Source organism: Amblyomma maculatum, chromosome 1, assembly GCF_055883805.1.
Source record: "Amblyomma maculatum isolate TAMU_Amacu chromosome 1, ASM5588380v1, whole genome shotgun sequence".
In the NCBI taxonomy this organism is placed as follows: Eukaryota; Metazoa; Arthropoda; class Arachnida; order Ixodida; family Ixodidae; genus Amblyomma; species Amblyomma maculatum.
Window position 1 is genome coordinate 130,982,891 of NC_139344.1, and position 72,089 is coordinate 131,054,979.

The 72,089-nt window shown below is 46.1% G+C and overlaps 3 long non-coding RNA genes across 3 annotated transcripts; all 3 read right to left on the minus strand.

Annotated features, from left to right (window-relative positions):
* Nucleotides 1-9,653: 9,653 nt before the first annotated feature.
* On the minus strand, nt 9,654-18,194 carry LOC146203925 (uncharacterized). The gene is made up of 3 exons (XR_014702555.1): nt 17,922-18,194; nt 14,645-14,718; nt 9,654-9,705 (listed from the first exon to the last, which is right to left on the minus strand). It is a non-coding gene; the product is annotated as an uncharacterized LOC146203925 (long non-coding RNA).
* Nucleotides 18,195-29,830: 11,636 nt separating this feature from the next.
* On the minus strand, nt 29,831-38,380 carry LOC146203926 (uncharacterized). Its single transcript, XR_014702559.1, has 3 exons — nt 38,100-38,380; nt 34,824-34,897; nt 29,831-29,882 (listed from the first exon to the last, which is right to left on the minus strand). It is a non-coding gene; the product is annotated as an uncharacterized LOC146203926 (long non-coding RNA).
* Nucleotides 38,381-61,898: 23,518 nt separating this feature from the next.
* On the minus strand, nt 61,899-70,441 carry LOC146203927 (uncharacterized). Its single transcript, XR_014702562.1, has 3 exons — nt 70,161-70,441; nt 66,884-66,957; nt 61,899-61,950 (listed from the first exon to the last, which is right to left on the minus strand). It is a non-coding gene; the product is annotated as an uncharacterized LOC146203927 (long non-coding RNA).
* Between the last annotated feature and the right edge of the window lie 1,648 nt (nt 70,442-72,089).

Sequence of the window (72,089 nt, forward strand, 5' to 3'; positions counted from 1 at the left end):
AGACGATTCCACCTAGCTATGCAGCATCAACAAAGCCCTGGCTGCTTTGGCCTTTGAGATCCCTCTCTCTGTCTCTCTGCCTCCGCGCTCTCCTGTCTGTAGAAAACCTGCACGCTGAGAGCGTCCCATTCTGTCACGTCGAACACGGCCCGCGCTACACGCTTTTACAATACGATGATAGTATATGCGTGCATTATGAGTGGATTGTGAAAATGCTGTGCATTCCCCCATACTGCGTGAACATGATATACTTCAATCACTCTCTACTTTCTGCCCCGAGGCCAAAAAAGGGGGGAGTTTCACTTTCTACCTGCGTTGGCGTGGCCTTTTCGTTTGGTGCACTTTCGCGTCGTCTGCTACACTGCCGTCCAATGTGTTTCTCGCCCACTCCCCCATGATGGCACCATATCGTCCCGCAAAAGGCGGATTTTGAAAATAACTGATATTTTCCCGAATGTGATCACGTGAGGTACTACAGTGATGTAACAGTGTTCTCAATATGATGTCACCTCAGTTGTTTGTCTTTATGCGATTTTCAAAGTATTCATGCAACTAATTTGAAATGCCACTAGTGCCTGCTGTACTGCGTCTGCTTCTGTATGTTGTGGGGTGCGGCGTTAGAGAAAGCGCCAAATGAAAGGCGCAGCACAGATGCTTGGCAGGACCAACTTCGTACAGTCAAATCTCGATATAACAAACACTGCGAAACCGCAAAGAATTGTTCATTTTGAAATGTTGTAATGAAAAATATGCTATAAAAGCCAGCAGTCAAACCTAGGTAAAAAAATGGCACACCTTGGCAGTAGGCACAATTGTAGGAAAGCAAAGCCTCAAATGAAACTGTTGTACTAACTTCAATGCTGATTTATTTAAAGAAATCAATTGCTTTTCTTCTGCCGAGTGCCGCAAACTACCACGCACTACATTCTATTACTATAGTACATACACCTACTTTCCGCAACACCTCACTGGATGCGTGCTTGCACTGAGCGATGAAAGTACAAACTTTGTCCATGTGAAAAAAAGAAAAGAAAAAAAAAACGCCAATGTTCGATATAACCTCATCTTCAGTGCTATGAATTTTGAAAATCTTGTCTCAATCTTTCAATATGATCGCGGCATGCGATGGGGCAATGCTAGCTGTCTGCAGGGGCCGATTCTCTTTTTCTCTCCGTCAATTTCTTGCAGTGAAAGCTGCGTTCCTACCTTCCTGGCATTTCGCCGGCTGCAGTCATAGTCACATCTCATACGAACTTCGCAATAAAATCATCCGCGACACACACAAAAAAAGAGGGCGGGACTACCTCGCTGCGCAACCGACCATAGGCAAACTGCACGCAACGCAGAAAGAAAAAGGGCAGGCAGCTAGGCCTGCTGGCTACTGCATTATAAACCTCAGCTTTGCGGGGGCACTAGGAGCTGGCACTAGATTTGCTGATGATGACAGCTACAGCCCTCGGACCATACACAGAAACGGCAGTTTGTTTCAAGCACGAGTTGCGAGCTGATGCAGGGATGGTGCTACGGAGTGATTTGAGTCTGTGCTGCACGGCTCTTATGGATCAACCTTGTTCTGCAGCGTTGGTGGTCTTCGAGATACCTCTCATCTCAGGGTGCAGAGCGTGTTGCAGATTCGCATAGGAATCAGCAAGCAGAAGGATGAGGAGGAAGAAGTGATCTTGAGGGACTCGGAGCGCGCGAGGTAGAGACTGAGCGCCATGTTGGAAGATTGAGAGTCGTGGGAATAGCTGGGATTAAATGCAGTGAGAGGCGTCCTGGTGTTCGCCCTGCTTCTTCTACAACATCTACTAAGAGAGCCCACACACTCCAGAGCACGACGCCTCCTACTTACTACGCACACACACAAACACCATTAAAAAACGAGCAGAAATGGGGTTAAAACAAATAGATTGTCAAGCAAATCATTCCAATGCCTTTAAATAGAAACAGGCTTCTCTAAACTCTACGCACTTTTAGGAGGGCCCATGTCGTCAACATACTGCTGGATACTTGACATCCTTTGACTGTTGAACCGCTCCCAGTTCTTCTTCCCCAATTACCAGCTGTAAGAGAACGGAAGGTGATTTTTTTTTTTTTAAGTCCACACAATGCACTTTACTCACACACACCAACAGCCAAGAATGAATTTTATTACCAATACACGCTGAACCACTTCGTGCTCTTCTTCCCCAATTACCAGCTGTAAGAGAACGGAAGGTGACTTTTTTTTTTTTTAAGTCAACACAATGCACTTTACTCACACACACGAACAGCCAAGAATGAATTTTATTACCAATGCACGCAGGCTATCGTCCATCAAACATACATCCACCATATTTTTGTGAAAACTTATATATCACAACAAGTGAATATTTTGCTGAGGCACTGAAAGTTTGGCTTTTCTGGTTTGTAAGGACAGAACACTGAAATTTAGGCCTCAAATCGGCACAATGGAACGTCTGTTGTAAACTGCAGAGTGGTTTTATAAAAAATGCTGCACATAATTTTGCCCAGAATTCAATTGACAAAACACTAGAAAAAACAAATATTGTAAATTTAACCCGTCAGACAGTAGTCGGACGTTTTCAGTGTAAGTGGAACCCACTTCTGTTTAAAATCTGTTCAACACCTCTTCAATGAAAGTTTTAGTGGGCTCAATCAGCACTTCATCTAAGGAGTTCAAAACACTGTGGCACCATCTAGTGACAAAAGCTGAAAGCATGGCACTCAACTGAAGGGTGCACTGAAGAATGCAGAATATATGACATGCACTCCTGAAGAAAAACTAACTCTGCCCAATCCGCCTTTTGCGCGAATTTTATGCGCATGAGCGAAGTCGTAGCAGCGAACGACGGAAACACATTGGACGGCGTCAACGGCGTCGCCAGTGCACAGGGGCTGGCGGCGCCGGGCGGCGCGGTGACCGCCACAGGCTTGGCAAAACAATGCAAACCACACCTCGGCTGCCACTCTCAAAGCGTGCCGAGATGCAAGACACGGTTTTTCAGGTTTCCTTCAGCGAGCCGCGACCAACGACATGAAGCTTGAATTAGGGCCACCAGGCGTCAAGATGTGAATGGCCGACCTTAGCAACCGACTGCGTACGCTCGACTGTGGAAAAACATTTCGTTACAGGTATGTATGCATCTAAAGGAAATGTGCATGATGAAAAGTATCTAGCGGAGTTTGCACCATGCCTGTAACCCAGCAGTCAGAGCCGCAATGAGCATTTGTTCGGCGCGTCTGATGACGAGGGGCCGGGTAGCGCAGATATCACAGGTGGCTGTGTACGCCACACCGTAATATTTAGCATGTTTTATCACGACTGCCGCCTGACCAAAAGGAAAAAAAAATTGGCCGTCTGTTGTGATGCACCGCTGTTCGCGAGCCGAGCAGTTGATCTGGTCATGAGGCTCGCGAACGGCAGTGCATTAAAACGCCGCATTTTTTTCTTGTTAGTCAGGTGGCAGTCACGATAAAACATGCTAAATATTACGGCCTTGCGCACACAGCCGCCTGTGATATCTAAGCTACCTACCCCTTTCGCACATTAAGAAAAGAAACGACAAAATACATCACCTTCAGGCCCCGGCACAACTAAAGCAATCACGCACCGAAGAAATCCTCATTGCAGCTACCACTGCTGCGTTACAGGCTGGGTGCAAACTTCAGTAGGTACATTTCAAAATGCATATTTCCTTTAGATGCATAGGTACCTATAGTATCTGTGTTTTTGCCGCTCGGAGCAAATGATGCACTTGACACTCTTGCACGACGCACAGTATTTTTTCTTTTACCTTAAAGGCTCGCCTCCGTGCACACCAAAGCATTCGGATTTTGTTCCTTTGGTGTACGCAACCAGATGCACTTTGTTAGGAAGCTTGATAATCGTCGTCTTCGTCCAACCGTTTGCAACGGCAAGGACACCGCCCGGCACAAATGAGTCTCCTGGAGGGTTCATGCTCGTTCACTTGCAGAGTGGATCGCTCTGGACGTAGAACAGGGTTGGTTCCTGACTGAGATGCGCATCCGATATGTAGGAGATGCACATGTGTGACCAAGTCGATACCGCAGAAATCGCGGCGGAGGCAGAAAGGTTGTGGATCCTTTCACAACAGAATGACCATTCGCTGTGCACTGAGAACCTTTTCACCACTGCGACCACATCCGTTCCGACTCCCGAGGGCAGAAACCGGCTAGAGCCCTGAATCATCCTTAGCCAGAAAAATGCCGTTCGTTTCCTGCAGGTGTGCATTCTGGCCAGGACAATAGCTGCACGATTGTAGATGACGCGAGGAGGAAGCGACGCCCATTGCACCATGCCAAAGTCACAGGAGACGATTCCACCTAGCTCTGCAGCATCAACAAAGCCCTGGCTGCTTTGGCCTTTGAGATCCCTCTCTGTCTCTCTGCCTCCGCGCTCTCCTGTCTGTCGAAAACCTGCACGCTGAGAGCGTCCCATTCTGTCACGTCGAACACGGCCCGCGCTACACGCTTTTACAATACGAAGATAGTATATGCGTGCATTATGAGTGGATTCATGGATCACTGCCTTGTCGTGGCGGAGGGGCTTGCGAAACTCGATGAAGTCGTGAGCTCTGCTGTGTAGGGCCACCCAAGAAGACAGGTCACGGCAGAGAGTTCTGACAAAATGTGATTCACTGGAGAAGGTAATGGCAACCCACTCCAGTATTTCCTGCCAAGAAAACCCTATGGCCAGTCACAATACCATTATCGATATGGCGCCGGAAGATGAGCCCCCCAGGTTGGAAGGCGTCCCACATGTTACTGGGGATGAACAAAGGGCGATTCCTAGTAGCTCCAGGACGAATGAAGCGGCTGGGCTAAAGCCAAAAGGATGCTCAGTTGTGGATGTGTCGGGAAGCGACCGGAAAGTCCGATGTTGCAAGGAGATATATCACATAGCAACATGGAATGTAAGATCTATGACGCAAGGTAAACTGGATATCGTCAAGCGAGAAATGGACAGATTGAACATTGATATCTTGGGTATCAGCGAACTCAAGTGGACCGGAATGGGAGAATTTAACTCCGGCGACCATTATGTCTTTTATTGTGGGCACGAATCCAAGAGAAGGAATGGGGTCGCTCTCATAGTAAACAGAAGAATGGGCAAAGCAGTGCTAGGGTACAACCCCAAAAACGACCGAATGATTTCACTTCGGATCCAAGGTCACCCTTTCAACATAACAGTTATCCAAGTCTATGCACCGACCACTGCTGCTGAAGAAGCGCTGAAGAAGCTGACGTTGAGAGATTTTATGCGGACCTACAATGCCTTTTAGACCGCACCCCATCATCAGACGTCGTTTTTCTCATAGGAGACTGGAATGCTAAGGTCGGGAGTGAATAAATATCCGGAATTACAGGCAAGTTCGGTCTTGGTGAGCCAAATGAAGCTGGGCAGAGGCTAGTAGAGTTCTGTCAAGAAAACAACCTGACCATAGCGAATACTCATTTTCAACAGCACAAGAGGCGCCTGTACACATGGATTTCACCGGACGGTCTGTACAGGAATCAGATCGATTATATTATTTGCCGGCAGAGATGGAGAAGCGCTATACAAGCAGTAAAAACAAGGCCTGGGGCCGATTGTGGCACCGATCATCAGCTTCTTGTTGCCAAAATTAAGCTTCGATTGAGGAAAACGCAGAAAACTAGAAGGCCTTTCAGGTATGATCTGGATCAGATTCCATTAGAATATGCTGTGGAAGTGAGGAATCGATTTCAAGAATTAGATCTAACCCTAAAAGAGCCCGAAGAGATGTGGACTGATGTTCGTGATATAATACAAGAAGTTGCTACTAAGGTAGTTCCAAAGCAAAAGAAATGCAAAAAAGCAAACTGGTTATCTGAAGAGGCTTTGCAAATAGCTGAGGAAAGGAGGATGGCAAAAGGTATGGGGGAAAGAGAAAGATACAAGGTTCTCAATGCGGATTTTCAGAAAATAGCAAGGAGAGATAAGAATGCCTTCCTGAATATACAGTGTCAAGCAGTTGAGGACAACAGCCAATTAAGGAACACAAGAGCTCTGTATAAGACAATCAAAGATATCAAAGGAAGCTTCTGTGCTAAGCTGGGCGTGATAAAGGACAAACGAGGCAAGGACCTCACTGAAGCCTCAGAGATGAAGAAGAGGTGGCAGGAATACACAGAAGAACTGTACAAGAAAGATCCGGATGTGCAAACCCAACATAAGCCGGTTGTGATTACTGATCTCGAGCCGGGCATCCTGAAGAGTGAAGTTGAACGGGCCTTAGCCAGCCTTGCCAAGAACAAAGCTAGCGGAATTGATGGTATTCCAGCTGAGTTGCTTCAAAACCTCAACCACGACGCTGTTAACACACTGCATACATTATGTCAAAAGATTTGGACAACCCTGCAGTGGCCACAGGATTGGAGGAGGTCAGTTTACATCCCCATTCCAAAGAAAGGCAGTGCCAAAGATTGTTCCAACTACCGCACGATCGCGCTTATTTCGCATGCTAGCAAGGTGATGTTAAAAATCCTCCAAGGTAGGCTGCAGCAGTATGTGGATCGGGAGCTTCCGGACGTGCAAGCTGCGTTTCGCAAGGGCAGAGGAACTAGAGACCAAATTGCCAACCTTCGCTGGATCATGGAAAAAGCAAGAGTTCCAGAAACCGATTTACTTCTGCTTTATTGATTGTGGCAAGCTCTCCAAGAGATGGGAGTTCCAATTCACCTCATCTGTCTCCTCAGGAACCTTTATGAAGGGCAAGAGGCCACAGTCAGAACTGGGCATGGTCTTACTGATTGGTTTCCGATTGAGAAAGGGGTGAGGCAAGGCTGCATACTGTCGCCCCGCCTATTTAACCTATATGCAGAGTGCATCATGAGAAAGGCCGGTCTGGACGAGTCTTCAGCTGGAGTGAAGATTGCTGGAAAACGTATCAACAACCTTAGATATGCGGACGATACCACTTTAAAGGCAGAAAGTGAAGTGGAACTCAAGAGACTTCTGATGCGCGTACAAGAAGAGAGTGAGAAGTTTGGGCTTAAACTGAACATTAAAAAGACGAAGATCATGGCGTCTTGCCCTATCAAGTCCTGGAGCATCAATGGACAAGAAGTGGAAGCTGTGACAGATTTTCTGTTCTTGGGCGCCAAGATTACCTCGGAAGGAGACTGCAGCCATGAAATTAGGAGACGCCTGCTTCTGGGAAAGAGAGCAATGGTTAGCCTTGACCGCCTAGTAAAGAGCAGAGACATTAGTCTGCCAACCAAGATCCGTATAACCCGTGCTATGGTCTTTCCAGTTGTGATGTATGGATGCGAGAGTTGGACTGTGAAAAAGGCTGACCGCCGAAGAATTGACGCGTTTGAATTGTGGTGCTGGCGAAGACTCGAGTTCCTTGGGCTGCCAGAAGATCAAATCAGTCGATATTGTCGACCATAAACCCTGACTGCTCATTGGAGGGACAAATTCTAAAGTTAAAGCTCAGCTACTTTGGTCATCTGATGAGAAGAGAGGAGTCGCTGGAGAAAGATTTGATGTTGGGAAAGGTTGAGGGTCGCCGGAGAAGGGGTAGGCAGCGAACGCGATGGTTAGATGGCATTCTCGAGGCATTGCAGATGAAGCTATGTGATGTTAAGAAGATAGTGAGAGACCGGAAAGCGTGGCGTGACATGGTCCATAGGGTCACGAAGAGTCGGACACGACTGAACGCCTGAACTGAACTGATGAGTGGATTGTGAAAATGCTGTACATTCCCCCATACTGCGTGAACATGATATACTTCAATCACTCTCTACTTTCTGCCCCGAGGCCAAAAAAGGGGGGAGTTTCACTTTCTACCTGCGTTGGCGTGGCCTTTTCGTTTGGTGCACTTTCGCGTCGTCTGCTACACTGCCGTCCAATTTGTTTCTCGCCCACTCCCCCATGATGGCACCATATCGTCCCGCAAAAGGCGGATTTTGAAAATAACTGATATTTTCCCGAATGTGATCACGTGAGGTACTACAGTGATGTAACAGTGTTCTCAATATGATGTCACCTCAGTTGTTTGTCTTTATGCAATTTTCAAAGTATTCATGCAACTAATTTGAAATGCCACTGGTGCCTGCTGTACTGCGTCTGCTTCTGTATGTTGTGGGGTGCGGCGTTAGAGAAAGCGCCAAATGAAAGGTGCCGCACAGATGCTTGGCAGGACCAACTTCGTACAGCCAAATCTCGATATAACAAACACTGCAAAACCGCAAAGAATTGAAATGTTGTAATGAAAAATATGCTATAAAAGCCAGCAGTCAAACCTAGGTAAAAAAATGGCATACCTTGGCAGTAGGCACAATTGTAGGAAAGCAAAGCCTCAAATGAAACTGTTGTACTAACTTCAATGCTGATTTATTTAAAGAAATCAATTGCTTTTCTTCTGCCGAGTGCCGCAAACTACCACGCACTACATTCTATTACTATAGTACATACACCTACTTTCCGCAACACCTCACTGGATGCGTGCTTGCACCTAGCGATGAAAGTACAAACTTTGTCCATGTGAAAAAAAGAAAAGAAAAAAAAAAACGCAAATGTTCGATATAACCTCATCTTCAGTGCTCAGAATTTTGAAAATCTTGTCTCAATCTTTCAATATGATCGCGGCATGCGATGGGGCAATGCTAGCTGTCTGCAGGGGCCGATTCTCTTTTTCTCTCCGTCAATTTCTTGCAGTGAAAGCTGCGTTCCTACCTTCCTGACATTTCGCCGGCTGCAGTCATAGTCACATCTCATACGAACTTCGCAATAAAATCATCCGCGACACACACAAAAAAGAGGGCGGGACTACCTCGCTGCGCAACCGACCATAGGCAAACTGCACGCAACGCAGAAAGAAAAAGGGCAGGCAGCTAGGCCTGCTGGCTACTGCATTATAAACCTCAGCTTTGCGGGGGCACTAGGAGCTGGCACTAGATTTGCTGATGATGACAGCTACAGCCCTCGGACCATACACAGAAACGGCAGTTTGTTTCAAGCACGAGTTGCGAGCTGATGCAGGGATGGTGCTACGGAGTGATTTGAGTCTGTGCTGCACGCCTCTTATGGATCAACCTTGTTCTGCAGTGTTGGTGGTCTTCGAGATACCTCTTATCTCAGGGTGCAGAGCGTGTTGCAGATTCGCATAGGAATCGGCAAGCAGAAGGATGAGGAGGAAGAAGTGATCTTGAGGGACTCGGAGCGCGCGAGGTAGAGACTGAGCGCCATGTTGGAAGATTGAGAGTCGAGGAAATAGCTCGGATTAAATGCAGCGAGAGGCGTCCTGGTGTTCGCCCTGCTTCTTCTACATCTACTAAGAGAGCCCACACACTCCAGAGCACGACGCCTCCTACTTACTACGCACACACACAAACACCATTAAAAAACGAGCAGAAATGGGGGTAAAAAAAATAGATTGTCAAGCAAATCATTCCAATGCCTTTAAATAGAAACAGGCTTCTCTAAACACTACGCACTTTTAGGAGGGCCCATGTCGTCAACATACTGTTGGATACTTGACATCCTTGAACCGCTCTCAGTTCTTCTTCCCCAATTACCAGCTGTAAGAGAACGGAAGGTGATTTTTTTTTTTAAGTCCACACAATGCACTTTACTCACACACACCAACAGCCAAGAATGAATTTTATTACCAATACACGCTGAACCACTTCGTGTTCTTCTTCCCCAATTACCAGCTGTAAGAGAACGGAAGGTGACTTTTTTTTTTTAAGTCAACACAATGCACTTTACTCACTCACACGAACAGCCAAGAATGAATTTTATTACCAATGCACGCAGGCTATCGTTCATCAAACATACATCCACCATATTTTTGTGAAAACTTATATATCACAACAAGTGAATATTTTGCTGAGGCACTGAAAGTTTGGCTTTTCTGGTTTGTAAGGACAGAACGCTGAAATTTAGGCCTCAAATCGGCACAATGGAACGTCTGTTGTAAACTGCAGAGTGGTTTTATAAAAAATGCTGCACATAATTTTGCCCAGAATTCAATTTATCCGTGAATAAGCATGCTTTTATGTAGCCTGATGCTGGTGGTAGACAAAACACTAGAAAAAACAAATATTGTAAATTTAACCCGTCAGACAGTAGTTGGACGTTTTCAGTGTAAGAGGAACCCACTTCTGTTTAAAATCTGTACAACACCTCTTCAATGAAAGTTTTAGTGAGCTCAATCAGCACTTCATCTAAGGAGTTCAAAACACTGTGGCACCATCTAGTGACAAAAGCTGAAAGCATGGCACTCAACTGAAGGGTGCACTGAAGAATGCAGAATATATGACATGCACTCCTGAAGAAAAACTAACTCTGCCCAATCCGCCTTTTGCGCGAATTTTATGCGCATGAGCGAAGTCGTAGCAGCGAACGACGGAAACACATTGGACGGCGTCAACGGCGTCGCCAGTGCACAGGGGCTGGCGGCGCCGGGCGGCACGGTGACCGCCACAGGCTTGGCAAAACAATGCAAACCACACCTGCCGCGTACGGTTGCCACTATCTAAGCGTGCCGAGATGCAAGACACGGTTTTTCAGGTTTTCTTCAGCGAGCCGCGACCAACGACATGAAGCTTGAATTAGGGCCACCAAGCGTCAAGATGTGAATGGCCGACCTTAGCAACCGACTGCGTACGCTCGACTGTGGAAAAACATTTCGTTACAGGTATGTATGCATCTAAAGGAAATGTGCATGATGAAAAGTATCTAACGGAGTTTGCACCAAGCCTGTAACCCAGCAGTCATAGCCGCAATGAGCATTTGTTCGGCGCGTCTGATGACGAGGGGCCGGGTAGTGCAGATATCACAGGTGGCTGTGTACGCCACACCGTAATACTTAGCATGTTTTATCACGACTGCCGCCTGACCAAAAGGAAAAAAAATTGGCCGTCTGTTGTGATGCACCGCCGTTCGCGAGCCGAGCAGTTGATCTGGTCATGAGGCTCGCGAACGGCAGTGCATTAAAACGCCGCATTTTTTTCTTCTTAGTCAGGTGGCAGTCACGATAAAACATGCTAAATATTACGGCCTTGCGCACACAGACGCCTGTGATATCTAAGCTACCTAGCCCTTTCGCACATTAAGAAAAGAAACGACAAAATACATCACCTTCAGGCCCCGGCACAACGAAAGCAATCACGCACCGAAGAAATCCTCATTGCAGCTACCACTGCTGCGTTACAGGCTGGGTGCAAACTTCAGTAGGTACATTTCAAAATGCATATTTCCTTTAGATGCATAGATACCTGTAGTAGCTGTGTTTTTGCCGCTCGGAGCAAATGATGCACTTGACACTCTTGCACGACGTACAGTATTTTTTTTTTTTTTTTACCTTAAAGGCTCGCCTCTGTCCACACCAAAGCATTCGGATTTTGTTCCTTTGGTGTACGCAATCAGATGCACTTTGTTAGGAAGCTTGATAATCGCCGTCTTCGTCCGACCGTTTGCAACGGCAAGGACACCGCCCGGCAAAAATGAGTCTCCTGGAGGGTTCATGCTCGTTCACTTGCAGAGTGGATCGCTCTGGACGTAGAACAGGGTTGGTTCCTGACTGAGATGCACATGTGTGACCAAGTCGTTGATACCGCAGAAATCGCGCCGGAGGCAGAAAGGTTGTGGATCCTTTCACAACAGAATGACCATTCGCTGTGCACTGAGAACCTTTTCACCACTGCGACCACATACGTTCCGACACCTGAGGGCAGAAACCGGCTAGAGCGCTGAATCATCCTTAGCCAGAAAAATGCCGTTCGTTTCCTGCAGGGGTGCATTCCGACCAGGATAATAGCTGCACGATTGTAGATGACGCGAGGAGGAAGCGACGCCCATTGCACCACGCCGGCGCCGCGGTGACCGCATTGTGCTCGGTAACTCAAGACAGCTTACGCATATGCGGGGCTCAAAGTCACAGGAGATGATTCCACCTAGCTCTGCAGCATCAACAAAGCCCTGGCTGCTTTGACCTTTGAGATCCCTCTGTCTCTCTGCCTCCGCGCTTTCTTGTCTGTCAAAAACCTGCACGCTGAGAGCGTCTCATTCTGTCACGTCGAACACGGCCCGCGCTACACGCTTTTACAATACGAAGATAGTATATGCGTGCATCAGGAGTGGATTCTGAAAATGCTGTACACTCCCCCATACTGCGTGAACATGATATACTTCAATCACTCTCTACTTTCTGCCCAGAGGCCAAAAAAGGGGGGAGCTTTCACTTTCTACCTGCGTTGGCGTGGCCTTTTCGTATGGTGCACTTTCGCGTCGTCTGCTACACTGCCTTCCAATGTGTTTCTCCCCCACTCCCGCATGATGGCACCATATCGTCCCGCAAAAGGCGGATTTTGAAAATAACCGATATTTTCCCGAATGTGATCACGTGAGGTACTACAGTGATGTAACAGTGTTCTCAATATGATGTCACCTCAGTTGTTTGTCTTTATGCGATTTTCAAAGTATTCATGCAACTAATTTGAAATGCCGCTGGTGCCTGCTGTACTGTGTCTGCTTCTGTATGCTGTGTGGTGCGGCGTAACAATGTTTCTCAATATCATGTCACGACAGTTGTTTTTTTTTTTATGCGATTTTCAAAGTATTCATGCAAACTAATTTGAATTGCCACTGGTGCCTGCTGTAATGCGTCTGTACGCTGTGTGGTGCGGCGTTAGAGAAAGCACCAAATGAAAGGCGCAGCACAGATGCTTGGCAGGACCAACTTCGTACAGTCAAATCTCGATATAACAAAGACTGCGAAACCGCAAAGAGTTGTTCATTTTGAAATGTTGTAGTGAAAAATATGCTATAAGCCAGCAGTCGAACCTAGGTAAAAAATGACATACCTCGGCAGAAGGCACAATTGTAGGAAAGCAAAGCCTCAAATGAAACTGTTGTACTAACTTCAATGCTGATTTATTTATAGAAATCAATTGCTTTTCTTCTGCCGAGTGCAGCAAACTACCACGCACTACATTCTATTACTATAGTACATACACCTACTTTCCGCAACACCACACTGGATGCGTGCTTGCACCGAGCGATGAAAGTACAAACTTTGTCCATGTGAAAAAAAAGAAAAGAAAAAAAGAACGCCAATGTTCAATACAACCTCATCTTCAGTGCTCTGGAGTTTGAAAATCTTGTCTCAATCTTTCAATATGATCGCGGCATTCGATGGGGCAATGCTAGCTGTCTGGAGGGGGCCGATTCGCTTTTTATCTCCGTCAATTTCTTGCAGTGAAAGCTGCGTTCCTATCTTCCTGGCATTTCGCCGGCTGCAGTCATAGTCACATCTCATACGAACTTCGCAATAAAATCATCCGCGACACACACAAAAAAGAGGGCGGGACTACCCCGCTGCGCAACCAACCATAGGCAAACGACACGCAACGCAGAAAGAAAAAAGGCAGGCAGCTAGGCCTGCTGGCTACTGCATTATAAACCTCAGCTTTGTGGGGGCACTAGGAGCTGGCACTAGATGTGCTGATGATGACAGCTACAGCCCTCGGACCATACACAGAAACGGCAGTTTGTTTCACGCACGAGTTGCGAGCTGATGCGCTTAAGACGATTTTGTAAGACTGATGTTCCTAGATAACAGAAGAAAAAATAAGATACGCACGTTATTCTGAAATAATCGTTATTTTGAAATTCATAATTCTGAAATGGTTTTACCTTAGTAAAAGCAGTTGTTGGGCGAGTTGGTGTTTTCAATGATCCATTTTTATAGCGCCAAACACAGGACAGAGATGAAGAAGGGACACCACGCATTGAAAATATCGAAAATCTGCTGGGGATTATTAAAACATTCGTTAATGTGATGTTCGCAATAATGAGATTAAACATGTATATGCATGAATCGCCTGCTACCTGGTGACATCAGTTCCAGTTATTATACATGACCGGAGACAATTTCGGTGGATGCGATTGGTGTCCACGCTATTTTGATGCAATTTTGACTATAACTAATTAACTAATCAATGTAGAGTCATCAAACTTGTCTTCTAGGTCAATGTTTTCCTCCTCTATCTGATGCAAGCATTCTTTTTGTCTGATCTTTATTATTTCCAACTTAAAGAAAGCATTACGGACACACACTAGCATAGCTGCGAGCATGAGCCTTTAAAGGGGCGATGACAGGCCTGTTCGATGTATTGCCGTTTTATACTTCTGTGAATATTATACAGGTCCGTGATTCTACTCGCAAAGTTTTAGTGCCTAGCGTGCGGCTTAGTGCCTAGCGTGCGGCTCATATTATACAAAACCGCGATAGAAATCAAAATTGGGAAGCTCCTCCCACTAAGAGCAACCGCCATTTCGAAATGCTCATGCGACGCCACGGAGGATACCCGGCAGAGCGTCGTCTGCAATATCAAAGGATATCTCTTTGTTTTCTTAGGACGATTGACACAGCGGTTGTCCCTCATTCAGAAGTGCTTGGTGACGATGTTACCGCACAAAAGCGATATAGTGAAGGCATGTTCTCTTCAGCATAAGGCACGGTCACAGTCAGTGGGCGGCACAGTTATAGGTTCCTTATCTTATCGACGCACTGAACTTTTGCATTATACCGGCGACGACTCCAGCAAGGCCAACGGTTACTTATCACCGTAGTGTGAAGTTACTTACCCTGTATACAGTAGAGCAGCATGTTCAGGCTCTTTCCAAGACGAGAGTTTTTCTTAAGGTGCAGGTCTTTTAGTCTGAGTGAAAGGTGGGAAGCAGTAGACAATGTAATTTAAGAGTGCACCTCTGAATACGCAAACTGCTCGTGCTCTAACTAATTTCCGGCCGGTCATCCGATCTGTTTTGGTCGGATCGGAGGCCGAGCGAGAATTTGACACCCAATACTCGAGTGAACAGCCTGATGCTGCGCTTGTCTGTAGCTTGCCGAGTTAGAAAAATGAAAACAAGAAGCTACATCTTCTGTTTTTTGTTTGTTGTGTTGTGTTTTATGGTGCATAAGCAACTCAGGCTATCATGCGCCAAGCTCGAGGTATAATATGCTTTTTTTTTTTTTTATTAGAAAGAATGAAGTGTTAAGATATCATAGCTTGTTCAGGAAAGATGTTTCTTCTAAGCAACTAAAAACACATGAAATGTCTACAATTGCATTCTCTCCTAGGAGAAGTGTGTTCCCCCTTGTCATCAGTAATGACCTTGGCTAGAAATGTTAATCGGCACGAACTGCCAGCTCATTTAGCGACGAGTAGGCCTAGCGCGAGTATGCACAACGGGTCTAGAGTTTTGGCAATTACGGAGTGCGCATTCACAAGCTTTAGCGGTTGTATGTGGCCATCGAGTGTAGATCTGGCCGTAGCGACCATAAATCCACGACTGCACATAGAGCGGGAAGTGCCGATATATGTGACCCTGTCTATAGCGAGCGCAGCTGGCAGCTGTCAGTGCCACTTGTGTGTATACTCGGCGCAGGCAGGGGACGTAGCATTAACGGTTCTTGCAGCGCAGTTGCAGCTTGTGAACAAATCAAGGTGCAACTGTTGCGAAAACAAGTGGATAGTTTTGGTATTGCTAGCTCAGCTCACATTTTATGCCGTGCGAACGAGGAGCATACATCCAGTCAATTCAAAAGCTATAAACAACAAGCTGGGGGCGCAGTCGTATTCTGCAAATCAGCGCATTCCTGTTGAGTTTAGGGTTCACACACTAAATACTAAATGGTGTATGCTTATGTTGAAACATTCAAGAGTGATTTGCTGGAGAAGCACAAGAAAAACGGAAGGTGAGGCTTGGGAGTCTGTCGCAATCACGGGCGCAGCTGCGGGGGAAGCAAGAAGGAGACGGTAGCGACTGGGAGGCTCTTGGTCGGTGCGGGCATGCAGTGAGGAGCTATCGAATCGCGTTGGGTTTTGCCATGACAGGACTGAAGCGGCAGCACATACTTTTGTGAGCTGGCCGTGGCCAGACTGAACATAGTTTTGCAGAAATGCTTTACAGCCGAAAATAATTCAGTCTAACACGTGCATATATCAGCAAGTCACGAGGTAGCGATTCGTTCAAAAGATTTGGCTGCTCCTCTAATTATGTAACGCATGCTCTCGCGTCGAGGTATACTCGTTTTATATTGACTTTCAGTTTTTGGACCCAAGGAGCGACGGCAATAGCTCAACAATCAGGAACACAATGCTATCCCCTCCCCATTTTCACGGCACATGCACATGTATACTCGTTTTATATTGACTTTCAGTTTTTGGACCCAAGGAGCGACGGCAATAGCTCAACAATCAGGAACACAATGCTATCCCCTCCTCATTTTCATGGCACATGCACATGTACGGCCGAAGGAAACATTGGACAAGTGCCTTTTTATATGCGGGAGTGCTTGTTGCTAAAAAAAGCTACCTCTCATAACGTAAGAAAAATACGCTTTTGATTGCATACCTTAATTATATGCATGAGTCATCGATTTCAGCCTCCTCAGCAATCACTAGAAGAAACCCAAAACAAGTCCAAGAATCTCTAAGGTTGCGTATTATAATGAAGGCTCCACAATGAAAAGAGGATATGTCAACAAAATATTTTTGCTGAAGAAAAAAAAAACTCAATGACCACCATCTACAACGTGCATGCAAGAGCGAAGCCGGCACCGCTAATAGCAGACGACATGGGGACGTAAATGTTGACGTGACGTCAGCCGCCAATGGTTGCCAGACCAGAAAGCAGATTCCGATATTAATAATCAAAATTAACTTTAAAACTATCTACTGCACGGAATGAGCTCAAATTCCGAGGATTTGTAATATAATGTGTGAGGAGTGAAACGCAATAATCATTTTATGCTGTTGTAGCTGTCATGAGCCCTTTAAAGGCTTTTGCCTTAAAATCGTAAGGCCTTGTTTCTTTCATATTGTAGTGCTTGATGTGTACCATGATGCAGGGCCTTCTCATTCCTACAATAATATCAAGACATATTTTGGGCAGTGTTCAGTCCCTTTACCGTCCCCCAAAAAAACATGAGCAATGCCAAAGAGGAGGACTCCGGAAATTTCATCCCCATGGGGATCTTTAACATGCACCGACATAGCACAGCACATGGGTGCCTTGCTTTTTGCCTCCATCAAAAAACAGCCGCCGTGGCCGGGAATTCATCCTGCATCCTTGGGCACAGAAGTCAAACCCCCTAAATCCCTCCATCAAGCACTACAAGTGTTGCACAAGCATACACACACACACAAAAGAAAGGTGCAACAGGAATTTTTTTGTGGAAAAAAAAAAAAAAATTTCGCACGGTTAGGCAAAATGTAAATAAGGTGCATTAAAAACATTTAGCTGGCATTAACCCAGTGAATTCAAGACTTGCAGAACTGGCAAGTCGTTTCAAACGTAAAGTTCTATACATTAAGGCACACAGCTCACGATAAGGCCTTGTGAGGATGGTGGCATGTTGAGCGTTTTGTGCTCGGGCTATAGAAGCTGCCACTGTATTGTCGGAAGAACGCCACCGCACCGGCGGCAGAGGAAAAATGCTGTGCCTATCTAGAGAAGCACGGTATACAACAAATGTAGTATGTTCTCAGGTTAATTTTGAAACAAGCACATGAAAGGTCTTAGTTGTGAAAAGTTCTTAGTTTACGTGACACAAATTTCCTTCCACGAATTTGAATAGCTGATGGAGAGTGTGGCGGGAGGCGTGATGAGCTGGCACCACAGACTACTATGGGCTGTTACGTGGTTTTGTAAAAGTGAGAGGTGAAAGCAAGCAGCCTGATGCTCATATGATGTGTAAAAAAGTAGTGAAACAGTACCGGCTACTAAGAACTGCATTAGATGTATGAACTCCATGAGCTGTTCTTCAGTTTCTGTTACCACAGAAGTGCACACGGAGGATACATGGGGTAGCCGGCAAAAACGTCAAAGTGTGCATCATGTAAACAACTTCACTTACCTTGCATCTCATGGTGCTGTATATCTGCTGCCTCTGCTTCTTTGACATGTCGTTTTTATTTGAAACATATCCAGGTGCAGCCGGCAGGGGCTCCGCGAATGCTATACAGCAAGGAAAAGTATCCGGTTATATTGTTTATGTTTTGCAAATTATTACAAAGAGCTCATACATTTGACCCGCCATCAAAACAATCCACATCTACCGTCCAGTTTAATTCTAGTGCCAGAAGAGTCTACGTGTCATGAATAAGCAGAAATGGTTGTTTGCTGCCTTTTGTGCAGCTCATGTGTAGGAGGTTAACACAAATTTATTGAACATATCATGCGGATGAAAGGCAGTTTTCTTATATGTTAAAGGTTATAGTTATAGGTTTCTTATCTTATTGACACACTGAACTTTCGCATTACACCGGCGACGGAGCCAGCATGGCCAACGATTGCTTATCACCATAGAGTGAAGTTACTTACCCTGTTTAGAGGTCAACACAAATTTATTGAACATATGTGGCACATATAAGGAAACTGCTTTTCATCCAAACAAATACCATATTATTGCAGCAAACACTAAATCTAAACATCAAATGAAAATCGACTTGAACACTGGCAAGACGCATAATTATATCTGCCTTGATTTCTTCAGAATGCATCCAGACCTTCCTATCGAAAACAATTCACTACTGAGGCAATGCTGATATATAACGTCACATATATATGAAATCTAGATCTATCAGAGAGTAAACGACAGGTAGCAATATTAAGAATTGAAAACATTATACTTTAGAAACTCTCTTTGATGGCCTTGAAATAAGAGCCTTCGCCTGCTTTACCCAAGTATGCATGATCGAATCCCGCTAGCGGCCACCGCTTCTCGATGGAGGCGAAACCCAAGGCACCTATGCATATTTTGATGTCTGAGCACGTAAAACGCATGGGGAGGAAATCATGAGCACTGCACTGTCCCGTCCCACAGATTCTGTCACTTTGGTACGTTAAACCCTCTGAACCAAACCAAGCCTTTATTCTTTCCCATTAAGCATTTGTTGCTTGTTGCTCATTGTCCTATTCCTGTTATGACTTGGGCCAGAACATATGTTTCTATACGTGCTGCTCTATACATGACTGCAATAGGCCAAGAACATTAAAAGGTGGAATGCAGGGCTTCAATCCATAGATTAAATGCAAAGCAATGGTGGCTTTACTTAAAGAGCTTGAAAATGAGAACAAAGCTAAAACTTTTTTACTCGTTTCAGAAAAATTTGTTATCGGCTTACCTGCATCCTCTGCAATTGCAGGGTGTCTACCAAACTGCTGTTTACAAATTCCCTGAGTGCATTTGTAAAATTCCCTGAGTGACACTGTACTTTGTTTTATGCTAAAAAATGGGCTGACACAATGTTGCCTGATGCTATCCCTCTCCAGTTAGCTTGTTAAGGGGGGACTGACTTTTAAAGCTATTTTTCTTAAATTTTCACCAAATTTTCACCAACATGGCGCTCAGTCTCTACCTCGCGAGCTCCGAGTCCCTCAAGATCACTTCTTCCTCCTCATCCTTCTGCTTGCCGATTCCTATATGAATCTGCAACACGCTCTGCACCCTGAGATGAGAGGTATCTCGAAGACCACCAACGCAGCTGCAGGGGAAGCAAGATGGAGACGTTAGCGACTGGGAGGCTCTTGGTCGGTGCGGGCATGCAGTGAGGAGCTATCGAATCGCGTTGGGTTTTGCAGCGACCCCCACTTCTTTCCTCGTATTCTTCGGTTGCTGCGCACGTGTTCCTGCTACGCTCCGGTTGCCAAAGCGCCGGCTCGAACTAGGCGGCTGAAAAGGGAGCAGAGCTGGGTTACGAGGCCAACGCGGCTGACGCCGACAGACACGCAAAACCCAGCAACGGGCGCCAAAGAGCTGTGCTCTAAAAAATAACCACACAACAAAAATAAAAAGCCTGCGCACGTGTTCCTGCGACAATATCCTGATTGTTTCTTGCACCAATTTCAAATATGTCACCATTTTTCAAACTGGCCAATTAGTTCAAAAGATAAATGAAATTATTTGTTCATAACCTGCAAAAACAATGAAAAAAACTGCCCACGATTACATTACTTATTAATGCGAAATTTGAGAGCAGCTCATCAGCTGTTTCACCTTTTCGATAGATTGAGGGAAAGATTTCGAGCAAGACGCAAATGTACAATTACAGGCAACCTTTTTTTTATTTTTCACGTGCATTCCTTCAAAAAACACTCCACTAACAATTTATGCAGTCATAAAAGAAGCTTTACGGTCAGAAAATCGAAGAGAGCAATTGAGTTATCGGGAGGTTGCAGGAGGCAGTGCATGGGCCCGTTGTACAGATAGAGGGCGCTGACGCCGCTAGCGAGTGAAGCGAGAGAGAATGGGATGCAGGCACCGTGATCCGCTGATAGCCAGCCGACGTCTCGGCAAGCGGAGAGCACCCTCGCCACCACGCAAGAACAGGGGGCAACCCCCTCCTCCTTTTTCTGCATGGCGGCGACAGCGTTCAACACAGTCTACACAGTTACGGCGGCGTGATCCCTCGTCTCTGAGGAAACAGATGAATGTGCCGAACCCCTCTTTCATCATCCCCAACAAGAACCACCCTCTCTCTCTCTACGCAGTCACGTTGTCTTGACTCGCTAGCGACGTCAGCGGCATCAATCAGTCGCCGCTATCTCTTCGCCGCCCAGGCAGCGACCTCCCCCCCCTCCTTTCCTCGTATTCTCCGGTTGCTGCGCACGTGTTCTATCGACGCTCCGATTGCCAAAGCGCCGGCTCGAACTGGGGGGCTGAAAAGGGAGCGGAGCTGGGTTACGAGGCCAATGCGGCTGACGCCGACAGACACGCAAAACCCAGGAACGGGCGCCAATGAGCTAGCTGTGCCCTAAAAAATAACCACACAACAAAAATAAAAAGTCAACGAACCTTCGAACAGCCTGAAAAATTGGCTACCGCTGTTTCACAGACTCTGGAAGAGAAGGCCAGTGCGCAGGAAAAGAGCATGGTGGAAACCGAGGGTTGCATCAACGTGTTATGCTGCGTTGTGCTAGTGTTTGTGCACGAGTATTGTCAGTGTTGACTTCAAGGATGTGTGTCTAGAACTTCGAGCTGTGCAATGAAATCACCTGGACACAAGCAAGTGGTGTCAAAGATGATACCAGCAGGGGTGGTGCTCTGGTCGCAGTTAACAGAACCTGAACCCCTGGACGTCGTTGCAGAGTTCCGGAAGCAAGGCATGCCTACGGCTACAGGAAACCTACCCAGGTGGTTGAGCAGTACATACTCCTATATGTAGTTTAGAAGAACGCTCGAAAGAACTTGGACAGAATGTAGGCTATGGAGTGATTTGAGTCTGTGGTGCACGCCTCTTATGGATCAACCTTGTTCTGCAGTGTTGGTGGTCTTCGAGATACCTCTCATCTCAGGGTGCAGAGCGTGTTGCAGATTCGCATAGGAATCGGCAAGCAGAAGGATGAGGAGGAAGAAGTGATCTTGAGGGACTCGGAGCGCGCGAGGTAGAGACTGAGCGCCATGTTAGAAGATTGAGAGTCGTGGGAATAGCTGGGATTAAATGCAGTGAGAGGCGTCCTGGTGTTCGCCCTGCTTCTTCTACAACATCTACTAAGAGAGCCCACACACTCCAGAGCACGACGCCTCCTACTTACTACGCACACACACAAACACCATTAAAAAACGAGCAGAAATGGGGGTAAAACAAATAGATTGTCAAGCAAATCATTCCAATGCTTTTAAATAGAAACAGGCTTCTCTAAACACTACGCACTTTTAGGAGGGCCCATGTCGTCAACATACTGTTGGATACTTGACATCCTTGAACCGCTCCCAGTTCTTCTTCCCCAATTACCAGCTGTAAGAGAACGGAAGGTGATTTTTTTTTTTTAAGTCCACACAATGCACTTTACTCACACACACCAACAGCCAAGAATGAATTTTATTACCAATACACGCTGAACCACTTCGTGCTCTTCTTCCCCAATTACCAGCTGTAAGAGAACGGAAGGTGACTTTTTTTTTTAAGTCAACACAATGCACTTTACTCACACACATGAACAGCCAAGAATGAATTTTATTACCAATACACGCTGAACCACTTCGTGCTCTTCTTCCCCAATTACCAGCTGTAAGAGAACGGAAGGTGACTTTTTTTTTTTAAGTCAACACAATGCACTTTACTCACACACATGAACAGCCAAGAATGAATTTTATTACCAATACACGCTGAACCACTTCGTGCTCTTCTTCCCCAATTACCAGCTGTAAGAGAACGGAAGGTGACTTTTTTTTTTAAGTCAACACAATGCACTTTACTCACACACATGAACAGCCAAGAATGAATTTTATTACCAATACACGCTGAACCACTTCGTGCTCTTCTTCCCCAATTACCAGCTGTAAGAGAACGGAAGGTGACTTTTTTTTTTAAGTCAACACAATGCACTTTACTCACACACATGAACAGCCAAGAATGAATTTTATTACCAATGCACGCAGACTATCGTCCATCAAACATACATCCACCATATTTTTGTGAAAACTTATATATCACAACAAGTGAATATTTTGCTGAGGCACTGAAAGTTTGGCTTTTCTGGTTTGTAAGGACAGAACACTGAAATTTAGGCCTCAAATCGGCACAATGGAACGTCTGTTGTAAACTGCAGAGTGGTTTTATAAAAAATGCTGCACATAATTTTGCCCAGAATTCAATTTATCCGTGAATAAGCATGCTTTTATGTAGCCTGATGCTGGTGGTAGACAAAACACTAGAAAAAACAAATATTGTAAATTTAACCCGTCAGACGTTTTCAGTGTAAGAGGAACCCACTTCTGTTTAAAATCTGTACAACACCTCTTCAATGAAAGTTTTAGTGGGCTCAATCAGCACTTCATCTAAGAGTTCAAAACAGTGTGGCACCATCTAGTGACAAAAGCTGAAAGCATGGCACTCAACTGAAGGGTGCACTGAAGAATGCAGAATATATGACATGCACTCCTGAAGAAAAACCAACTCTGCCCAATCCGCCTTTTGCGCGAATTTTATGCGCATGAGCGAAGTCGTAGCAGCGAACGACGGAAACACATTGGACGGCGTCAACGGCGTCGCCAGTGCACAGGGGCTGGCGGCGCCGGGCGGCACGGTGACCGCCACAGGCTTGGCAAAACAATGCAAACCACACCTGCCGCGTACGGTTGCCACTCTCTAAGCGTGCCGAATTGCAAGACACGGTTTTTCAGGTTTCCTTCAGCGAGCCGCGACCAACGACATGAAGCTTGAATTAGGGCCACCAAGCGTCAAGATGTGAATGGCCGACCTTAGCAACCGACTGCGTACGCTCGACTGTGGAAAAACATTTCGTTACAGGTATGTATGCATCTAAAGGAAATGTGCATGATGAAAAGTATCTAACGGAGTTTGCACCAAGCCTGTAACCCAGCAGTCATAGCCGCAATGAGCATTTGTTCGGCGCGTCTGATGACAAGGGGCCGGGTAGCGCAGATATCACAGGTGGCTGTGTACGCCACACCGTAATATTTAGCATGTTTTATCACGACTGCCGCCTGACCAAAAGGAAAAAAAAATTGGCCGTCTGTTGCGATGCACCGCCGTTCGCGAGCCGAGCAGTTGATCTGGTCATGAGGCTCGCGAACGGCAGTGCATTAAAACGCCGCATTTTTTTCTTGTTAGTCAGGTGGCAGTCACGATAAAACATGCTAAATATTACGGCCTTGCGCACACAGCCGCCTGTGATATCTAAGCAACCTAGCCCTTTCGCACATTAAGAAAAGAAACGACAAAATACATCACCTTCAGGCCCCGGCACAACTAAAGCAATCACGCACCGAAGAAATCCTCATTGCAGCTACCACTGCTGCGTTACAGGCTGGGTGCAAACTTCAGTAGGTGCATTTCAAAATGCATATTTCCTTTAGATGCATAGATACCTGTAGTATCTGTGTTTTTGCCGCTCGGAGCAAATGATGCACTTGACACTCTTGCACGACGCACAGTATTTTTTTTTTTTTTTTTACCTTAAAGGCTCGCCTCCGTCCACACCAAAGCATTCGGATTTTGTTCCTTTGGTGTACGCAATCAGATGCACTTTGTTAGGAAGCTTGATAATCGCCGTCTTCGTCCGACCGTTTGCAACGGCAAGGACACCACCCGGCACAAATGAGTCTCCTGGAGGGTTCATGCTCGTTCACTTGCAGAGTGGATCGCTCTGGACGTAGAACAGGGTTGGTTCCTGACTGAGATGCGCATCTGATATGTAGGAGATGCACATGTGTGACCAAGTCGATACCGCAGAAATCGCGGCGGAGGCAGAAAGGTTGTGAATCCTTTCACAACAGAATGACCATTCGCTGTGCACTGAGAACCTTTTCACCACTGCGACCACATCCGTTCCGACTCCCGAGGGCAGAAACCGGCTAGAGCCCTGAATCATCCTTAGCCAGAAAAATGCCGTTCGTTTCCTGCAGGTGTGCATTCTGGCCAGGACAATAGCTGCACGATTGTAGATGACGCGAGGAGGAAGCGACGCCCATTGCACCATGCCAAAGTCACAGGAGACGATTCCACCTAGCTCTGCAGCATCAACAAAGCCCTGGCTGCTTTGGCCTTTGAGATCCCTCTCTCTGTCTCTCTGCCTCCGCGCTCTCCTGTCTGTCGAAAACCTGCACGCTGAGAGCGTCCCATTCTGTCACGTCGAACACGGCCCGCGCTACACGCTTTTACAATACGAAGATAGTATATGCGTGCATTATGAGTGGATTCATGGATCACTGCCTTGTCGTGGCGGAGGGGCTTGCGAAACTCGATGAAGTCGTGAGCTCTGCTGTGTAGGGCCACCCAAGAAGACAGGTCACGGCAGAGAGTTCTGACAAAATGTGATTCACTGGAGAAGGTAATGGCAACCCACTCCAGTATTTCCTGCCAAGAAAACCCTATGGCCAGTCACAATACCATTATCGATATGGCGCCGGAAGATGAGCCCCCCAGGTTGGAAGGCGTCCCACATGTTACTGGGGATGAACAAAGGGCGATTCCTAGTAGCTCCAGGACGAATGAAGCGGCTGGGCTAAAGCCAAAAGGATGCTCAGTTGTGGATGTGTCGGGAAGCGACCGGAAAGTCCGATGTTGCAAGGAGATATATCACATAGCAACATGGAATGTAAGATCTATGACGCAAGGTAAACTGGATATCGTCAAGCGAGAAATGGACAGATTGAACATTGATATCTTGGGTATCAGCGAACTCAAGTGGACCGGAATGGGAGAATTTAACTCCGGCGACCATTATGTCTTTTATTGTGGGCACGAATCCAAGAGAAGGAATGGGGTCGCTCTCATAGTAAACAGAAGAATGGGCAAAGCAGTGCTAGGGTACAACCCCAAAAACGACCGAATGATTTCACTTCGGATCCAAGGTCACCCTTTCAACATAACAGTTATCCAAGTCTATGCACCGACCACTGCTGCTGAAGAAGCGCTGAAGAAGCTGACGTTGAGAGATTTTATGCGGACCTACAATGCCTTTTAGACCGCACCCCATCATCAGACGTCGTTTTTCTCATAGGAGACTGGAATGCTAAGGTCGGGAGTGAAGAAATATCCGGAATTACAGGCAAGTTCGGTCTTGGTGAGCCAAGTGAAGCTGGGCAGAGGCTAGTAGAGTTCTGTCAAGAAAACAACCTGACCATAGCGAATACTCATTTTCAACAGCACAAGAGGCGCCTGTACACATGGATTTCACCGGACGGTCTGTACAGGAATCAGATCGATTATATTATTTGCCGGCAGAGATGGAGAAGCGCTATACAAGCAGTAAAAACAAGGCCTGGGGCCGATTGTGGCACCGATCATCAGCTTCTTGTTGCCAAAATTAAGCTTCGATTGAGGAAAACGCAGAAAACTAGAAGGCCTTTCAGGTATGATCTGGATCAGATTCCATTAGAATATGCTGTGGAAGTGAGGAATCGATTTCAAGAATTAGATCTAACCCTAAAAGAGCCCAAAGAGATGTGGACTGATGTTCGTGATATAATACAAGAAGTTGCTACTAAGGTAGTTCCAAAGCAAAAGAAATGCAAAAAAGCAAACTGGTTATCTGAAGAGGCTTTGCAAATAGCTGAGGAAAGGAGGATGGCAAAAGGTATGGGGGAAAGAGAAAGATACAAGGTTCTCAATGCGGATTTTCAGAAAATAGCAAGGAGAGATAAGAATGCCTTCCTGAACATACAGTGTCAAGCAGTTGAGGACAACAGCCAATTAAGGAACACAAGAGCTCTGTATAAGACAATCAAAGATATCAAAGGAAGCTTCTGTGCTAAGCTGGGCGTGATAAAGGACAAACGAGGCAAGGACCTCACTGAAGCCTCAGAGATGAAGAAGAGGTGGCAGGAATACACAGAAGAACTGTACAAGAAGGATCCGGATGTGCAAACCCAACATAAGCTGGTTGTGATTACTGATCTCGAGCCGGGCATCCTGAAGAGTGAAGTTGAACGAGCCTTAGCCAGCCTTGCCAAGAACAAAGCTAGCGGAATTGATGGTATTCCAGCTGAGTTGCTTCAAAACCTCAACCACGACGCTGTTAACACACTGCATACATTATGTCAAAAGATTTGGACAACCCTGCAGTGGCCACAGGATTGGAGGAGGTCAGTTTACATCCCCATTCCAAAGAAAGGCAGTGCCAAAGATTGTTCCAACTACCGCACGATCGCGCTTATTTCGCATGCTAGCAAGGTGATGTTAAAAATCCTCCAAGGTAGGCTGCAGCAGTATGTGGATCGGGAGCTTCCGGACGTGCAAGCTGCGTTTCGCAAGGGCAGAGGAACTAGAGACCAAATTGCCAACCTTCGCTGGATCATGGAAAAAGCAAGAGTTCCAGAAACCGATTTACTTCTGCTTTATTGATTGTGGCAAGCTCTCCAAGAGATGGGAGTTCCAATTCACCTCATCTGTCTCCTCAGGAACCTTTATGAAGGGCAAGAGGCCACAGTCAGAACTGGGCATGGTCTTACTGATTGGTTTCCGATTGAGAAAGGGGTGAGGCAAGGCTGCATACTGTCGCCCTGCCTATTTAACCTATATGCAGAGTGCATCATGAGAAAGGCCGGTCTGGACGAGTCTTCAGCTGGAAAACGTATCAACAACCTTAGATATGCGGATGATACCACTTTAATGGCAGAAAGTGAAGTGGAACTCAAGAGACTTCTGATGCGCGTACAAGAAGAGAGTGAGAAGTTTGGGCTTAAACTGAACATTAAAGAGACGAAGATCATGGCGTCTTGCCCTATCAAGTCCTGGAGCATCAATGGACAAGAAGTGGAAGCTGTGACAGATTTTCTGTTCTTGGGCGCCAAGATTACCTCGGAAGGAGACTGCAGCCATGAAATTAGGAGACGCCTGCTTCTGGGAAAGAGAGCAATGGTTAGCCTTGACCACCTAGTAAAGAGCAGAGACATTAGTCTGCCAACCAAGATCCGTATAACCCGTGCTATGGTCTTTCCAGTTGTGATGTATGGATGCGAGAGTTGGACTGTGAAAAAGGCTGACCGCCGAAGAATTGACGCGTTTGAATTGTGGTGCTGGCGAAGACTCGAGTTCCTTGGGCTGCCAGAAGATCAAATCAGTCGATATTGTCGACCATAAACCCTGACTGCTCATTGGAGGGACAAATTCTAAAGTTAAAGCTCAGCTACTTTGGTCATCTGATGAGAAGAGAGGAGTCGCTGGAGAAAGATTTGATGTTGGGAAAGGTTGAGGGTCGCCGGAGAAGGGGTAGGCAGCGAACGCGATGGTTAGATGGCATTCTCGAGGCATTGCAGATGAAGCTATGTGATGTTAAGAAGATAGTGAGAGACCGGAAAGCGTGGCGTGACATGGTCCATAGGGTCACGAAGAGTCGGACACGACTGAACGCCTGAACTGAACTGATTGAGTGGATTGTGAAAATGCTGTACATTCCCCCATACTGCGTGAACATGATATACTTCAATCACTCTCTACTTTCTGCCCCGAGGCCAAAAAAGGGGGGAGTTTCACTTTCTACCTGCGTTGGAGTGGCCTTTTCGTTTGGTGCACTTTCGCGTCGTCTGCTACACTGCCGTCCAATGTGTTTCTCGCCCACTCCCCCATGATGGCACCATATCGTCCCGCAAAAGGCGGATTTTGAAAATAACTGATATTTTCCCGAATGTGATCACGTGAGGTACTACAGTGATGTAACAGTGTTCTCAATATGACGTCACCTCAGTTGTTTGTCTTTATGCAATTTTCAAAGTATTCATGCAACTAATTTGAAATGCCACTGGTGCCTGCTGTACTGCGTCTGCTTCTGTATGTTGTGGGGTGCGGCGTTAGAGAAAGCGCCAAATGAAAGGCGCAGCACAGATGCTTGGCAGGACCAACTTCGTACAGTCAAATCTCGATATAACAAACACTGCGAAACTGCAAAGAATTGAAATGTTGTAATGAAAAATATGCTACAAAAGCCAGCAGTCAAAGCTAGGTAAAAAAATGGCATACCTTGGCAGTAGGCACAATTGTAGGAAAGCAAAGCCTCAAATGAAACTGTTGTACTAACTTCAATGCTGATTTATTTAAAGAAATCAATTGCTTTTCTTCTGCCGAGTGCCGCAAACTACCACGCACTACATTCTATTACTATAGTACATACACCTACTTTCCGCAACACCTCACTGGATGCGTGCTTGCACCGAGCGATGAAAGTACAAACTTTGTCCATGTGAAAAAAAGAAAAGAAAAAAAAATGCCAATGTTCGATATAACCTCATCTTTAGTGCTCAGAATTTTGAAAATCTTGTCTCAATCTTTCAATATGATCGCGGCATGCGATGGGGCAATGCTAGCTGTCTGCAGGGGCCGATTCTCTTTTTCTCTCCGTCAATTTCTTGCAGTGAAAGCTGCGTTCCTACCTTCCTGACATTTCGCCGGCTGCAGTCATAGTCACATCTCATACGAACTTCGCAATAAAATCATCCGCGACACACACAAAAAAGAGGGCGGGACTACCTCGCTGCGCAACCGACCATAGGCAAACTGCACGCAACGCAGAAAGAAAAAGGGCAGGCAGCTAGGCCTGCTGGCTACTGCATTATAAACCTCAGCTTTGCGGGGGCACTAGGAGCTGGCACTAGATTTGCTGATGATGACAGCTACAGCCCTCGGACCATACACAGAAATGGCAGTTTGTTTAAAGCACGAGTTGCGAGCTGATGCAGGGATGGTGCTACGGAGTGATTTGAGTCTGTGCTGCACGCCTCTTATGGATCAACCTTGTTCTGCAGTGTTGGTGGTCTTCGAGATACCTCTCATCTCAGGGTGCAGAGCGTGTTGCAGATTCGCATAGGAATCGGCAAGCAGAAGGATGAGGAGGAAGAAGTGATCTTGAGGGACTGAGCGCGCGAGGTAGAGACTGAGCGCCATGTTGGAAGATTGAGAGTCGAGGAAATAGCTGGGATTAAATGCAGTGAGAGGCGTCCTGGTGTTCGCCCTGCTTCTTCTACAACATCTACTAAGAGAGCCCACACACTCCAGAGCACGACGCCTCCTACTTACTACGCACACACACAAACACCATTAAAAAACGAGCAGAAATGGGGGTAAAAAAAATAGATTGTCAAGCAAATCATTCCAATGCCTTTAAATAGAAACAGGCTTCTCTAAACACTACGCACTTTTAGGAGGGCCCATGTCGTCAACATACTGTTGGATACTTGACATCCTTGAACCGCTCCCAGTTCTTCTTCCCCAATTACCAGCTGTAAGAGAACGGAAGGTGATTTTTTTTTTTAAGTCCACACAATGCACTTTACTCACACACACCAACAGCCAAGAATGAATTTTATTACCAATACACGCTGAACCACTTCGTGTTCTTCTTCCCCAATTACCAGCTGTAAGAGAACGGAAGGTGACTTTTTTTTAAGTCAACACAATGCACTTTACTCACTCACACGAACAGCCAAGAATGAATTTTATTACCAATGCACGCAGGCTATCGTCCATCAAACATACATCCACCATATTTTTGTGAAAACTTATATATCACAACAAGTGAATATTTTGCTGAGGCACTGAAAGTTTGGCTTTTCTGGTTTGTAAGGACAGAACGCTGAAATTTAGGCCTCAAATCGGCACAATGGAACGTCTGTTGTAAACTGCAGAGTGGTTTTATAAAAAATGCTGCACATAATTTTGCCCAGAATTCAATTTATCCGTGAATAAGCATGCTTTTATGTAGCCTGATGCTGGTGGTAGACAAAACACTAGAAAAAACAAATATTGTAAATTTAACCCGTCAGACAGTAGTCGGACGTTTTCAGTGTAAGAGGAACCCACTTCTGTTTAAAATCTGTACAACACCTCTTCAATGAAAGTTTTAGTGGGCTCAATCAGCACTTCATCTAAGGAGTTCAAAACACTGTGGCACCATCTAGTGACAAAAGCTGAAAGCATGGCACTCAACTGAAGGGTGCACTGAAGAATGCAGAATATATGACATGCACTCCTGAAGAAAAACTAACTCTGCCCAATCCGCCTTTTGCGCGAATTTGATGCGCATGAGCGAAGTCGTAGCAGCGAACGACGGAAACACATTGGACGGCGTCAACGGCGTCGCCAGTGCACAGGGGCTGGCGGCGCCGGGCGGCACGGTGACCGCCACAGGCTTGGCAAAACAATGCAAACCACACCTGCCGCGTACGGTTGCCACTCTCTAAGCGTGCCGAATTGCAAGACACGGTTTTTCAGGTTTCCTTCAGCGAGCCGCGACCAACGACATGAAGCTTGAATTAGGGCCACCAAGCGTCAAGATGTGAATGGCCGACCTTAGCAACCGACTGCGTACGCTCGACTGTGGAAAAACATTTCGTTACAGGTATGTATGCATCTAAAGGAAATGTGCATGATGAAAAGTATCTAACGGAGTTTGCACCAAGCCTGTAACCTAGCAGTCATAGCCGCAATGAGCATTTGTTCGGCGCGTCTGATGACGAGGGGCCGGGTAGCGCAGATATCACAGGTGGCTGTGTACGCCACACCGTAATACTTAGCATGTTTTATCACGACTGCCGCCTGACCAAAAGGAAAAAAAAATTGGCCGTCTGTTGTGATGCACCGCCGTTCGCGAGCCGAGCAGTTGATCTCGTCATGAGGCTCGCGAACGGCAGTGCATTAAAACGCCGAATTTTTTTCTTGTTAGTCAGGTGGCAGTCACGATAAAACATGCTAAATATTACGGCCTTGCGCACACAGCCGCCTGTGATATCTAAGCTACCTAGCCCTTTCGCACATTAAGAAAAGAAACGACAAAATACATCACCTTCAGGCCCCGGCACAACTAAAGCAATCACGCACCGAAGAAATCCTCATTGCAGCTACCACTGCTGCGTTACAGGCTGGGTGCAAACTTCAGTAGGTACATTTCAAAATGCATATTTCCTTTAGATGCATAGATACCTGTAGTATCTGTGTTTTTGCCGCTCGGAGCAAATGATGCACTTGACACTCTTGCACGACGCACAGTATTTTTTTTTTTTTTTTACCTTAAAGGCTCGCCTCTGTCCGCACCAAAGCATTCGGATTTTGTTCCTTTGGTGTACGCAATCAGATGCACTTTGTTAGGAAGCTTGATAATCGCCGTCTTCGTCCGACCGTTTGCAACGGCAAGGACACCGCCCGGCAAAAATGAGTCTCCTGGAGGGTTCATGCTCGTTCACTTGCAGAGTGGATCGCTCTGGACGTAGAACAGGGTTGGTTCCTGACTGAGATGCACATGTGTGACCAAGTCGTTGATACCGCAGAAATCGCGCCGGAGGCAGAAAGGTTGTGGATCCTTTCACAACAGAATGACCATTCGCTGTGCACTGAGAACCTTTTCACCACTGCGACCACATCCGTTCCGACACCTGAGGGCAGAAACCGGCTAGAGCGCTGAATCATCCTTAGCCAGAAAAATGCCGTTCGTTTCCTGCAGGGGTGCATTCCGACCAGGATAATAGCTGCACGATTGTAGATGACGCGAGGAGGAAGCGACGCCCATTGCACCACGCCGGCGCCGCGGTGACCGCATTGTGCTCGGTAACTCAAGACAGCTTACGCATATGCGGGGCTCAAAGTCACAGGAGATGATTCCACCTAGCTCTGCAGCATCAACAAAGCCCTGGCTGCTTTGACCTTTGAGATCCCTCTCTCTGTCTCTCTGCCTCCGCGCTTTCTTGTCTGCCAAAAACCTGCACGCTGAGAGCGTCTCATTCTGTCACGTCGAACACGGCCCGCGCTACACGGTTTTACAATACGAAGATAGTATATGCGTGCATCAGGAGTGGATTCTGAAAATGCTGTACACTCCCCCATACTGCGTGAACATGATATACTTTAATCACTCTCTACTTTCTGCCCAGAGGCCAAAAAAGGGGGGAGCTTTCACTTTCTACCTGCGTTGGCGTGGCCTTTTCGTATGGTGCACTTTCGCGTCGTCTGCTACACTGCCGTCCAATGTGTTTCTCGCCCACTCCCGCATGATGGCACCATATCGTCCCGCAAAAGGCGGATTTTGAAAATAACCGATATTTTCCCGAATGTGATCACGTGAGGTACTACAGTGATGTAACAGTGTTCTCAATATGATGTCACCTCAGTTGTTTGTCTTTATGCGATTTTCAAAGTATTCATGCAACTAATTTGAAATGCCGCTGGTGCCTGCTGTACTGTGTCTGCTTCTGTATGCTGTGTGGTGCGGCGTAACAATGTTTCTCAATATCATGTCACGACAGTTGTTTTTTTTTTTATGCGATTTTCAAAGTATTCATGCAAACTAATTTGAATTGCCACTGGTGCCTGCTGTAATGCGTCTGTACGCTGTGTGGTGCGGCGTTAGAGAAAGCACCAAATGAAAGGCGCAGCACAGATGCTTGGCAGGACCAACTTCGTACAGTCAAATCTCGATATAACAAAGACTGCGAAACCGCAAAGAGTTGTTCATTTTGAAATGTTGTAGTGAAAAATATGCTATAAGCCAGCAGTCGAACCTAGGTAAAAAATGACATACCTCGGCAGAAGGCACAATTGTAGGAAAGCAAAGCCTCAAATGAAACTGTTGTACTAACTTCAATGCTGATTTATTTATAGAAATCAATTGCTTTTCTTCTGCCGAGTGCAGCAAACTACCACGCACTACATTCTATTACTATAGTACATACACCTACTTTCCGCAACACCACACTGGATGCGTGCTTGCACCGAGCGATGAAAGTACAAACTTTGTCCATGTGAAAAAAAAGAAAAGAAAAAAAGAACGCCAATGTTCAATACAACCTCATCTTCAGTGCTCTGGAGTTTGAAAATCTTGTCTCAATCTTTCAATATGATCGCGGCATTCGATGGGGCAATGCTAGCTGTCTGGAGGGGGCCGATTCGCTTTTTATCTCCGTCAATTTCTTGCAGTGAAAGCTGCGTTCCTATCTTCCTGGCATTTCGCCGGCTGCAGTCATAGTCACATCTCATACGAACTTCGCAATAAAATCATCCGCGACACACACAAAAAAGAGGGCGGGGCTACCCCGCTGCGCAACCAACCATAGGCAAACGACACGCAACGCAGAAAGAAAAAAGGCAGGCAGCTAGGCCTGCTGGCTACTGCATTATAAACCTCAGCTTTGTGGGGGCACTAGGAGCTGGCACTAGATGTGCTGATGATGACAGCTACAGCCCTCGGACCATACACAGAAACGGCAGTTTGTTTCACGCACGAGTTGCGAGCTGATGCGCTTAAGACGATTTTGTAAGACTGATGTTCCTAGATAACAGAAGAAAAAATAAGATACGCACGTTATTCTGAAATAATCGTTATTTTGAAATTCATAATTCTGAAATGGTTTTACCTTAGTAAAAGCAGTTGTTGGGCGAGTTGGTGTTTTCAATGATCCATTTTTATAGCGCCAAACACAGGACAGAGATGAAGAAGGGACACCACGCATTGAAAATATCGAAAATCTGCTGGGGATTATTAAAACATTCGTTAATGTGATGTTCGCAATAATGAGATTAAACATGTATATGCATGAATCGCCTGCTACCTGGTGACATCAGTTCCAGTTATTATACATGACCGGAGACAATTTCGGTGGATGCGATTGGTGTCCACGCTATTTTGATGCAATTTTGACTATAACTAATTAACTAACCAATGTAGAGTCATCAAACTTGTCTTCTAGGTCAATGTTTTCCTCCTCTATCTGATGCAAGCATTCTTTTTGTCTGATCTTTATTATTTCCAACTTAAAGAAAGCATTACGGACACACACTAGCATAGCTGCGAGCATGAGCCTTTAAAGGGGCGATGACAGGCCTGTTCGATGTATTGCCGTTTTATACTTCTGTGAATATTATACAGGTCCGTGATTCTACTCGCAAAGTTTTAGTGCCTAGCGTGCGGCTTAGTGCCTAGCGTGCGGCTCATATTATACAAAACCGCGATAGAAATCAAAATTGGGAAGCTCCTCCCACTAAGAGCAACCGCCATTTCGAAATGCTCATGCGACGCCACGGAGGATACCCGGCAGAGCGTCGTCTGCAATATCAAAGGATATCTCTTTGTTTTCTTAGGACGATTGACACAGCGGTTGTCCCTCATTCAGAAGTGCTTGGTGACGATGTTACCGCACAAAAGCGATATAGTGAAGGCATGTTCTCTTCAGCATAAGGCACGGTCACAGTCAGTGGGCGGCACAGTTATAGGTTCCTTATCTTATCGACGCACTGAACTTTTGCATTATACCGGCGACGACTCCAGCAAGGCCAACGGTTACTTATCACCGTAGTGTGAAGTTACTTACCCTGTATACAGTAGAGCAGCATGTTCAGGCTCTTTCCAAGACGAGAGTTTTTCTTAAGGTGCAGGTCTTTTAGTCTGAGTGAAAGGTGGGAAGCAGTAGACAATGTAATTTAAGAGTGCACCTCTGAATACGCAAACTGCTCGTGCTCTAACTAATTTCCGGCCGGTCATCCGATCTGTTTTGGTCGGATCGGAGGCCGAGCGAGAATTTGACACCCAATACTCGAGTGAACAGCCTGATGCTGCGCTTGTCTGTAGCTTGCCGAGTTAGAAAAATGAAAACAAGAAGCTACATCTTCTGTTTTTTGTTTGTTGTGTTGTGTTTTATGGTGCATAAGCAACTCAGGCTATCATGCGCCAAGCTCGAGGTATAATATGCTTTTTTTTTTTTTATTAGAAAGAATGAAGTGTTAAGATATCATAGCTTGTTCAGGAAAGATGTTTCTTCTAAGCAACTAAAAACACATGAAATGTCTACAATTGCATTCTCTCCTAGGAGAAGTGTGTTCCCCCTTGTCATCAGTAATGACCTTGGCTAGAAATGTTAATCGGCACGAACTGCCAGCTCATTTAGCGACGAGTAGGCCTAGCGCGAGTATGCACAACGGGTCTAGAGTTTTGGCAATTACGGAGTGCGCATTCACAAGCTTTAGCGGTTGTATGTGGCCATCGAGTGTAGATCTGGCCGTAGCGACCATAAATCCACGACTGCACATAGAGCGGGAAGTGCCGATATATGTGACCCTGTCTATAGCGAGCGCAGCTGGCAGCTGTCAGTGCCACTTGTGTGTATACTCGGCGCAGGCAGGGGACGTAGCATTAACGGTTCTTGCAGCGCAGTTGCAGCTTGTGAACAAATCAAGGTGCAACTGTTGCGAAAACAAGTGGATAGTTTTGGTATTGCTAGCTCAGCTCACATTTTATGCCGTGCGAACGAGGAGCATACATCCAGTCAATTCAAAAGCTATAAACAACAAGCTGGGGGCGCAGTCGTATTCTGCAAATCAGCGCATTCCTGTTGAGTTTAGGGTTCACACACTAAATACTAAATGGTGTATGCTTATGTTGAAACATTCAAGAGTGATTTGCTGGAGAAGCACAAGAAAAACGGAAGGTGAGGCTTGGGAGTCTGTCGCAATCACGGGCGCAGCTGCGGGGGAAGCAAGAAGGAGACGGTAGCGACTGGGAGGCTCTTGGTCGGTGCGGGCATGCAGTGAGGAGCTATCGAATCGCGTTGGGTTTTGCCATGACAGGACTGAAGCGGCAGCACATACTTTTGTGAGCTGGCCGTGGCCAGACTGAACATAGTTTTGCAGAAATGCTTTACAGCCGAAAATAATTCAGTCTAACACGTGCATATATCAGCAAGTCACGAGGTAGCGATTCGTTCAAAAGATTTGGCTGCTCCTCTAATTATGTAACGCATGCTCTCGCGTCGAGGTATACTCGTTTTATATTGACTTTCAGTTTTTGGACCCAAGGAGCGACGGCAATAGCTCAACAATCAGGAACACAATGCTATCCCCTCCCCATTTTCACGGCACATGCACATGTATACTCGTTTTATATTGACTTTCAGTTTTTGGACCCAAGGAGCGACGGCAATAGCTCAACAATCAGGAACACAATGCTATCCCCTCCTCATTTTCATGGCACATGCACATGTACGGCCGAAGGAAACATTGGACAAGTGCCTTTTTATATGCGGGAGTGCTTGTTGCTAAAAAAAGCTACCTCTCATAACGTAAGAAAAATACGCTTTTGATTGCATACCTTAATTATATGCATGAGTCATCGATTTCAGCCTCCTCAGCAATCACTAGAAGAAACCCAAAACAAGTCCAAGAATCTCTAAGGTTGCGTATTATAATGAAGGCTCCACAATGAAAAGAGGATATGTCAACAAAATATTTTTGCTGAAGAAAAAAAAAACTCAATGACCACCATCTACAACGTGCATGCAAGAGCGAAGCCGGCACCGCTAATAGCAGACGACATGGGGACGTAAATGTTGACGTGACGTCAGCCGCCAATGGTTGCCAGACCAGAAAGCAGATTCCGATATTAATAATCAAAATTAACTTTAAAACTATCTACTGCACGGAATGAGCTCAAATTCCGAGGATTTGTAATATAATGTGTGAGGAGTGAAACGCAATAATCATTTTATGCTGTTGTAGCTGTCATGAGCCCTTTAAAGGCTTTTGCCTTAAAATCGTAAGGCCTTGTTTCTTTCATATTGTAGTGCTTGATGTGTACCATGATGCAGGGCCTTCTCATTCCTACAATAATATCAAGACATATTTTGGGCAGTGTTCAGTCCCTTTACCGTCCCCCAAAAAAACATGAGCAATGCCAAAGAGGAGGACTCCGGAAATTTCATCCCCATGGGGATCTTTAACATGCACCGACATAGCACAGCACATGGGTGCCTTGCTTTTTGCCTCCATCAAAAAACAGCCGCCGTGGCCGGGAATTCATCCTGCATCCTTGGGCACAGAAGTCAAACCCCCTAAATCCCTCCATCAAGCACTACAAGTGTTGCACAAGCATACACACACACACAAAAGAAAGGTGCAACAGGAATTTTTTTGTGGAAAAAAAAAAAAAAATTTCGCACGGTTAGGCAAAATGTAAATAAGGTGCATTAAAAACATTTAGCTGGCATTAACCCAGTGAATTCAAGACTTGCAGAACTGGCAAGTCGTTTCAAACGTAAAGTTCTATACATTAAGGCACACAGCTCACGATAAGGCCTTGTGAGGATGGTGGCATGTTGAGCGTTTTGTGCTCGGGCTATAGAAGCTGCCACTGTATTGTCGGAAGAACGCCACCGCACCGGCGGCAGAGGAAAAATGCTGTGCCTATCTAGAGAAGCACGGTATACAACAAATGTAGTATGTTCTCAGGTTAATTTTGAAACAAGCACATGAAAGGTCTTAGTTGTGAAAAGTTCTTAGTTTACGTGACACAAATTTCCTTCCACGAATTTGAATAGCTGATGGAGAGTGTGGCGGGAGGCGTGATGAGCTGGCACCACAGACTACTATGGGCTGTTACGTGGTTTTGTAAAAGTGAGAGGTGAAAGCAAGCAGCCTGATGCTCATATGATGTGTAAAAAAGTAGTGAAACAGTACCGGCTACTAAGAACTGCATTAGATGTATGAACTCCATGAGCTGTTCTTCAGTTTCTGTTACCACAGAAGTGCACACGGAGGATACATGGGGTAGCCGGCAAAAACGTCAAAGTGTGCATCATGTAAACAACTTCACTTACCTTGCATCTCATGGTGCTGTATATCTGCTGCCTCTGCTTCTTTGACATGTCGTTTTTATTTGAAACATATCCAGGTGCAGCCGGCAGGGGCTCCGCGAATGCTATACAGCAAGGAAAAGTATCCGGTTATATTGTTTATGTTTTGCAAATTATTACAAAGAGCTCATACATTTGACCCGCCATCAAAACAATCCACATCTACCGTCCAGTTTAATTCTAGTGCCAGAAGAGTCTACGTGTCATGAATAAGCAGAAATGGTTGTTTGCTGCCTTTTGTGCAGCTCATGTGTAGGAGGTTAACACAAATTTATTGAACATATCATGCGGATGAAAGGCAGTTTTCTTATATGTTAAAGGTTATAGTTATAGGTTTCTTATCTTATCGACACACTGAACTTTCGCATTACACCGGCGACGGAGCCAGCATGGCCAACGATTGCTTATCACCATAGAGTGAAGTTACTTACCCTGTTTAGAGGTCAACACAAATTTATTGAACATATGTGGCACATATAAGGAAACTGCTTTTCATCCAAACAAATACCATATTATTGCAGCAAACACTAAATCTAAACATCAAATGAAAATCGACTTGAACACTGGCAAGACGCATAATTATATCTGCCTTGATTTCTTCAGAATGCATCCAGACCTTCCTATCGAAAACAATTCACTACTGAGGCAATGCTGATATATAACGTCACATATATATGAAATCTAGATCTATCAGAGAGTAAACGACAGGTAGCAATATTAAGAATTGAAAACATTATACTTTAGAAACTCTCTTTGATGGCCTTGAAATAAGAGCCTTCGCCTGCTTTACCCAAGTATGCATGATCGAATCCCGCTAGCGGCCACCGCTTCTCGATGGAGGCGAAACCCAAGGCACCTATGCATATTTTGATGTCTGAGCACGTAAAACGCATGGGGAGGAAATCATGAGCACTGCACTGTCCCGTCCCACAGATTCTGTCACTTTGGTACGTTAAACCCTCTGAACCAAACCAAGCCTTTATTCTTTCCCATTAAGCATTTGTTGCTTGTTGCTCATTGTCCTATTCCTGTTATGACTTGGGCCAGAACATATGTTTCTATACGTGCTGCTCTATACATGACTGCAATAGGCCAAGAACATTAAAAGGTGGAATGCAGGGCTTCAATCCATAGATTAAATGCAAAGCAATGGTGGCTTTACTTAAAGAGCTTGAAAATGAGAACAAAGCTAAAACTTTTTTACTCGTTTCAGAAAAATTTGTTATCGGCTTACCTGCATCCTCTGCAATTGCAGGGTGTCTACCAAACTGCTGTTTACAAATTCCCTGAGTGCATTTGTAAAATTCCCTGAGTGACACTGTACTTTGTTTTATGCTAAAAAATGGGCTGACACAATGTTGCCTGATGCTATCCCTCTCCAGTTAGCTTGTTAAGGGGGGACTGACTTTTAAAGCTATTTTTCTTAAATTTTCACCAAATTTTCACCAACATGGCGCTCAGTCTCTACCTCGCGAGCTCCGAGTCCCTCAAGATCACTTCTTCCTCCTCATCCTTCTGCTTGCCGATTCCTATATGAATCTGCAACACGCTCTGCACCCTGAGATGAGAGGTATCTCGAAGACCACCAACGCAGCTGCAGGGGAAGCAAGATGGAGACGTTAGCGACTGGGAGGCTCTTGGTCGGTGCGGGCATGCAGTGAGGAGCTATCGAATCGCGTTGGGTTTTGCAGCGACCCCCACTTCTTTCCTCGTATTCTTCGGTTGCTGCGCACGTGTTCCTGCTACGCTCCGGTTGCCAAAGCGCCGGCTCGAACTAGGCGGCTGAAAAGGGAGCAGAGCTGGGTTACGAGGCCAACGCGGCTGACGCCGACAGACACGCAAAACCCAGCAACGGGCGCCAAAGAGCTGTGCTCTAAAAAATAACCACACAACAAAAATAAAAAGCCTGCGCACGTGTTCCTGCGACAATATCCTGATTGTTTCTTGCACCAATTTCAAATATGTCACCATTTTTCAAACTGGCCAATTAGTTCAAAAGATAAATGAAATTATTTGTTCATAACCTGCAAAAACAATGAAAAAAACTGCCCACGATTACATTACTTATTAATGCGAAATTTGAGAGCAGCTCATCAGCTGTTTCACCTTTTCGATAGATTGAGGGAAAGATTTCGAGCAAGACGCAAATGTACAATTACAGGCAACCTTTTTTTTATTTTTCACGTGCATTCCTTCAAAAAACACTCCACTAACAATTTATGCAGTCATAAAAGAAGCTTTACGGTCAGAAAATCGAAGAGAGCAATTGAGTTATCGGGAGGTTGCAGGAGGCAGTGCATGGGCCCGTTGTACAGATAGAGGGCGCTGACGCCGCTAGCGAGTGAAGCGAGAGAGAATGGGATGCAGGCACCGTGATCCGCTGATAGCCAGCCGACGTCTCGGCAAGCGGAGAGCACCCTCGCCACCACGCAAGAACAGGGGGCAACCCCCTCCTCCTTTTTCTGCATGGCGGCGACAGCGTTCAACACAGTCTACACAGTTACGGCGGCGTGATCCCTCGTCTCTGAGGAAACAGATGAATGTGCCGAACCCCTCTTTCATCATCCCCAACAAGAACCACCCTCTCTCTCTCTACGCAGTCACGTTGTCTTGACTCGCTAGCGACGTCAGCGGCATCAATCAGTCGCCGCTATCTCTTCGCCGCCCAGGCAGCGACCTCCCCCCCCTCCTTTCCTCGTATTCTCCGGTTGCTGCGCACGTGTTCTATCGACGCTCCGATTGCCAAAGCGCCGGCTCGAACTGGGGGGCTGAAAAGGGAGCGGAGCTGGGTTACGAGGCCAATGCGGCTGACGCCGACAGACACGCAAAACCCAGGAACGGGCGCCAATGAGCTAGCTGTGCCCTAAAAAATAACCACACAACAAAAATAAAAAGTCAACGAACCTTCGAACAGCCTGAAAAATTGGCTACCGCTGTTTCACAGACTCTGGAAGAGAAGGCCAGTGCGCAGGAAAAGAGCATGGTGGAAACCGAGGGTTGCATCAACGTGTTATGCTGCGTTGTGCTAGTGTTTGTGCACGAGTATTGTCAGTGTTGACTTCAAGGATGTGTGTCTAGAACTTCGAGCTGTGCAATGAAATCACCTGGACACAAGCAAGTGGTGTCAAAGATGATACCAGCAGGGGTGGTGCTCTGGTCGCAGTTAACAGAACCTGAACCCCTGGACGTCGTTGCAGAGTTCCGGAAGCAAGGCATGCCTACGGCTACAGGAAACCTACCCAGGTGGTTGAGCAGTACATACTCCTATATGTAGTTTAGAAGAACGCTCGAAAGAACTTGGACAGAATGTAGGCTATGGAGTGATTTGAGTCTGTGCTGCACGCCTCTTATGGATCAACCTTGTTCTGCAGTGTTGGTGGTCTTCGAGATACCTCTCATCTCAGGGTGCAGAGCGTGTTGCAGATTCGCATAGGAATCGGCAAGCAGAAGGATGAGGAGGAAGAAGTGATCTTGAGGGACTCGGAGCGCGCGAGGTAGAGACTGAGCGCCATGTTAGAAGATTGAGAGTCGTGGGAATAGCTGGGATTAAATGCAGTGAGAGGCGTCCTGGTGTTCGCCCTGCTTCTTCTACAACATCTACTAAGAGAGCCCACACACTCCAGAGCACGACGCCTCCTACTTACTACGCACACACACAAACACCATTAAAAAACGAGCAGAAATGGGGGTAAAACAAATAGATTGTCAAGCAAATCATTCCAATGCTTTTAAATAGAAACAGGCTTCTCTAAACACTACGCACTTTTAGGAGGGCCCATGTCGTCAACATACTGTTGGATACTTGACATCCTTGAACCGCTCCCAGTTCTTCTTCCCCAATTACCAGCTGTAAGAGAACGGAAGGTGATTTTTTTTTTTTTAAGTCCACACAATGCACTTTACTCACACACACCAACAGCCAAGAATGAATTTTATTACCAATACACGCTGAACCACTTCGTGCTCTTCTTCCCCAATTACCAGCTGTAAGAGAACGGAAGGTGACTTTTTTTTTTAAGTCAACACAATGCACTTTACTCACACACATGAACAGCCAAGAATTAATTTTATTACCAATACACGCTGAACCACTTCGTGCTCTTCTTCCCCAATTACCAGCTGTAAGAGAACGGAAGGTGACTTTTTTTTTTTAAGTCAACACAATGCACTTTACTCACACACATGAACAGCCAAGAATGAATTTTATTACCAATACACGCTGAACCACTTCGTGCTCTTCTTCCCCAATTACCAGCTGTAAGAGAACGGAAGGTGACTTTTTTTTTTAAGTCAACACAATGCACTTTACTCACACACATGAACAGCCAAGAATGAATTTTATTACCAATACACGCTGAACCACTTCGTGCTCTTCTTCCCCAATTACCACCTGTAAGAGAACGGAAGGTGACTTCTTTTTTTAAAGTCAACACAATGCACTTTACTCACACACATGAACAGCCAAGAATGAATTTTATTACCAATGCACGCAGACTATCGTCCATCAAACATACATCCACCATATTTTTGTGAAAACTTATATATCACAACAAGTGAATATTTTGCTGAGGCACTGAAAGTTTGGCTTTTCTGGTTTGTAAGGACAGAACACTGAAATTTAGGCCTCAAATCGGCACAATGGAACGTCTGTTGTAAACTGCAGAGTGGTTTTATAAAAAATGCTGCACATAATTTTGCCCAGAATTCAATTTATCCGTGAATAAGCATGCTTTTATGTAGCCTGATGCTGGTGGTAGACAAAACACTAGAAAAAACAAATATTGTAAATTTAACCCGTCAGACGTTTTCAGTGTAAGAGGAACCCACTTCTGTTTAAAATCTGTACAACACCTCTTCAATGAAAGTTTTAGTGGGCTCAATCAGCACTTCATCTAAGAGTTCAAAACAGTGTGGCACCATCTAGTGACAAAAGCTGAAAGCATGGCACTCAACTGAAGGGTGCACTGAAGAATGCAGAATATATGACATGCACTCCTGAAGAAAAACCAACTCTGCCCAATCCGCCTTTTGCGCGAATTTTATGCGCATGAGCGAAGTCGTAGCAGCGAACGACGGAAACACATTGGACGGCGTCAACGGCGTCGCCAGTGCACAGGGGCTGGCGGCGCCGGGCGGCACGGTGACCGCCACAGGCTTGGCAAAACAATGCAAACCACACCTGCCGCGTACGGTTGCCACTCTCTAAGCGTGCCGAATTGCAAGACACGGTTTTTCAGGTTTCCTTCAGCGAGCCGCGACCAACGACATGAAGCTTGAATTAGGGCCACCAAGCGTCAAGATGTGAATGGCCGACCTTAGCAACCGACTGCGTACGCTCGACTGTGGAAAAACATTTCGTTACAGGTATGTATGCATCTAAAGGAAATGTGCATGATGAAAAGTATCTAACGGAGTTTGCACCAAGCCTGTAACCCAGCAGTCATAGCCGCAATGAGCATTTGTTCGGCGCGTCTGATGACAAGGGGCCGGGTAGCGCAGATATCACAGGTGGCTGTGTACGCCACACCGTAATATTTAGCATGTTTTATCACGACTGCCGCCTGACCAAAAGGAAAAAAAAATTGGCCGTCTGTTGCGATGCACCGCCGTTCGCGAGCCGAGCAGTTGATCTGGTCATGAGGCTCGCGAACGGCAGTGCATTAAAACGCCGCATTTTTTTCTTGTTAGTCAGGTGGCAGTCACGATAAAACATGCTAAATATTACGGCCTTGCGCACACAGCCGCCTGTGATATCTAAGCTACCTAGCCCTTTCGCACATTAAGAAAAGAAACGACAAAATACATCACCTTCAGGCCCCGGCACAACTAAAGCAATCACGCACCGAAGAAATCCTCATTGCAGCTACCACTGCTGCGTTACAGGCTGGGTGCAAACTTCAGTAGGTGCATTTAAAAATGCATATTTCCTTTAGATGCATAGATACCTGTAGTATCTGTGTTTTTGCCGCTCGGAGCAAATGATGCACTTGACACTCTTGCACGACGCACAGTATTTTTTTTTTTTTTTTTACCTTAAAGGCTCGCCTCCGTCCACACCAAAGCATTCGGATTTTGTTCCTTTGGTGTACGCAATCAGATGCACTTTGTTAGGAAGCTTGATAATCGCCGTCTTCGTCCGACCGTTTGCAACGGCAAGGACACCACCCGGCACAAATGAGTCTCCTGGAGGGTTCATGCTCGTTCACTTGCAGAGTGGATCGCTCTGGACGTAGAACAGGGTTGGTTCCTGACTGAGATGCGCATCTGATATGTAGGAGATGCACATGTGTGACCAAGTCGATACCGCAGAAATCGCGGCGGAGGCAGAAAGGTTGTGAATCCTTTCACAACAGAATGACCATTCGCTGTGCACTGAGAACCTTTTCACCACTGCGACCACATCCGTTCCGACTCCCGAGGGCAGAAACCGGCTAGAGCCCTGAATCATCCTTAGCCAGAAAAATGCCGTTCGTTTCCTGCAGGTGTGCATTCTGGCCAGGACAATAGCTGCACGATTGTAGATGACGCGAGGAGGAAGCGACGCCCATTGCACCATGCCAAAGTCACAGGAGACGATTCCACCTAGCTCTGCAGCATCAACAAAGCCCTGGCTGCTTTGGCCTTTGAGATCCCTCTCTCTGTCTCTCTGCCTCCGCGCTCTCCTGTCTGTCGAAAACCTGCACGCTGAGAGCGTCCCATTCTGTCACGTCGAACACGGCCCGCGCTACACGCTTTTACAATACGAAGATAGTATATGCGTGCATTATGAGTGGATTCATGGATCACTGCCTTGTCGTGGCGGAGGGGCTTGCGAAACTCGATGAAGTCGTGAGCTCTGCTGTGTAGGGCCACCCAAGAAGACAGGTCACGGCAGAGAGTTCTGACAAAATGTGATTCACTGGAGAAGGTAATGGCAACCCACTCCAGTATTTCCTGCCAAGAAAACCCTATGGCCAGTCACAATACCATTATCGATATGGCGCCGGAAGATGAGCCCCCCAGGTTGGAAGGCGTCCCACATGTTACTGGGGATGAACAAAGGGCGATTCCTAGTAGCTCCAGGACGAATGAAGCGGCTGGGCTAAAGCCAAAAGGATGCTCAGTTGTGGATGTGTCGGGAAGCGACCGGAAAGTCCGATGTTGCAAGGAGATATATCACATAGCAACATGGAATGTAAGATCTATGACGCAAGGTAAACTGGATATCGTCAAGCGAGAAATGGACAGATTGAACATTGATATCTTGGGTATCAGCGAACTCAAGTGGACCGGAATGGGAGAATTTAACTCCGGCGACCATTATGTCTTTTATTGTGGGCACGAATCCAAGAGAAGGAATGGGGTCGCTCTCATAGTAAACAGAAGAATGGGCAAAGCAGTGCTAGGGTACAACCCCAAAAACGACCGAATGATTTCACTTCGGATCCAAGGTCACCCTTTCAACATAACAGTTATCCAAGTCTATGCACCGACCACTGCTGCTGAAGAAGCGCTGAAGAAGCTGACGTTGAGAGATTTTATGCGGACCTACAATGCCTTTTAGACCGCACCCCATCATCAGACGTCGTTTTTCTCATAGGAGACTGGAATGCTAAGGTCGGGAGTGAAGAAATATCCGGAATTACAGGCAAGTTCGGTCTTGGTGAGCCAAGTGAAGCTGGGCAGAGGCTAGTAGAGTTCTGTCAAGAAAACAACCTGACCATAGCGAATACTCATTTTCAACAGCACAAGAGGCGCCTGTACACATGGATTTCACCGGACGGTCTGTACAGGAATCAGATCGATTATATTATTTGCCGGCAGAGATGGAGAAGCGCTATACAAGCAGTAAAAACAAGGCCTGGGGCCGATTGTGGCACCGATCATCAGCTTCTTGTTGCCAAAATTAAGCTTCGATTGAGGAAAACGCAGAAAACTAGAAGGCCTTTCAGGTATGATCTGGATCAGATTCCATTAGAATATGCTGTGGAAGTGAGGAATCGATTTCAAGAATTAGATCTAACCCTAAAAGAGCCCAAAGAGATGTGGACTGATGTTCGTGATATAATACAAGAAGTTGCTACTAAGGTAGTTCCAAAGCAAAAGAAATGCAAAAAAGCAAACTGGTTATCTGAAGAGGCTTTGCAAATAGCTGAGGAAAGGAGGATGGCAAAAGGTATGGGGGAAAGAGAAAGATACAAGGTTCTCAATGCGGATTTTCAGAAAATAGCAAGGAGAGATAAGAATGCCTTCCTGAACATACAGTGTCAAGCAGTTGAGGACAACAGCCAATTAAGGAACACAAGAGCTCTGTATAAGACAATCAAAGATATCAAAGGAAGCTTCTGTGCTAAGCTGGGCGTGATAAAGGACAAACGAGGCAAGGACCTCACTGAAGCCTCAGAGATGAAGAAGAGGTGGCAGGAATACACAGAAGAACTGTACAAGAAGGATCCGGATGTGCAAACCCAACATAAGCTGGTTGTGATTACTGATCTCGAGCCGGGCATCCTGAAGAGTGAAGTTGAACGAGCCTTAGCCAGCCTTGCCAAGAACAAAGCTAGCGGAATTGATGGTATTCCAGCTGAGTTGCTTCAAAACCTCAACCACGACGCTGTTAACACACTGCATACATTATGTCAAAAGATTTGGACAACCCTGCAGTGGCCACAGGATTGGAGGAGGTCAGTTTACATCCCCATTCCAAAGAAAGGCAGTGCCAAAGATTGTTCCAACTACCGCACGATCGCGCTTATTTCGCATGCTAGCAAGGTGATGTTAAAAATCCTCCAAGGTAGGCTGCAGCAGTATGTGGATCGGGAGCTTCCGGACGTGCAAGCTGCGTTTCGCAAGGGCAGAGGAACTAGAGACCAAATTGCCAACCTTCGCTGGATCATGGAAAAAGCAAGAGTTCCAGAAACCGATTTACTTCTGCTTTATTGATTGTGGCAAGCTCTCCAAGAGATGGGAGTTCCAATTCACCTCATCTGTCTCCTCAGGAACCTTTATGAAGGGCAAGAGGCCACAGTCAGAACTGGGCATGGTCTTACTGATTGGTTTCCGATTGAGAAAGGGGTGAGGCAAGGCTGCATACTGTCGCCCTGCCTATTTAACCTATATGCAGAGTGCATCATGAGAAAGGCCGGTCTGGACGAGTCTTCAGCTGGAAAACGTATCAACAACCTTAGATATGCGGATGATACCACTTTAATGGCAGAAAGTGAAGTGGAACTCAAGAGACTTCTGATGCGCGTACAAGAAGAGAGTGAGAAGTTTGGGCTTAAACTGAACATTAAAGAGACGAAGATCATGGCGTCTTGCCCTATCAAGTCCTGGAGCATCAATGGACAAGAAGTGGAAGCTGTGACAGATTTTCTGTTCTTGGGCGCCAAGATTACCTCGGAAGGAGACTGCAGCCATGAAATTAGGAGACGCCTGCTTCTGGGAAAGAGAGCAATGGTTAGCCTTGACCACCTAGTAAAGAGCAGAGACATTAGTCTGCCAACCAAGATCCGTATAACCCGTGCTATGGTCTTTCCAGTTGTGATGTATGGATGCGAGAGTTGGACTGTGAAAAAGGCTGACCGCCGAAGAATTGACGCGTTTGAATTGTGGTGCTGGCGAAGACTCTTAAGAGTTCCTTGGACTGCCAGAAGATCAAATCAGTCGATATTGTCGACCATAAACCCTGACTGCTCATTGGAGGGTCAAATTCTAAAGTTAAAGCTCAGCTACTTTGGTCATCTGATGAGAAGAGAGGAGTCGCTGGAGAAAGATTTGATGTTGGGAAAGGTTGAGGGTCGCCGGAGAAGGGGTAGGCAGCGAACGCGATGGTTAGATGGCATTCTCGAGGCATTGCAGATGAAGCTATGTGATGTTAAGAAGATAGTGAGAGACCGGAAAGCGTGGCGTGACATGGTCCATAGGGTCACGAAGAGTCGGACACGACTGAACGCCTGAACTGAACTGATTGAGTGGATTGTGAAAATGCTGTACATTCCCCCATACTGCGTGAACATGATATACTTCAATCACTCTCTACTTTCTGCCCCGAGGCCAAAAAAGGGGGGAGTTTCACTTTCTACCTGCGTTGGCGTGGCCTTTTCGTTTGGTGCACTTTCGCGTCGTCTGCTACACTGCCGTCCAATGTGTTTCTCGCCCACTCCCCCATGATGGCACCATATCGTCCCGCAAAAGGCGGATTTTGAAAATAACTGATATTTTCCCGAATGTGATCACGTGAGGTACTACAGTGATGTAACAGTGTTCTCAATATGACGTCACCTCAGTTGTTTGTCTTTATGCAATTTTCAAAGTATTCATGCAACTAATTTGAAATGCCACTGGTGCCTGCTGTACTGCGTCTGCTTCTGTATGTTGTGGGGTGCGGCGTTAGAGAAAGCGCCAAATGAAAGGCGCAGCACAGATGCTTGGCAGGACCAACTTCGTACAGTCAAATCTCGATATAACAAACACTGCGAAACCGCAAAGAATTGAAATGTTGTAATGAAAAATATGCTACAAAAGCCAGCAGTCAAACCTAGGTAAAAAAATGGCATACCTTGGCAGTAGGCACAATTGTAGGAAAGCAAAGCCTCAAATGAAACTGTTGTACTAACTTCAATGCTGATTTATTTAAAGAAATCAATTGCTCTTCTTCTGCCGAGTGCCGCAAACTACCACGCACTACATTCTATTACTATAGTACATACACCTACTTTCCGCAACACCTCACTGGATGCGTGCTTGCACCGAGCGATGAAAGTACAAACTTTGTCCATGTGAAAAAAAGAAAAGAAAAAAAAAAACGCCAATGTTCGATATAACCTCATCTTTAGTGCTCAGAATTTTGAAAATCTTGTCTCAATCTTTCAATATGATCGCGGCATGCGATGGGGCAATGCTAGCTGTCTGCAGGGGCCGATTCTCTTTTTCTCTCCGTCAATTTCTTGCAGTGAAAGCTGCGTTCCTACCTTCCCGACATTTCGCCGGCTGCAGTCATAGTCACATCTCATACGAACTTCGCAATAAAATCATCCGCGACACACACAAAAAAGAGGGCGGGACTACCTCGCTGCGCAACCGACCATAGGCAAACTGCACGCAACGCAGAAAGAAAAAGGGCAGGCAGCTAGGCCTGCTGGCTACTGCATTATAAACCTCAGCTTTGCGGGGGCACTAGGAGCTGGCACTAGATTTGCTGATGATGACAGCTACAGCCCTCGGACCATACACAGAAACGGCAGTTTGTTTCAAGCACGAGTTGCGAGCTGATGCAGGGATGGTGCTACGGAGTGATTTGAGTCTGTGCTGCACGCCTCTTATGGATCAACCTTGTTCTGCAGTGTTGGTGGTCTTCGAGATACCTCTCATCTCAGGGTGCAGAGCGTGTTGCAGATTCGCATAGGAATCGGCAAGCAGAAGGATGAGGAGGAAGAAGTGATCTTGAGGGACTCGGAGCGCGCGAGGTAGAGACTGAGCGCCATGTTGGAAGATTGAGAGTCGAGGAAATAGCTGGGATTAAATGAAGTGAGAGGCGTCCTGGTGTTCGCCCTGCTTCTTCTACAACATCTACTAAGAGAGCCCACACACTCCAGAGCACGACGCCTCCTACTTACTACGCACACACACAAACACCATTAAAAAACGAGCAGAAATGGGGGTAAAACAAATAGATTGTCAAGCAAATCATTCCAATGCTTTTAAATAGAAACAGGCTTCTCTAAACACTACGCACTTTTAGGAGGGCCCATGTCGTCAACATACTGTTGGATACTTGACATCCTTGAACCGCTCCCAGTTCTTCTTCCCCAATTACCAGCTGTAAGAGAACGGAAGGTGATTTTTTTTTTTTTAAGTCCACACAATGCACTTTACTCACACACACCAACAGCCAAGAATGAATTTTATTACCAATACACGCTGAACCACTTCGTGCTCTTCTTCCCCAATTACCAGCTGTAAGAGAACGGAAGGTGACTTTTTTTTTTTAAGTCAACACAATGCACTTTACTCACACACATGAACAGCCAAGAATGAATTTTATTACCAATGCACGCAGACTATCGTCCATCAAACATACATCCACCATATTTTTGTGAAAACTTATATATCACAACAAGTGAATATTTTGCTGAGGCACTGAAAGTTTGGCTTTTCTGGTTTGTAAGGACAGAACACTGAAATTTAGGCCTCAAATCGGCACAATGGAACGTCTGTTGTAAACTGCAGAGTGGTTTTATAAAAAATGCTGCACATAATTTTGCCCAGAATTCAATTTATCCGTGAATAAGCATGCTTTTATGTAGCCTGATGCTGGTGGTAGACAAAACACTAGAAAAAACAAATATTGTAAATTTAACCCGTCAGACGTTTTCAGTGTAAGAGGAACCCACTTCTGTTTAAAATCTGTACAACACCTCTTCAATGAAAGTTTTAGTGGGCTCAATCAGCACTTCATCTAAGGAGTTCAAAACACTGTGGCACCATCTAGTGACAAAAGCTGAAAGCATGGCACTCAACTGAAGGGTGCACTGAAGAATGCAGAATATATGACATGCACTCCTGAAGAAAAACTAACTCTGCCCAATCCGCCTTTTGCGCTAATTTTATGCGCATGAGCGAAGTCGTAGCAGCGAACGACGGAAACACATTGGACGGCGTCAACGGCGTCGCCAGTGCACAGGGGCTGGCGGCGCCGGGCGGCACGGTGACCGCCACAGGCTTGGCAAAACAATGCAAACCACACCTGCCGCGTACGGTTGCCACTCTCTAAGCGTGCCGAATTGCAAGACACGGTTTTTCAGGTTTCCTTCAGCGAGCCGCGACCAACGACATGAAGCTTGAATTAGGGCCACCAAGCGTCAAGATGTGAATGGCTGACCTTAGCAACCGACTGCGTACGCTCGACTGTGGAAAAACATTTCGTTACAGGTATGTATGCATCTAAAGGAAATGTGCATGATGAAAAGTATCTAACGGAGTTTGCACCAAGCCTGTAACCCAGCAGTCATAGCCGCAATGAGCATTTGTTCGGCGCGTCTGATGACAAGGGGCCGGGTAGCACAGATATCACAGGTGGCTGTGTACGCCACACCGTAATATTTAGCATGTTTTATCACGACTGCCGCCTGACCAAAAGGAAAAAAAAATTGGCCGTCTGTTGTGATGCACCGCCGTTCGCGAGCCGAGCAGTTATCTGGTCATGAGGCTCGCGAACGGCAGTGCATTAAAACGCCGCATTTTTTTCTTGTTAGTCAGGTGGCAGTCACGATAAAACATGCTAAATATTACGGCCTTGCGCACACAGCCGCCTGTGATATCTAAGCTACCTACCCCTTTCGCACATTAAGAAAAGAAACGACAAAATACATCACCTTCAGGCCCCGGCACAACTAAAGCAATCACGCACCGAAGAAATCCTCATTGCAGCTACCACTGCTGCGTTACAGGCTGGGTGCAAACTTCAGTAGGTACATTTCAAAATGCATATTTCCTTTAGATGGATAGATACCTATAGTATCTGTTTTTGCCGCTCGGAGCAAATGATGCACTTGACACTCTTGCACGACGCACAGTATTTTTTCTTTTACCTTAAAGGCTCGCCTCCGTGCACACCAAAGCATTCGGATTTTGTTCCTTTGGTGTAGGCAACCAGATGCACTTTGTTAGGAAGCTTGATAATCGTCGTCTTCGTCCAAAGGTTTGCAACGGCAAGGACACCGCCCGGCACAAATGAGTCTCCTGGAGGGTTCATGCTCGTTCACTTGCAGAGTGGATCGCTCTGGACGTAGAACAGGGTTGGTTCCTGACTGAGATGTGCATCCGATATGTAGGAGATGCACATGTGTGACCAAGTCGTTGATACCGCAGAAATCGCGGCGGAGGCAGAAAGGTTGTGGATTTTTTCACAACAGAATGACCATTCGCTGTGCACTGAGAACCTTTTCACCACTGAGACCACATCCGTTCCGACTCCCGAGGGCAGAAACAGGCTAGAGCCCTGAATCATCCTTAGCCAGAAAAATGCCGTTCGTTTCCTGCAGGTGTGCATTCTGGCCAGGACAATAGCTGCACGATTGTAGACGACGCGAGGAGGAAGCGACGCCCATTGCACCATGCCAAAGTCACAGGAGACGATTCCACCTAGCTATGCAGCATCAACAAAGCCCTGGCTGCTTTGGCCTTTGAGATCCCTCTCTCTGTCTCTCTGCCTCCGCGCTCTCCTGTCTGTAGAAAACCTGCACGCTGAGAGCGTCCCATTCTGTCACGTCGAACACGGCCCGCGCTACACGCTTTTACAATACGATGATAGTATATGCGTGCATTATGAGTGGATTGTGAAAATGCTGTGCATTCCCCCATACTGCGTGAACATGATATACTTCAATCACTCTCTACTTTCTGCCCCGAGGCCAAAAAAGGGGGGAGTTTCACTTTCTACCTGCGTTGGCGTGGCCTTTTCGTTTGGTGCACTTTCGCGTCGTCTGCTACACTGCCGTCCAATGTGTTTCTCGCCCACTCCCCCATGATGGCACCATATCGTCCCGCAAAAGGCGGATTTTGAAAATAACTGATATTTTCCCGAATGTGATCACGTGAGGTACTACAGTGATGTAACAGTGTTCTCAATATGATGTCACCTCAGTTGTTTGTCTTTATGCGATTTTCAAAGTATTCATGCAACTAATTTGAAATGCCACTAGTGCCTGCTGTACTGCGTCTGCTTCTGTATGTTGTGGGGTGCGGCGTTAGAGAAAGCGCCAAATGAAAGGCGCAGCACAGATGCTTGGCAGGACCAACTTCGTACAGTCAAATCTCGATATAACAAACACTGCGAAACCGCAAAGAATTGTTCATTTTGAAATGTTGTAATGAAAAATATGCTATAAAAGCCAGCAGTCAAACCTAGGTAAAAAAATGGCACACCTTGGCAGTAGGCACAATTGTAGGAAAGCAAAGCCTCAAATGAAACTGTTGTACTAACTTCAATGCTGATTTATTTAAAGAAATCAATTGCTTTTCTTCTGCCGAGTGCCGCAAACTACCACGCACTACATTCTATTACTATAGTACATACACCTACTTTCCGCAACACCTCACTGGATGCGTGCTTGCACTGAGCGATGAAAGTACAAACTTTGTCCATGTGAAAAAAAGAAAAGAAAAAAAAACGCCAATGTTCGATATAACCTCATCTTCAGTGCTATGAATTTTGAAAATCTTGTCTCAATCTTTCAATATGATCGCGGCATGCGATGGGGCAATGCTAGCTGTCTGCAGGGGCCGATTCTCTTTTTCTCTCCGTCAATTTCTTGCAGTGAAAGCTGCGTTCCTACCTTCCTGGCATTTCGCCGGCTGCAGTCATAGTCACATCTCATACGAACTTCGCAATAAAATCATCCGCGACACACACAAAAAAAGAGGGCGGGACTACCTCGCTGCGCAACCGACCATAGGCAAACTGCACGCAACGCAGAAAGAAAAAGGGCAGGCAGCTAGGCCTGCTGGCTACTGCATTATAAACCTCAGCTTTGCGGGGGCACTAGGAGCTGGCACTAGATTTGCTGATGATGACAGCTACAGCCCTCGGACCATACACAGAAACGGCAGTTTGTTTCAAGCACGAGTTGCGAGCTGATGCAGGGATGGTGCTACGGAGTGATTTGAGTCTGTGCTGCACGGCTCTTATGGATCAACCTTGTTCTGCAGCGTTGGTGGTCTTCGAGATACCTCTCATCTCAGGGTGCAGAGCGTGTTGCAGATTCGCATAGGAATCAGCAAGCAGAAGGATGAGGAGGAAGAAGTGATCTTGAGGGACTCGGAGCGCGCGAGGTAGAGACTGAGCGCCATGTTGGAAGATTGAGAGTCGTGGGAATAGCTGGGATTAAATGCAGTGAGAGGCGTCCTGGTGTTCGCCCTGCTTCTTCTACAACATCTACTAAGAGAGCCCACACACTCCAGAGCACGACGCCTCCTACTTACTACGCACACACACAAACACCATTAAAAAACGAGCAGAAATGGGGGTAAAACAAATAGATTGTCAAGCAAATCATTCCAATGCCTTTAAATAGAAACAGGCTTCTCTAAACTCTACGCACTTTTAGGAGGGCCCATGTCGTCAACATACTGCTGGATACTTGACATCCTTTGACTGTTGAACCGCTCCCAGTTCTTCTTCCCCAATTACCAGCTGTAAGAGAACGGAAGGTGATTTTTTTTTTTTAAGTCCACACAATGCACTTTACTCACACACACCAACAGCCAAGAATGAATTTTATTACCAATACACGCTGAACCACTTCGTGCTCTTCTTCCCCAATTACCAGCTGTAAGAGAACGGAAGGTGACTTTTTTTTTTTTTAAGTCAACACAATGCACTTTACTCACACACACGAACAGCCAAGAATGAATTTTATTACCAATGCACGCAGGCTATCGTCCATCAAACATACATCCACCATATTTTTGTGAAAACTTATATATCACAACAAGTGAATATTTTGCTGAGGCACTGAAAGTTTGGCTTTTCTGGTTTGTAAGGACAGAACACTGAAATTTAGGCCTCAAATCGGCACAATGGAACGTCTGTTGTAAACTGCAGAGTGGTTTTATAAAAAATGCTGCACATAATTTTGCCCAGAATTCAATTGACAAAACACTAGAAAAAACAAATATTGTAAATTTAACCCGTCAGACAGTAGTCGGACGTTTTCAGTGTAAGTGGAACCCACTTCTGTTTAAAATCTGTTCAACACCTCTTCAATGAAAGTTTTAGTGGGCTCAATCAGCACTTCATCTAAGGAGTTCAAAACACTGTGGCACCATCTAGTGACAAAAGCTGAAAGCATGGCACTCAACTGAAGGGTGCACTGAAGAATGCAGAATATATGACATGCACTCCTGAAGAAAAACTAACTCTGCCCAATCCGCCTTTTGCGCGAATTTTATGCGCATGAGCGAAGTCGTAGCAGCGAACGACGGAAACACATTGGACGGCGTCAACGGCGTCGCCAGTGCACAGGGGCTGGCGGCGCCGGGCGGCGCGGTGACCGCCACAGGCTTGGCAAAACAATGCAAACCACACCTCGGCTGCCACTCTCAAAGCGTGCCGAGATGCAAGACACGGTTTTTCAGGTTTCCTTCAGCGAGCCGCGACCAACGACATGAAGCTTGAATTAGGGCCACCAGGCGTCAAGATGTGAATGGCCGACCTTAGCAACCGACTGCGTACGCTCGACTGTGGAAAAACATTTCGTTACAGGTATGTATGCATCTAAAGGAAATGTGCATGATGAAAAGTATCTAGCGGAGTTTGCACCATGCCTGTAACCCAGCAGTCAGAGCCGCAATGAGCATTTGTTCGGCGCGTCTGATGACGAGGGGCCGGGTAGCGCAGATATCACAGGTGGCTGTGTACGCCACACCGTAATATTTAGCATGTTTTATCACGACTGCCGCCTGACCAAAAGGAAAAAAAAATTGGCCGTCTGTTGTGATGCACCGCTGTTCGCGAGCCGAGCAGTTGATCTGGTCATGAGGCTCGCGAACGGCAGTGCATTAAAACGCCGCATTTTTTTCTTGTTAGTCAGGTGGCAGTCACGATAAAACATGCTAAATATTACGGCCTTGCGCACACAGCCGCCTGTGATATCTAAGCTACCTACCCCTTTCGCACATTAAGAAAAGAAACGACAAAATACATCACCTTCAGGCCCCGGCACAACTAAAGCAATCACGCACCGAAGAAATCCTCATTGCAGCTACCACTGCTGCGTTACAGGCTGGGTGCAAACTTCAGTAGGTACATTTCAAAATGCATATTTCCTTTAGATGCATAGGTACCTATAGTATCTGTGTTTTTGCCGCTCGGAGCAAATGATGCACTTGACACTCTTGCACGACGCACAGTATTTTTTCTTTTACCTTAAAGGCTCGCCTCCGTGCACACCAAAGCATTCGGATTTTGTTCCTTTGGTGTACGCAACCAGATGCACTTTGTTAGGAAGCTTGATAATCGTCGTCTTCGTCCAACCGTTTGCAACGGCAAGGACACCGCCCGGCACAAATGAGTCTCCTGGAGGGTTCATGCTCGTTCACTTGCAGAGTGGATCGCTCTGGACGTAGAACAGGGTTGGTTCCTGACTGAGATGCGCATCCGATATGTAGGAGATGCACATGTGTGACCAAGTCGATACCGCAGAAATCGCGGCGGAGGCAGAAAGGTTGTGGATCCTTTCACAACAGAATGACCATTCGCTGTGCACTGAGAACCTTTTCACCACTGCGACCACATCCGTTCCGACTCCCGAGGGCAGAAACCGGCTAGAGCCCTGAATCATCCTTAGCCAGAAAAATGCCGTTCGTTTCCTGCAGGTGTGCATTCTGGCCAGGACAATAGCTGCACGATTGTAGATGACGCGAGGAGGAAGCGACGCCCATTGCACCATGCCAAAGTCACAGGAGACGATTCCACCTAGCTCTGCAGCATCAACAAAGCCCTGGCTGCTTTGGCCTTTGAGATCCCTCTCTGTCTCTCTGCCTCCGCGCTCTCCTGTCTGTCGAAAACCTGCACGCTGAGAGCGTCCCATTCTGTCACGTCGAACACGGCCCGCGCTACACGCTTTTACAATACGAAGATAGTATATGCGTGCATTATGAGTGGATTCATGGATCACTGCCTTGTCGTGGCGGAGGGGCTTGCGAAACTCGATGAAGTCGTGAGCTCTGCTGTGTAGGGCCACCCAAGAAGACAGGTCACGGCAGAGAGTTCTGACAAAATGTGATTCACTGGAGAAGGTAATGGCAACCCACTCCAGTATTTCCTGCCAAGAAAACCCTATGGCCAGTCACAATACCATTATCGATATGGCGCCGGAAGATGAGCCCCCCAGGTTGGAAGGCGTCCCACATGTTACTGGGGATGAACAAAGGGCGATTCCTAGTAGCTCCAGGACGAATGAAGCGGCTGGGCTAAAGCCAAAAGGATGCTCAGTTGTGGATGTGTCGGGAAGCGACCGGAAAGTCCGATGTTGCAAGGAGATATATCACATAGCAACATGGAATGTAAGATCTATGACGCAAGGTAAACTGGATATCGTCAAGCGAGAAATGGACAGATTGAACATTGATATCTTGGGTATCAGCGAACTCAAGTGGACCGGAATGGGAGAATTTAACTCCGGCGACCATTATGTCTTTTATTGTGGGCACGAATCCAAGAGAAGGAATGGGGTCGCTCTCATAGTAAACAGAAGAATGGGCAAAGCAGTGCTAGGGTACAACCCCAAAAACGACCGAATGATTTCACTTCGGATCCAAGGTCACCCTTTCAACATAACAGTTATCCAAGTCTATGCACCGACCACTGCTGCTGAAGAAGCGCTGAAGAAGCTGACGTTGAGAGATTTTATGCGGACCTACAATGCCTTTTAGACCGCACCCCATCATCAGACGTCGTTTTTCTCATAGGAGACTGGAATGCTAAGGTCGGGAGTGAATAAATATCCGGAATTACAGGCAAGTTCGGTCTTGGTGAGCCAAATGAAGCTGGGCAGAGGCTAGTAGAGTTCTGTCAAGAAAACAACCTGACCATAGCGAATACTCATTTTCAACAGCACAAGAGGCGCCTGTACACATGGATTTCACCGGACGGTCTGTACAGGAATCAGATCGATTATATTATTTGCCGGCAGAGATGGAGAAGCGCTATACAAGCAGTAAAAACAAGGCCTGGGGCCGATTGTGGCACCGATCATCAGCTTCTTGTTGCCAAAATTAAGCTTCGATTGAGGAAAACGCAGAAAACTAGAAGGCCTTTCAGGTATGATCTGGATCAGATTCCATTAGAATATGCTGTGGAAGTGAGGAATCGATTTCAAGAATTAGATCTAACCCTAAAAGAGCCCGAAGAGATGTGGACTGATGTTCGTGATATAATACAAGAAGTTGCTACTAAGGTAGTTCCAAAGCAAAAGAAATGCAAAAAAGCAAACTGGTTATCTGAAGAGGCTTTGCAAATAGCTGAGGAAAGGAGGATGGCAAAAGGTATGGGGGAAAGAGAAAGATACAAGGTTCTCAATGCGGATTTTCAGAAAATAGCAAGGAGAGATAAGAATGCCTTCCTGAATATACAGTGTCAAGCAGTTGAGGACAACAGCCAATTAAGGAACACAAGAGCTCTGTATAAGACAATCAAAGATATCAAAGGAAGCTTCTGTGCTAAGCTGGGCGTGATAAAGGACAAACGAGGCAAGGACCTCACTGAAGCCTCAGAGATGAAGAAGAGGTGGCAGGAATACACAGAAGAACTGTACAAGAAAGATCCGGATGTGCAAACCCAACATAAGCCGGTTGTGATTACTGATCTCGAGCCGGGCATCCTGAAGAGTGAAGTTGAACGGGCCTTAGCCAGCCTTGCCAAGAACAAAGCTAGCGGAATTGATGGTATTCCAGCTGAGTTGCTTCAAAACCTCAACCACGACGCTGTTAACACACTGCATACATTATGTCAAAAGATTTGGACAACCCTGCAGTGGCCACAGGATTGGAGGAGGTCAGTTTACATCCCCATTCCAAAGAAAGGCAGTGCCAAAGATTGTTCCAACTACCGCACGATCGCGCTTATTTCGCATGCTAGCAAGGTGATGTTAAAAATCCTCCAAGGTAGGCTGCAGCAGTATGTGGATCGGGAGCTTCCGGACGTGCAAGCTGCGTTTCGCAAGGGCAGAGGAACTAGAGACCAAATTGCCAACCTTCGCTGGATCATGGAAAAAGCAAGAGTTCCAGAAACCGATTTACTTCTGCTTTATTGATTGTGGCAAGCTCTCCAAGAGATGGGAGTTCCAATTCACCTCATCTGTCTCCTCAGGAACCTTTATGAAGGGCAAGAGGCCACAGTCAGAACTGGGCATGGTCTTACTGATTGGTTTCCGATTGAGAAAGGGGTGAGGCAAGGCTGCATACTGTCGCCCCGCCTATTTAACCTATATGCAGAGTGCATCATGAGAAAGGCCGGTCTGGACGAGTCTTCAGCTGGAGTGAAGATTGCTGGAAAACGTATCAACAACCTTAGATATGCGGACGATACCACTTTAAAGGCAGAAAGTGAAGTGGAACTCAAGAGACTTCTGATGCGCGTACAAGAAGAGAGTGAGAAGTTTGGGCTTAAACTGAACATTAAAAAGACGAAGATCATGGCGTCTTGCCCTATCAAGTCCTGGAGCATCAATGGACAAGAAGTGGAAGCTGTGACAGATTTTCTGTTCTTGGGCGCCAAGATTACCTCGGAAGGAGACTGCAGCCATGAAATTAGGAGACGCCTGCTTCTGGGAAAGAGAGCAATGGTTAGCCTTGACCGCCTAGTAAAGAGCAGAGACATTAGTCTGCCAACCAAGATCCGTATAACCCGTGCTATGGTCTTTCCAGTTGTGATGTATGGATGCGAGAGTTGGACTGTGAAAAAGGCTGACCGCCGAAGAATTGACGCGTTTGAATTGTGGTGCTGGCGAAGACTCGAGTTCCTTGGGCTGCCAGAAGATCAAATCAGTCGATATTGTCGACCATAAACCCTGACTGCTCATTGGAGGGACAAATTCTAAAGTTAAAGCTCAGCTACTTTGGTCATCTGATGAGAAGAGAGGAGTCGCTGGAGAAAGATTTGATGTTGGGAAAGGTTGAGGGTCGCCGGAGAAGGGGTAGGCAGCAAACGCGATGGTTAGATGGCATTCTCGAGGCATTGCAGATGAAGCTATGTGATGTTAAGAAGATAGTGAGAGACCGGAAAGCGTGGCGTGACATGGTCCATAGGGTCACGAAGAGTCGGACACGACTGAACGCCTGAACTGAACTGATGAGTGGATTGTGAAAATGCTGTACATTCCCCCATACTGCGTGAACATGATATACTTCAATCACTCTCTACTTTCTGCCCCGAGGCCAAAAAAGGGGGGAGTTTCACTTTCTACCTGCGTTGGCGTGGCCTTTTCGTTTGGTGCACTTTCGCGTCGTCTGCTACACTGCCGTCCAATTTGTTTCTCGCCCACTCCCCCATGATGGCACCATATCGTCCCGCAAAAGGCGGATTTTGAAAATAACTGATATTTTCCCGAATGTGATCACGTGAGGTACTACAGTGATGTAACAGTGTTCTCAATATGATGTCACCTCAGTTGTTTGTCTTTATGCAATTTTCAAAGTATTCATGCAACTAATTTGAAATGCCACTGGTGCCTGCTGTACTGCGTCTGCTTCTGTATGTTGTGGGGTGCGGCGTTAGAGAAAGCGCCAAATGAAAGGTGCCGCACAGATGCTTGGCAGGACCAACTTCGTACAGCCAAATCTCGATATAACAAACACTGCAAAACCGCAAAGAATTGAAATGTTGTAATGAAAAATATGCTATAAAAGCCAGCAGTCAAACCTAGGTAAAAAAATGGCATACCTTGGCAGTAGGCACAATTGTAGGAAAGCAAAGCCTCAAATGAAACTGTTGTACTAACTTCAATGCTGATTTATTTAAAGAAATCAATTGCTTTTCTTCTGCCGAGTGCCGCAAACTACCACGCACTACATTCTATTACTATAGTACATACACCTACTTTCCGCAACACCTCACTGGATGCGTGCTTGCACCTAGCGATGAAAGTACAAACTTTGTCCATGTGAAAAAAAGAAAAGAAAAAAAAAAACGCAAATGTTCGATATAACCTCATCTTCAGTGCTCAGAATTTTGAAAATCTTGTCTCAATCTTTCAATATGATCGCGGCATGCGATGGGGCAATGCTAGCTGTCTGCAGGGGCCGATTCTCTTTTTCTCTCCGTCAATTTCTTGCAGTGAAAGCTGCGTTCCTACCTTCCCGACATTTCGCCGGCTGCAGTCATAGTCACATCTCATACGAACTTCGCAATAAAATCATCCGCGACACACACAAAAAAGAGGGCGGGACTACCTCGCTGCGCAACCGACCATAGGCAAACTGCACGCAACGCAGAAAGAAAAAGGGCAGGCAGCTAGGCCTGCTGGCTACTGCATTATAAACCTCAGCTTTGCGGGGGCACTAGGAGCTGGCACTAGATTTGCTGATGATGACAGCTACAGCCCTCGGACCATACACAGAAATGGCAGTTTGTTTCAAGCACGAGTTGCGAGCTGATGCAGGGATGGTGCTACGGAGTGATTTGAGTCTGTGCTGCACGCCTCTTATGGATCAACCTTGTTCTGCAGTGTTGGTGGTCTTCGAGATACCTCTTATCTCAGGGTGCAGAGCGTGTTGCAGATTCGCATAGGAATCGGCAAGCAGAAGGATGAGGAGGAAGAAGTGATCTTGAGGGACTCGGAGCGCGCGAGGTAGAGACTGAGCGCCATGTTGGAAGATTGAGAGTCGAGGAAATAGCTCGGATTAAATGCAGTGAGAGGCGTCCTGGTGTTCGCCCTGCTTCTTCTACATCTACTAAGAGAGCCCACACACTCCAGAGCACGACGCCTCCTACTTACTACGCACACACACAAACACCATTAAAAAACGAGCAGAAATGGGGGTAAAAAAAATAGATTGTCAAGCAAATCATTCCAATGCCTTTAAATAGAAACAGGCTTCTCTAAACACTACGCACTTTTAGGAGGGCCCATGTCGTCAACATACTGTTGGATACTTGACATCCTTGAACCGCTCCCAGTTCTTCTTCCCCAATTACCAGCTGTAAGAGAACGGAAGGTGATTTTTTTTTTTAAGTCCACACAATGCACTTTACTCACACACACCAACAGCCAAGAATGAATTTTATTACCAATACACGCTGAACCACTTCGTGTTCTTCTTCCCCAATTACCAGCTGTAAGAGAACGGAAGGTGACTTTTTTTTAAGTCAACACAATGCACTTTACTCACTCACACGAACAGCCAAGAATGAATTTTATTACCAATGCACGCAGGCTATCGTCCATCAAACATACATCCACCATATTTTTGTGAAAACTTATATATCACAACAAGTGAATATTTTGCTGAGGCACTGAAAGTTTGGCTTTTCTGGTTTGTAAGGACAGAACGCTGAAATTTAGGCCTCAAATCGGCACAATGGAACGTCTGTTGTAAACTGCAGAGTGGTTTTATAAAAAATGCTGCACATAATTTTGCCCAGAATTCAATTTATCCGTGAATAAGCATGCTTTTATGTAGCCTGATGCTGGTGGTAGACAAAACACTAGAAAAAACAAATATTGTAAATTTAACCCGTCAGACAGTAGTCGGACGTTTTCAGTGTAAGAGGAACCCACTTCTGTTTAAAATCTGTACAACACCTCTTCAATGAAAGTTTTAGTGGGCTCAATCAGCACTTCATCTAAGGAGTTCAAAACACTGTGGCACCATCTAGTGACAAAAGCTGAAAGCATGGCACTCAACTGAAGGGTGCACTGAAGAATGCAGAATATATGACATGCACTCCTGAAGAAAAACTAACTCTGCCCAATCCGCCTTTTGCGCGAATTTTATGCGCATGAGCGAAGTCGTAGCAGCGAACGACGGAAACACATTGGACGGCGTCAACGGTGCACAGGGGCTGGCGGCGCCGGGCGGCACGGTGACCGCCACAGGCTTGGCAAAACAATGCAAACCACACCTGCCGCGTACGGTTGCCACTCTCTAAGCGTGCCGAATTGCAAGACACGGTTTTTCAGGTTTCCTTCAGCGAGCCGCGACCAACGACATGAAGCTTGAATTAGGGCCACCAAGCGTCAAGATGTGAATGGCCGACCTTAGCAACCGACTGCGTACGCTCGACTGTGGAAAAACATTTCGTTACAGGTATGTATGCATCTAAAGGAAATGTGCATGATGAAAAGTATCTAACGGAGTTTGCACCAAGCCTGTAACCCAGCAGTCATAGCCGCAATGAGCATTTGTTCGGCGCGTCTGATGACAAGGGGCCGGGTAGCGCAGATATCACAGGTGGCTGTGTACGCCACACCGTAATATTTAGCATGTTTTATCACGACTGCCGCCTGACCAAAAGGAAAAAAAAATTGGCCGTCTGTTGCGATGCACCGCCGTTCGCGAGCCGAGCAGTTGATCTGGTCATGAGGCTCGCGAACGGCAGTGCATTAAAACGCCGCATTTTTTTCTTGTTAGTCAGGTGGCAGTCACGATAAAACATGCTAAATATTACGGCCTTGCGCACACAGCCGCCTGTGATATCTAAGCTACCTAGCCCTTTCGCACATTAAGAAAAGAAACGACAAAATACATCACCTTCAGGCCCCGGCACAACTAAAGCAATCACGCACCGAAGAAATCCTCATTGCAGCTACCACTGCTGCGTTACAGGCTGGGTGCAAACTTCAGTAGGTGCATTTAAAAATGCATATTTCCTTTAGATGCATAGATACCTGTAGTATCTGTGTTTTTGCCGCTCGGAGCAAATGATGCACTTGACACTCTTGCACGACGCACAGTATTTTTTTTTTTTTTTTTACCTTAAAGGCTCGCCTCCGTCCACACCAAAGCATTCGGATTTTGTTCCTTTGGTGTACGCAATCAGATGCACTTTGTTAGGAAGCTTAATAATCGCCGTCTTCGTCCGACCGTTTGCAACGGCAAGGACACCGCCCGGCAAAAATGAGTCTCCTGGAGGGTTCATGCTCGTTCACTTGCAGAGTGGATCGCTCTGGACGTAGAACAGGGTTGGTTCCTGACTGAGATGCACATGTGTGACCAAGTCGTTGATACCGCAGAAATCGCGCCGGAGGCAGAAAGGTTGTGGATCCTTTCACAACAGAATGACCATTCGCTGTGCACTGAGAACCTTTTCACCACTGCGACCACATCCGTTCCGACACCTGAGGGCAGAAACCGGCTAGAGCGCTGAATCATCCTTAGCCAGAAAAATGCCGTTCGTTTCCTGCAGGGGTGCATTCCGACCAGGATAATAGCTGCACGATTGTAGATGACGCGAGGAGGAAGCGACGCCCATTGCACCACGCCGGCGCCGCGGTGACCGCATTGTGCTCGGTAACTCAAGACAGCTTACGCATATGCGGGGCTCAAAGTCACAGGAGATGATTCCACCTAGCTCTGCAGCATCAACAAAGCCCTGGCTGCTTTGACCTTTGAGATCCCTCTCTCTGTCTCTCTGCCTCCGCGCTTTCTTGTCTGCCAAAAACCTGCACGCTGAGAGCGTCTCATTCTGTCACGTCGAACACGGCCCGCGCTACACGGTTTTACAATACGAAGATAGTATATGCGTGCATCAGGAGTGGATTCTGAAAATGCTGTACACTCCCCCATACTGCGTGAACATGATATACTTTAATCACTCTCTACTTTCTGCCCAGAGGCCAAAAAAGGGGGGAGCTTTCACTTTCTACCTGCGTTGGCGTGGCCTTTTCGTATGGTGCACTTTCGCGTCGTCTGCTACACTGCCGTCCAATGTGTTTCTCGCCCACTCCCGCATGATGGCACCATATCGTCCCGCAAAAGGCGGATTTTGAAAATAACCGATATTTTCCCGAATGTGATCACGTGAGGTACTACAGTGATGTAACAGTGTTCTCAATATGATGTCACCTCAGTTGTTTGTCTTTATGCGATTTTCAAAGTATTCATGCAACTAATTTGAAATGCCGCTGGTGCCTGCTGTACTGTGTCTGCTTCTGTATGCTGTGTGGTGCGGCGTAACAATGTTTCTCAATATCATGTCACGACAGTTGTTTTTTTTTTTATGCGATTTTCAAAGTATTCATGCAAACTAATTTGAATTGCCACTGGTGCCTGCTGTAATGCGTCTGTACGCTGTGTGGTGCGGCGTTAGAGAAAGCACCAAATGAAAGGCGCAGCACAGATGCTTGGCAGGACCAACTTCGTACAGTCAAATCTCGATATAACAAAGACTGCGAAACCGCAAAGAGTTGTTCATTTTGAAATGTTGTAGTGAAAAATATGCTATAAGCCAGCAGTCGAACCTAGGTAAAAAATGACATACCTCGGCAGAAGGCACAATTGTAGGAAAGCAAAGCCTCAAATGAAACTGTTGTACTAACTTCAATGCTGATTTATTTATAGAAATCAATTGCTTTTCTTCTGCCGAGTGCAGCAAACTACCACGCACTACATTCTATTACTATAGTACATACACCTACTTTCCGCAACACCACACTGGATGCGTGCTTGCACCGAGCGATGAAAGTACAAACTTTGTCCATGTGAAAAAAAAGAAAAGAAAAAAAGAACGCCAATGTTCAATACAACCTCATCTTCAGTGCTCTGGAGTTTGAAAATCTTGTCTCAATCTTTCAATATGATCGCGGCATTCGATGGGGCAATGCTAGCTGTCTGGAGGGGGCCGATTCGCTTTTTATCTCCGTCAATTTCTTGCAGTGAAAGCTGCGTTCCTATCTTCCTGGCATTTCGCCGGCTGCAGTCATAGTCACATCTCATACGAACTTCGCAATAAAATCATCCGCGACACACACAAAAAAGAGGGCGGGGCTACCCCGCTGCGCAACCAACCATAGGCAAACGACACGCAACGCAGAAAGAAAAAAGGCAGGCAGCTAGGCCTGCTGGCTACTGCATTATAAACCTCAGCTTTGTGGGGGCACTAGGAGCTGGCACTAGATGTGCTGATGATGACAGCTACAGCCCTCGGACCATACACAGAAACGGCAGTTTGTTTCACGCACGAGTTGCGAGCTGATGCGCTTAAGACGATTTTGTAAGACTGATGTTCCTAGATAACAGAAGAAAAAATAAGATACGCACGTTATTCTGAAATAATCGTTATTTTGAAATTCATAATTCTGAAATGGTTTTACCTTAGTAAAAGCAGTTGTTGGGCGAGTTGGTGTTTTCAATGATCCATTTTTATAGCGCCAAACACAGGACAGAGATGAAGAAGGGACACCACGCATTGAAAATATCGAAAATCTGCTGGGGATTATTAAAACATTCGTTAATGTGATGTTCGCAATAATGAGATTAAACATGTATATGCATGAATCGCCTGCTACCTGGTGACATCAGTTCCAGTTATTATACATGACCGGAGACAATTTCGGTGGATGCGATTGGTGTCCACGCTATTTTGATGCAATTTTGACTATAACTAATTAACTAATCAATGTAGAGTCATCAAACTTGTCTTCTAGGTCAATGTTTTCCTCCTCTATCTGATGCAAGCATTCTTTTTGTCTGATCTTTATTATTTCCAACTTAAAGAAAGCATTACGGACACACACTAGCATAGCTGCGAGCATGAGCCTTTAAAGGGGCGATGACAGGCCTGTTCGATGTATTGCCGTTTTATACTTCTGTGAATATTATACAGGTCCGTGATTCTACTCGCAAAGTTTTAGTGCCTAGCGTGCGGCTTAGTGCCTAGCGTGCGGCTCATATTATACAAAACCGCGATAGAAATCAAAATTGGGAAGCTCCTCCCACTAAGAGCAACCGCCATTTCGAAATGCTCATGCGACGCCACGGAGGATACCCGGCAGAGCGTCGTCTGCAATATCAAAGGATATCTCTTTGTTTTCTTAGGACGATTGACACAGCGGTTGTCCCTCATTCAGAAGTGCTTGGTGACGATGTTACCGCACAAAAGCGATATAGTGAAGGCATGTTCTCTTCAGCATAAGGCACGGTCACAGTCAGTGGGCGGCACAGTTATAGGTTCCTTATCTTATCGACGCACTGAACTTTTGCATTATACCGGCGACGACTCCAGCAAGGCCAACGGTTACTTATCACCGTAGTGTGAAGTTACTTACCCTGTATACAGTAGAGCAGCATGTTCAGGCTCTTTCCAAGACGAGAGTTTTTCTTAAGGTGCAGGTCTTTTAGTCTGAGTGAAAGGTGGGAAGCAGTAGACAATGTAATTTAAGAGTGCACCTCTGAATACGCAAACTGCTCGTGCTCTAACTAATTTCCGGCCGGTCATCCGATCTGTTTTGGTCGGATCGGAGGCCGAGCGAGAATTTGACACCCAATACTCGAGTGAACAGCCTGATGCTGCGCTTGTCTGTAGCTTGCCGAGTTAGAAAAATGAAAACAAGAAGCTACATCTTCTGTTTTTTGTTTGTTGTGTTGTGTTTTATGGTGCATAAGCAACTCAGGCTATCATGCGCCAAGCTCGAGGTATAATATGCTTTTTTTTTTTTTTATTAGAAAGAATGAAGTGTTAAGATATCATAGCTTGTTCAGGAAAGATGTTTCTTCTAAGCAACTAAAAACACATGAAATGTCTACAATTGCATTCTCTCCTAGGAGAAGTGTGTTCCCCCTTGTCATCAGTAATGACCTTGGCTAGAAATGTTAATCGGCACGAACTGCCAGCTCATTTAGCGACGAGTAGGCCTAGCGCGAGTATGCACAACGGGTCTAGAGTTTTGGCAATTACGGAGTGCGCATTCACAAGCTTTAGCGGTTGTATGTGGCCATCGAGTGTAGATCTGGCCGTAGCGACCATAAATCCACGACTGCACATAGAGCGGGAAGTGCCGATATATGTGACCCTGTCTATAGCGAGCGCAGCTGGCAGCTGTCAGTGCCACTTGTGTGTATACTCGGCGCAGGCAGGGGACGTAGCATTAACGGTTCTTGCAGCGCAGTTGCAGCTTGTGAACAAATCAAGGTGCAACTGTTGCGAAAACAAGTGGATAGTTTTGGTATTGCTAGCTCAGCTCACATTTTATGCCGTGCGAACGAGGAGCATACATCCAGTCAATTCAAAAGCTATAAACAACAAGCTGGGGGCGCAGTCGTATTCTGCAAATCAGCGCATTCCTGTTGAGTTTAGGGTTCACACACTAAATACTAAATGGTGTATGCTTATGTTGAAACATTCAAGAGTGATTTGCTGGAGAAGCACAAGAAAAACGGAAGGTGAGGCTTGGGAGTCTGTCGCAATCACGGGCGCAGCTGCGGGGGAAGCAAGAAGGAGACGGTAGCGACTGGGAGGCTCTTGGTCGGTGCGGGCATGCAGTGAGGAGCTATCGAATCGCGTTGGGTTTTGCCATGACAGGACTGAAGCGGCAGCACATACTTTTGTGAGCTGGCCGTGGCCAGACTGAACATAGTTTTGCAGAAATGCTTTACAGCCGAAAATAATTCAGTCTAACACGTGCATATATCAGCAAGTCACGAGGTAGCGATTCGTTCAAAAGATTTGGCTGCTCCTCTAATTATGTAACGCATGCTCTCGCGTCGAGGTATACTCGTTTTATATTGACTTTCAGTTTTTGGACCCAAGGAGCGACGGCAATAGCTCAACAATCAGGAACACAATGCTATCCCCTCCCCATTTTCACGGCACATGCACATGTATACTCGTTTTATATTGACTTTCAGTTTTTGGACCCAAGGAGCGACGGCAATAGCTCAACAATCAGGAACACAATGCTATCCCCTCCTCATTTTCATGGCACATGCACATGTACGGCCGAAGGAAACATTGGACAAGTGCCTTTTTATATGCGGGAGTGCTTGTTGCTAAAAAAAGCTACCTCTCATAACGTAAGAAAAATACGCTTTTGATTGCATACCTTAATTATATGCATGAGTCATCGATTTCAGCCTCCTCAGCAATCACTAGAAGAAACCCAAAACAAGTCCAAGAATCTCTAAGGTTGCGTATTATAATGAAGGCTCCACAATGAAAAGAGGATATGTCAACAAAATATTTTTGCTGAAGAAAAAAAAAACTCAATGACCACCATCTACAACGTGCATGCAAGAGCGAAGCCGGCACCGCTAATAGCAGACGACATGGGGACGTAAATGTTGACGTGACGTCAGCCGCCAATGGTTGCCAGACCAGAAAGCAGATTCCGATATTAATAATCAAAATTAACTTTAAAACTATCTACTGCACGGAATGAGCTCAAATTCCGAGGATTTGTAATATAATGTGTGAGGAGTGAAACGCAATAATCATTTTATGCTGTTGTAGCTGTCATGAGCCCTTTAAAGGCTTTTGCCTTAAAATCGTAAGGCCTTGTTTCTTTCATATTGTAGTGCTTGATGTGTACCATGATGCAGGGCCTTCTCATTCCTACAATAATATCAAGACATATTTTGGGCAGTGTTCAGTCCCTTTACCGTCCCCCAAAAAAACATGAGCAATGCCAAAGAGGAGGACTCCGGAAATTTCATCCCCATGGGGATCTTTAACATGCACCGACATAGCACAGCACATGGGTGCCTTGCTTTTTGCCTCCATCAAAAAACAGCCGCCGTGGCCGGGAATTCATCCTGCATCCTTGGGCACAGAAGTCAAACCCCCTAAATCCCTCCATCAAGCACTACAAGTGTTGCACAAGCATACACACACACACAAAAGAAAGGTGCAACAGGAATTTTTTTGTGGAAAAAAAAAAAAAAATTTCGCACGGTTAGGCAAAATGTAAATAAGGTGCATTAAAAACATTTAGCTGGCATTAACCCAGTGAATTCAAGACTTGCAGAACTGGCAAGTCGTTTCAAACGTAAAGTTCTATACATTAAGGCACACAGCTCACGATAAGGCCTTGTGAGGATGGTGGCATGTTGAGCGTTTTGTGCTCGGGCTATAGAAGCTGCCACTGTATTGTCGGAAGAACGCCACCGCACCGGCGGCAGAGGAAAAATGCTGTGCCTATCTAGAGAAGCACGGTATACAACAAATGTAGTATGTTCTCAGGTTAATTTTGAAACAAGCACATGAAAGGTCTTAGTTGTGAAAAGTTCTTAGTTTACGTGACACAAATTTCCTTCCACGAATTTGAATAGCTGATGGAGAGTGTGGCGGGAGGCGTGATGAGCTGGCACCACAGACTACTATGGGCTGTTACGTGGTTTTGTAAAAGTGAGAGGTGAAAGCAAGCAGCCTGATGCTCATATGATGTGTAAAAAAGTAGTGAAACAGTACCGGCTACTAAGAACTGCATTAGATGTATGAACTCCATGAGCTGTTCTTCAGTTTCTGTTACCACAGAAGTGCACACGGAGGATACATGGGGTAGCCGGCAAAAACGTCAAAGTGTGCATCATGTAAACAACTTCACTTACCTTGCATCTCATGGTGCTGTATATCTGCTGCCTCTGCTTCTTTGACATGTCGTTTTTATTTGAAACATATCCAGGTGCAGCCGGCAGGGGCTCCGCGAATGCTATACAGCAAGGAAAAGTATCCGGTTATATTGTTTATGTTTTGCAAATTATTACAAAGAGCTCATACATTTGACCCGCCATCAAAACAATCCACATCTACCGTCCAGTTTAATTCTAGTGCCAGAAGAGTCTACGTGTCATGAATAAGCAGAAATGGTTGTTTGCTGCCTTTTGTGCAGCTCATGTGTAGGAGGTTAACACAAATTTATTGAACATATCATGCGGATGAAAGGCAGTTTTCTTATATGTTAAAGGTTATAGTTATAGGTTTCTTATCTTATCGACACACTGAACTTTCGCATTACACCGGCGACGGAGCCAGCATGGCCAACGATTGCTTATCACCATAGAGTGAAGTTACTTACCCTGTTTAGAGGTCAACACAAATTTATTGAACATATGTGGCACATATAAGGAAACTGCTTTTCATCCAAACAAATACCATATTATTGCAGCAAACACTAAATCTAAACATCAAATGAAAATCGACTTGAACACTGGCAAGACGCATAATTATATCTGCCTTGATTTCTTCAGAATGCATCCAGACCTTCCTATCGAAAACAATTCACTACTGAGGCAATGCTGATATATAACGTCACATATATATGAAATCTAGATCTATCAGAGAGTAAACGACAGGTAGCAATATTAAGAATTGAAAACATTATACTTTAGAAACTCTTTGATGGCCTTGAAATAAGAGCCTTCGCCTGCTTTACCCAAGTATGCATGATCGAATCCCGCTAGCGGCCACCGCTTCTCGATGGAGGCGAAACCCAAGGCACCTATGCATATTTTGATGTCTGAGCACGTAAAACGCATGGGGAGGAAATCATGAGCACTGCACTGTCCCGTCCCACAGATTCTGTCACTTTGGTACGTTAAACCCTCTGAACCAAACCAAGCCTTTATTCTTTCCCATTAAGCATTTGTTGCTTGTTGCTCATTGTCCTATTCCTGTTATGACTTGGGCCAGAACATATGTTTCTATACGTGCTGCTCTATACATGACTGCAATAGGCCAAGAACATTAAAAGGTGGAATGCAGGGCTTCAATCCATAGATTAAATGCAAAGCAATGGTGGCTTTACTTAAAGAGCTTGAAAATGAGAACAAAGCTAAAACTTTTTTACTCGTTTCAGAAAAATTTGTTATCGGCTTACCTGCATCCTCTGCAATTGCAGGGTGTCTACCAAACTGCTGTTTACAAATTCCCTGAGTGCATTTGTAAAATTCCCTGAGTGACACTGTACTTTGTTTTATGCTAAAAAATGGGCTGACACAATGTTGCCTGATGCTATCCCTCTCCAGTTAGCTTGTTAAGGGGGGACTGACTTTTAAAGCTATTTTTCTTAAATTTTCACCAAATTTTCACCAACATGGCGCTCAGTCTCTACCTCGCGAGCTCCGAGTCCCTCAAGATCACTTCTTCCTCCTCATCCTTCTGCTTGCCGATTCCTATATGAATCTGCAACACGCTCTGCACCCTGAGATGAGAGGTATCTCGAAGACCACCAACGCAGCTGCAGGGGAAGCAAGATGGAGACGTTAGCGACTGGGAGGCTCTTGGTCGGTGCGGGCATGCAGTGAGGAGCTATCGAATCGCGTTGGGTTTTGCAGCGACCCCCACTTCTTTCCTCGTATTCTTCGGTTGCTGCGCACGTGTTCCTGCTACGCTCCGGTTGCCAAAGCGCCGGCTCGAACTAGGCGGCTGAAAAGGGAGCAGAGCTGGGTTACGAGGCCAACGCGGCTGACGCCGACAGACACGCAAAACCCAGCAACGGGCGCCAAAGAGCTGTGCTCTAAAAAATAACCACACAACAA